The 69,992-nt window shown below is 54.3% G+C and overlaps 1 protein-coding gene across 1 annotated transcript; it reads right to left on the bottom strand.

Annotated features, from left to right (window-relative positions):
* Window positions 1–16,958: 16,958 nt before the first annotated feature.
* On the bottom strand, window positions 16,959–52,438 carry ALX4 (ALX homeobox 4). The gene is made up of 4 exons (XM_059709596.1): window positions 51,882–52,438; window positions 26,910–27,220; window positions 20,735–20,863; window positions 16,959–19,725 (listed from the first exon to the last, which is right to left on the bottom strand). Exons 1-4 carry the CDS (start codon window positions 52,327–52,329, stop codon window positions 19,399–19,401), a joined length of 1,215 nt encoding a protein of 404 aa, XP_059565579.1. The 5' UTR covers window positions 52,330–52,438; the 3' UTR covers window positions 16,959–19,398.
* Between the last annotated feature and the right edge of the window lie 17,554 nt (window positions 52,439–69,992).

Here is a 69,992-nt window from a genome sequence, read left to right as displayed (position 1 = left end):
CCACAGTTTGGGCTTCAGCCATAACATATGTCCCCAGAACACAAAATATATAACAATTTGCCTGGAATATGGATATAATTACTGAAGCCTAGTTGTGTGCCAGTCGAAGTCACTAATACATCCCACTGTTCTGTTGAGTGACACAGAGGTGAGTGGTGATTACGCTGTCGTGTAACCTGGTTGTTTTCACGAGTGTTCGGACAGACTTTCGAGAGATGGGAGAAATTTCAGGAGAAGTAAAATTGGAAGTGGAAGTCGAGAGAGGTTTGCCTTGCATGTGAAGGAGGGAAAGAGTCGTGGACTCTCAGGTGGGAGGGATGAGCGCAGAGGCAGAGGCTGCGGCTAGGGCTTGCTTAATGCGTACTTTTGATTCATTACATACCAGTCAGTAGGGCGCATGGAAGGCATTTTGGTCTCATATTCCTAATACTGGAGATGGCAGGATAAAAACCAAGAGAAAGTGATGTCTTTTGTCACCCAGATGCTAGGAGCTGACACAGACAGTGAGTACCTTCAAGTTCGGGGCAGGTAGAAGGGGAGAGCCTCACACCACGTCCCTGCTGAAGGCGAGAACTGTGCTCACGTCACGTCTGGTCCGTCTGCCTGTGTCCTGCTCTCGTCCCGCTCCTCCAAGTGTCTGCCCTTTTTCTCATCACCGAATGCACTGCCTCAGCGGCGGGTTTCTCATCCAGGCTCCCTCCCCATGGGCACATTTTTTCTTTTTTTCCAAACCTTGTTAGCCCTGCGATTTTGGAAGAGGAACTCTTTAATCTGAGGTCATGGGAGCCCCAGGGAGCTGTGTTAGTGTGATTTTATCACCTTCGTAGGAGTCACTGGCCTTCTAAGGATGTTAAGCCCTCATTTAAAGTACCTCACTACTCTCAGAAATAACGGGGTTAGGTCTTACAACACAGCATCAAAGGGTGTGTGTTACAGAATGAGTATTATATCCCAGGCACTTGAAACTAACCTCAAAGGCTCTCTCCTGCGACTAGACAGGTTGTCCAGGTCGCAGGGAAACTCAGGACAGGCAAACAGGCGGTGACCATGATTCAGGGACTCAGCAGAGCTAGCTCCACCCCCTCGAGAGCGGATTTCTGAGCTGCTCACCAGCAAGCCTCACCCATGAGCCCGGGTCGGGATCATCTGCCCTTGGATGCCATTGGGCCTGGTTTCAGAAGCGGAGCAGTAATGCTGATTAAAATGTCATGTCCTGGCCTACAGCAGGCAACAGCTGGCTTTAGATTAAGAAATCTTTTTTAAGAAAGTGCATCCTCCCGGCCTATACAGAAGATAAGCCTGAGCTGGCCCCGGCCCACGTGTGCCCTTGGCCACTGCCTTTGCCCCCCGGAGAGCCGGCTTGGAGAGGAAGGTTGGGAGCACGTTTTCACTGGCGAATGTTAGATAAGTGTTAATGTTTCTTACTCAAGTATTTTACCAAACCTCACACACGTGTAGACAGGAACCTCCATTTCTGGGAAAATACATATTTTTGTTGTCAGAATGTCTGGTTCTTTCCTGTACACGATGCCGCGCTATCTCCTCTTGGTACTGTGTCCTGATGTTCAAAACGGCCTGCTCTGGCTTCCGCACCACAGCCTGCATGCTTCCCGCTGGGCTTCAAACCTGTGGTTCTTAGGGGCTCGTTTCTCTGCTGCCTTTGGAAGAGCGTGACCATCCTCCTGGCCTGTGCTGACCAGGACTGGGAGCAGGAAGAGGGCAGCTGCCTCTTGGTCTCATTCGCCAAAAGAGTCGCTAATGCGCCTTGATTTCAGCCGCTTCCTGGGACGGTGGTCACTGGTTGGAGTGTGGAGTGTTCCTACCATTGAGAGCTAGTTGGTTTCTAGCCACAAGTTCGAAAGACATGACCGCTGGGTTAAAATCCCAGGCGCTTTGATGGCGCTCAGCCAAGGTAGAATGAAGAGGTAGATAGAGCGGAGACGCGGCTTGGGGGGTGTTTCGTTCTGGTGAGACTGGCCCTGTCGCTGCAGCTGGGAGATCGTGGGAACCAGCTGCGAGAGGAGAGGTTTGGGGTGTTAGAAGTTTCCCATCAACCACCCATTCTGAGCCTGGGGGTTTCTTTAGCTTCGGGACGGTAGCTGCTTTTTGAGTAGGCTGCTTTTTCCATTTCCCTTGGCCGAGGTAATCTGCAGTGAAAGACGCTCGGCAGGCAGTTCCCCAAGCAGCCCTGGCACAGAGGCCGGGACAGAGCTCCCTCTCCCAGCCACGTCCCGAGGGAGGCGCAGTGCTGGCAGCAGCGCTGAGGCTGGCAGGCAGCTGCCGTCCAGGTGGGCAGGGCTTCCACCGCGGGCCCGAGGCAGTGAGACTGCGGGCCTCTCTGCTCACCTCGCCCAGAGCTCTGTTCCAGGCCCTGGGCTCCCGTCCCAGGCCAGCGTTTGATCCTCACTTTTCTCCTGAGTAACGTCCAGGATCGCTTCTGGCCCCTTTAGGCCAACTGTGCCTAGTCTGAGCGTCCGACAGGCTTCCTGGGCTGCTCCCGGCAGTGGGAAGTAGGCAGGCAGAGCTCCACTCTCAATCTAGGATTCCCCTCTTCTCTCTAGGACAGCGCAACTCACAGCCTCCCCTCCACCTCCATTAGTGGACTCTCGGGCACTCCCAGCTTCAGGTTTTGTGACATCCAGGTGCCCAGGAGGGTGTGTAGGTCTGCATGGGCAGCTTTGGGCCATGGAATTTTAATGTCAGGCTCACCTCCTGGCAACCCAGGGAAGGTGACAGGAGAGTTTGACCCCTCTCCCAGCTTTCCAAGCTTCCTTTCAAGAAAAGGGTGACTGTCCGGTCAGCAAGGCTCAGTGGTTGAGCGTCAACCTATGAACCAGGAGGTCCTGGTTCAATTCCCAGTCAGGGCACATGCCAGGGTTTGTAGGCTCGATCGCCGGTCAATTATTCTCTCATCATTGATGTTTCTCTCTCTCTCTCTCTCCCTCTCTCTCTCTCTCTCTCTCCCCCCTTCCTCTCTAAAATCAATAAAAATATATTTTAAAAATAAATAAAAAGAAAAGGGTGACCAACTATCATCTTTGCCATTTTTGTTTTTTCCTAGTTTACAACCTTTTGGGGAGAGAGCTTTTTCTTTTCTTCTCCCAACTGGTTGGGCCTCAGATTGCATTTCTTCCTGTTCCCCTGAGGGCACAGGCTTTCGGGTAGAAGACAGGGAAAGGAAAGATGTAGGTGGTTTTCGAGAGGTACCAGGCAGCTGTGCCTGCTGGACGTTTCCTCAGCAAAACACCAGTTTGTCTACAACCTCAGGAGCTGCAGAGGGCAAGAGCTGCCCGCGGAGCAGGGACTGGAACTATCATCTCAGACCCAGGCCCCCGGCCAGTTCACAGAGCCTCACCTTCAGAATACAGTCTTTGGCCTATGATTTTTCAACTTCACCTGGTGTGGAGTTTATACCCACTCAGTAGAAACCATAGTTCACGTTTTGAATTTTGATCTTCTCCCGGGCTCGCAATATGTGGTACGATACTCCCTTGTGATGCTGGGCAGCAGCAAGCTGATTTTGCCCTATGCAGGCTATATTGTAAGTGCTCTGAGCACCTGTAAGGTAGGCAAAGCTAAGCTCTGATAGTCACTAGGCTATATGATTTAAATGCATTTTCAACTTACCGTACTTTCAAATTCCCATCGTTTATCAGGACGTAACCCCACTGTAAGTCAAGGATCATTGGCATATCTATTTGGGCTTTTATATATAACTGCCAACCTAACAGCATTAGCTCCTAAACCCAAGGATATGCTCAACAGACGTCTGGATTTTTGGTCATCACAGCTGAAGAACAGCCAACTAGGTACTGATCCAGGTGAGATAAGAGCATTTATTCAGTCATTCATCAACATAGACTCTGGGCCAGGCTCTGTACTAGATCTAGGAGGTAGGATTGAACAAGACTGCTGATCACAAGGAGCTCCGATTCTAGCGCAGCTCTTGAGTTCTGTAGGATGATGTGAGCCTGTTAGTGGTTGAGGACTCTTAACACATACGTTTTAGTCCCACTGTACATGAGTATTAACACCATCTCCTTTGGTGCCTGGAGGATTAAGGATTTTTCATTTTTTTAAAGAAGAAATGTTTTTTTTTATTTTTAAATTAGTTTTTTGTTGGTAATCCTCACCTGAGGGTATTTTTTTCCACTTTTTTAGGGAGAGTGGAAGGCAGGGAGAGAGAGAGAGAAACATCGATGTGAGAGAGACACTTTAATTGGTTGCCTTCCGCACACACCCTGACGGGGCCTGGGATGAGCCTGCAACCAAGGCACATACCCTTGACTTGAACCCGAGATCCTTTAGTCCACGGACCAATGCTCTATCTACTGAGCCAAACCAGCTAGGGCTCAAGGATTTTTTAATTTCCTCTTCTCATAGCACCTGCCCTTGAGTTGTACCCTTGCCCTTCCCTGGCCTTGAGAGAGTCCACTCAGGGCCTTACTTTCCTCAACCAGAAACTGGACACAGCAAGAGCACTTCGATCTGGTTGATGAGATGGGATGACGTATCAGATCGCTTCTCCGTCTCTTAGCCGGGACCTTTACCAGATTGTACCTGATGATGCTGGCAGCCAGCCCTCTTCCGGCCCCGATTTCTGTTACCAGAGAGCGTGGGGGTCTGGATCCTATCTGGCCCCGTCAGGGTGGATTACCGAACGAGCAGTTCTTTTGCCCCAGTCCCTTTCCTGTGCTATAAATAAGCCCATGTTTATTTTCTTATGTTATTGAAATGAGAACTTGGGATTTGGGCCTCTTGACGAGTCAGGAGAGCGTCCATCCGGTGCCTGGTGAGGGCCCTGCCTGGCTGGCTGCTGTCTGAAGCTATTTGGAGTCCTCCCCTATGTTTTGGATGTGGCTTAATTTCAATAGTAAGGGCTGTATGCAGTCCTGGATCTGCTGATTTTCAGGTTTCAGCTTTCTTCCAGCCTCAGTGCCTGCTTAGAAGTGAAGTTGTGTTTCTCATTAAGGGGATAACAGCCACAATTGAGGTAATTAACAAAAATTGTGCATTGGTGGCAGCAGCGCCTATAAGATTTCCAATAGCCTTTCTCTAGTAGATCCTGAGGGGCTTGCCTTCACCTCCTTCCTTCTGCCTGCCCTGCACCCCATCTCTGTCCTGGTTTTCTGGAGGTAGTCCTAATAATTTCTCTCCCAACAGCCTTGAGGCTTGTTCTTGTTACCAGGTTAGTTTGGTATACTGACAACTTGGGCAAATGAGGACTCCATTCACTCCACCTTCTCCAATGCCTGAAAGATACAAGGATTTTTTCCCCTCTCTCATAGCAACTTCCAGTTGCCAGTTGTGCCTTGGCCCTTTTTTAGAAGTCTCAAGGGGGAATATCCATTAATAACAGATAGATGCTCCTTTGGTCCCATGGCTACACCACCTCAATGGAGAAGGTGACCTAAGGCAACCTTGGGAGGAAAGGGAAGCATCTGACCGCCCAGTGCCATGTGTTATATACTGTGTGGAAGTCTGGACATTGGGAAATGATCCAAATTAGGACTTCCTACAGAGTGAGTTCTGGCTTCTCCAGGCTTTGGGAACACATCGAGAGTGTCCAGTGAGACTATGAGCTGGACACAGCATTCGCTGTCTATTTGAACTTGGGCTAGGGATCACTATATTCTCAGGATGGGTTAGCCTGGCAAGTCACTCAGTAGCGAAATCTTTGTGGACACAACCTGAGTCTGAAGTCTATTAATGAAGAGAAGTAAAATGAACAACCAGATTTAGATCGCTTAGAGAAGGGACCAGGCGAAAGTAAATTTTCACTCGTGAAAATTTTAGTCTGTTAACTCACAAAACCTGATGTGATGGATTCACTTAATAAATATTTATTGAGCACTTACTGTATGCCAGATATGGTTCTTAGTGTGAGGATATTGCATTGAACAAAACAAAGTACTTGCTCTCATCAAATACACATTCTAAGAAGGAAGACAAGCAAAACAAGTGACTATAACTTCAAAGGGTAATCGCCGCCACAGAGAAGATGAAGCAGAGTAAGGGGAGGCGGTGTTGACTTGGGCAGGAGGAGGTATTTCGGATGGGTCGGCCAGAAGTGACATTTCAGCACAGATCTAAATGTTAGAGTGGATCATGAGGATTCCAGGCAGAGGGAAGAGCTAACATGAAGGCTTTCGGGCAGGCACACACTCAGCTTGTTTCAGAACAGCAAGAACCCCTGTGTGGCTGCAGTGTACTGAGTGTGGAGAGCCTGGTAAAGATGGTGGCAGAAAAGTAGGCCAAGACCAAATTGCGTTAGGACTGTGTAGCCAGAGGCTTCTAGATTTTTATTGTGAGTGAGATGGAAAGACGCTGAAAGGTCTTAAGCAAAGGAATGACATCTGATTGGTTTTTTTTTAAAAAGATCATTTCAGCCACTGTGTAGAGAATAGGCTGTGAGGAGTAAGAATGAAAGGAGAGGAATCAGGAGGCTATTTTAGGGAATCTAAGAGACAGTGGTGGCCGAGGATGGTAGCAGCAGAGGCGGTGAGAAGTTACACTGGGAGTAGAATCTATTGGGTTTGCTGATGAATATAGTTTAAAACTATAGAGGATTCACAGCTAACTGAGTGATCCCATTCACTGAAATATAGCAGACTGGCAGGGATGAGGGCAGGGAAGATCAAGACCTCTACTTTAGACATGCTAGGTTTGAGGTGTCTATTGAATATGTAAAGGGTAAAGTAATTTAAACATATCTAGAGCTCACAGTAAAAGTTAAGACTGGAAATGTAGGTGGGACATAGAATCACAGGACTAGATTAGATTACCCAGAGAGTCAGTCTGAGTGGAGAAGAGAAGAGGGACTGGGCCTGATTGTTGGGCCTACTCTGTCATTTACAAGTAGAGACGAAAAGGAAGAAAGAGAAAGGAAGCCTGAGGAGTTGTCAGTGAGTTAGGAAGATATCTGTAAAGTAGACACTAAACATTTTTTAAAAGGCATAGCTAATAAGAAAGACGATACTGGAGACGGAATACTAGAAAAATATTTTCATTTTATTATTCTGAATTAAACAGCAAGAGCAGTTATATGTGACCTACAAGGAAAACACTCTAAAGACATCCACATCAGCATAAGTCTCAATAGTTTTAAAGGAAATGAAAACACAAGAATGCGCTCTGATCACAATGGCATTCAATCAGAAATCAATAACAGATATCTGGGGAAATTCCCAATAGTTGGAAATTAAGTAACATTTCTAAATAGTACATGGGTTATTAAAGACACAAAAGAAATTACAAAATATTTTGCACTGATTGAAATGAAAGTGCAATGTATTTAAATGTGTGGGATGGAGTACTTGGAGATGTGTAGCTTGAAGTGCTTAATTAGAAGTGAAGAAAAAACTAAAATCAGTGATTTCAGCTTCTACCTTAAACTTGAGCAAATTAAATCCGAAATAAGTAGAAGATACAAAGAATAAAAATATGAGTGGACATAAATGGAATAGAAAAGGGACAGGGAGAAAAATCAAACAAAAACTGGTTCTTTGAAAAGATCAATAAATACTCTAGACCAGTGATGACGAACCTTTTGAGCTCGGCGTGTCAGCATTTTGAAAAACCCTAACTTAACTCTGGTGCTGTGTCACATATAGAAATTCTTTGATATTTGCAACCATAGTAAGACAAATATTTATATTCTTGATATTTATTTTACATATTTAAGTGCCATTTAACAAAGAAAAATCAACCAAAAAAATGAGTTCGTGTGTCACCTCTGACACGCGTGTCATAGGTTCGCCATCACTGCAGACCAAGCATGTCAAACTCAAAGGCTAACACGGGCCAAATAAACATGGTTTAAGTTTATGTGGGCCGCAAAAATTCAAAAGCTTCAATTTTCATAGAAACATAGGTTTATTTCAAAAAGTATAGTATAGTATATATATATATATATATATATATATATATATATAGAGAGAGAGAGAGAGAGAGAGAGAGAGAGAGAGAGAGAGAACAAGAGCAATGATAAAATTTAATGTTTTCTTCCTGAAACTTGGCATCTCTTCTCTGCTACTATCTATCCTACTTTGGGGAAAATCTTGTTCATAGTGATTACTTTCAAAACTGACTCAAGCCCTGGCTGGTTTGGCTCAGTGGATAGAGCGTTGGCCTGGGGACTGAAGGGTCCCGGGTTTGATTCCGGTCAAGGACACATGCTGGGTTGCAGGCTCGATCCTCAGTGGTGGGCGTGCAGGAAGCAGCCGATTAGTGATTCTCTCATTATTGATGTTCTATCTCTCCCTCTCCCTTCTCTAAAAACAATAAAAAACATATTTAAAAAAAAAAAAACTGACTCAAGGTGAATGTCAGTAATTCTGGATCTGACAGGAGACTTATTTCCTTTGATAATTGTAAATAACTGCTCATACAGTTATTGTTATATTGGGTGGACCGCAAAAATATTTGTTGTGGGCTGCATGCAGCCCTTGGGCCACGAGTTTGACATGCTTGCTCTAGACTTAAGGGGCAAAAAAGAAAAGATATAAATTATCAGTATTGGGAATCACAGAGGGGACATTGGTACAGATTCCACAAATATGAAAAGGGGAATAAATATGAACAATTTATACTAGTAAATTCTACAACATAGGAGAAATGGACACAATTCTTGAAGACACAAGAAGAAACAAAATCTGAATAGCCCTGTATGTGTTAAAGCAATCAAGTCTATAATTTAAGACTTTTCGCAAAGAAAGCCAAGTCATATAGCTTCACTAGCAAATTCTATCCAACCATTAAGGGAGATATAATACCAATGTTATACAAACTCTTCAGAAAATTGGAAAGAAGGAAATATGTCCCAACTCATTTGATGTGGTCATTATTACCCTGATACTAAAGTCAGACAAAAATATCACAACAAAAGAAAACTGCAGACCCTCCTGAACATAAATGCAAAATCCTTAACAAAATATTAGCAAACTGAATCCACCAATATATGGAAAGGGTGATACCACATTACTACAGAATACAAGGTTGGTCTAACATTTGAAAATCAATCAATGTAATTCAGTGTCAGCAGAATAAAGGAGAATAACCATATGATTATTTCAATATATCTAGAAAAGGCCATTAACAAAATTCAATACCCCTTCAACGCAGCTTTATTCATAACAGCCAAAAACTGGAAACAACTCAAATGTTCAACAACAGATAAATGGATAGACAAATAGTGGTACATCCACTCAATGGAATATAAATAAGCAATAAAAATAACCAACTACTGAGACACACGACATGGGTGAGTTTCCAACATAGGTGAGCAAAAGGAGGCAGGTACAAGAGAGGATATACCGTATGGACCTACACACGTACTCTTACGAAAATAGATTCCACTCGGATGAAGTTTTACAACAGACAAACTAGACTAGCCTCAGAAAGTAGATCAGCAGTTGCCAGGGCCGGGGATCGACTGGGATGAGGCCCAGGGTACTTTTGGGGATGAGGGGGATGTTCTACACTTTTATGAAGGTGATGGTTACATGTGCATATACACCTGTCCAAACTCATCCAACTCTAAACTTAAAATTGGTGCGTTTAATGTTATGTAAATTATTCCTCAATACTGATGATTATTTTTTAAGTGGTGGTTAAAATCTCTCATCTTTCGGAATTTTGTTATGGGCCTGCATCTCTTTCCCTCCTTAACCTGGATGATGGTTTGGGGCTTCAGGATCTTGGCTGCCTCTTGTCACAGTGTCTTAATTTAATATTTTTGGCTGCGTTTTTAATGTGGGAGGCAGACTGGCCAGCCACCTAGCTGACATCTATTACGTGCTTGCTGTGATACTGTGCCAGGTGGTACAAATAGGTGAAGAAGACACCATTTTCGCCTTCAAGGAGCTTGTAACTGAACTGATAAGTCATCAATAGTCCTATCTACTGTATAAGACAGCACATGACTAAGGGTGAATTGCACACACTAAGGGTGAATTGCTATGACACGATCACTTCTGACTAGTGAGGGAGGTGGCACTCGAGGTGGGCTTTGGAGAATTAACAGGTGGGGGCGAGCATGAGGCGGACAGGGGTGTGGGGAGGCTGGGGCAGGCACTTGGAGCTGAGAGGAGTGACAGGAAAGGGATGGGAAAATATAATGATGTCCCGATTGGCAGGAGCATGGAGTCCAGTTTGGGAATTAGGAAGGGTGGGGCTGGACAGGAGTTTGGGACCCAACAGAGAGCTGGAATGTCCGTGTGTCGGCAGTGTGAAGGCTTTTCAGATGATGGTTCGGGTTGGAGTGTGATGGGCTGGTCTCTGGCTATGTCACATTGGCATCAGCAGTGATGGAGTGGAGCAGGGCAGGACTAGGGTGGGGTGTAACCACCTGGCAGAGTCCAGGTAGAAGGTGACACGGCACTGAACCAAGTGGTTGCTGGGCCCATTCGGGAACTTGCTGGACCCACTGAGACCCTTTGGGATAAGGGAAGGGAAGGGCAGCCACTTGTCCATTTCCGTGTCTTCCCGTAAACTTTATAACACATCCCAGCCCACGCCACCTGTTGCGGACTGAATCGCTCATCCTCACAAAGTTCATATAGTGCAGCCCTAGCCCCCAGTAGGCCCTATAAGGATAGTAATGAAGGTCAAGTGAGGTCATAAGGGTGAGTCTTCATTGGATAGAACTGGTGTCCTTCTAAGAAGAGGAAGAGACACCAGATTGTGCGCCTCTGGGTGAGCACAGAGGAAAAGCCATGTGAGGAGGCCGCGAGGAGGCAGCGTCTGCAGGCCAGAGAGGCCTCCCAGAAATGGATCCGCCAGCACCTTGCCCACGGGCTTCAGCCTCCAGGACTGTGAGAAGATAAATGTCTGTCCCTTAAGCCACCCAGTGTGTGGTCGTTTGCTCTGGCAGCCTGAGCAGACTAATACGCTGCTCACCATCAGATCCCTTGCCAATCCCATGGGTGTAATATTGGAGTTCCCAGTGCTTCATGGTAAGAATGGTGACACTCTGTGACCAGTACCCCAGCCTTTGGCGTCCTGCCTTCAGCCACTTGGATGGAAGTCAACCCCATGGCCCTTCCCAATCAGCTGGGTGCATGATTCCTTCCGTCTGTACAGCTCTTCACGAGTTCCAAATATGTTAAACTCTTGGACTTCATAACCACCTTGCAAGATAAGCAGGAGAGTTGGGATCCCCATTTTACAGACGAAGATATTGAAAATCCGAGAATTTTAGAGGCTTACCTAAGATAAGCAAGCTAATAAGTTGCAATCCATTTTATTATTTTTAATTCTTTATTGTTTAAAGTATTACATATAGTATTACATATGTCTCCTTTTCCCCCCATTGACTTCTCCCCGGCCATCCCCCACCACCACACATGCCCTCACCCCACTAGTGTCTGTGTCCATTGGTTATGCTTATATGTATGCATACAAGTCCTTCGGTTGATTTCTTACCCCCCCCCCCCTTCCCCTGCCTTCCCCCTGAAGTTTGACGGTCTGTTTGATGCTTCTCTGTCTCTGAATCTATTTATGTTCATCAGTTTATGTTGTGTATTATATTCCACAAATGAGTGAGATCATGTGATATTTATCTTTCTCTGACTGGCTTATTTCGCTTAGCATAATGTTCTCTATGGCCATCTAAGCCAGCCGTGGGCAAACTACAGCCCGTGGGCCGGATCCGGCCCGTTTGAAATGAATAACACTAAAAAAAAAAAAAGACCATACCCTTTTATGTAATGATGTTTACTTTGAATTTATATTAGTTCACACAAACACTCCATCCATGCTTTTGTTCCGGCCCTCCAGTCCAGTTTAAGAACCCATTGTGGCCCTCCAGTCAAAAAGTTTGCCCACCCCTGATCTAAGCTGTTGTGAATGGTTAGAGTTCTTTCTTTTTTACAGCAGCATAGTATTCCATTGTTTAGATTCCACTGTTTTTTAATCCACTCATCTGCTGATGATCACTTAGGCTGTTTCTAAATCTTAGCTATGGAAAATTGTGCTGCTATGAACATAGGGGTGCATATGTCCTTTCTGATTGGTGTTTCTGATTTCTTGGGATATATTCCAGAAGTGGGATCACTGGGTCAAATGCGAGTTCCATTTTTAGTTGTTTGAGGAAACCCCATACTGTTTTCCACAGTGGCTGCACCAGTCTGCATTCCCACCAGCAGTACACAAGGGTCCCTTTTTCTCCACATCCTCACCAGCATTTGTCATTTGTTGATTTGTTGATGATAGCCATTCTGACAGGTGTGAGACGGTACCTCATTGTTGTTTTGATTTTCATCTCTTGGATGATTAGTGACTTTGAACATGTTTTCATTTGTCTCTGTGCCTTCTGTATGTCCTCTTTTGAAAAGTATCTATTTAGATCTGTTGCCCATTTTTTGATTGGGTTGTTTATCTTCCTTTTGTTAAGATGTATAAATTCCCTATAAATTTTGGAGATTAGGCACATATCGAATATAACATTGGCAAATCTGTTCTTCCATGCAGTGGGCTTCCTTGTTGTTTTGTTGATGGGTTCTTTTGCTGTGCAGAAGCTTTTTATTTTTATGTAGTCCCATTTGTTTATTTTCTCCTTAGTTTGCATTGCCCTAGGTAGGAGCTGTATCGATAAAGATATTGCCACAACATATGTCTGATATTTTGCTGCCTATGGATTCTTCTAAGATTTTTATGGTTTCCTGTCTTACATGTAACTCCTTTATCCATTTTGAGTTTATTTTTGTGCATGGTGTAAGTTGTTGGTCTAGTGCAGGAAGCTGTCCATTGTCAAACACTATCATGAAAGTGCAAGAAGGAACTCGGAAGGCTAATGAACCTTGAGTTTTAGCAAGGGCTAAAGCTATGCACCGATTGTTCTGTCAAGATAGTGGTGGCTCAAAGCAATTTCCTGACTTAATAGTCTCAAACTAAATTCTTTACTAATATGTACTGACCTTTGAGATAGTCTGCCCACTACCAGATTGCTATGCCTAACTGAGGGCAAGATGTGTATCTAAAATTGAATAAAGGCTAACAAGTCTAGGGCTTCAGAGAGCTTCCCCACTAGAGGGAAATTTCCACCTGGCTCCCCCATGCCTTCTAAATTTATATTTCTTGTCTAGTGTTTTCATTTGTGCACAGCCTCTTCTTCAGATCCTGAACCCTAGCCGCAAATGGATGCAGCATTCACAGTCTAGTTTCATTTTTTTGCATGTATCTGTCCAATTTTCCCAACACTGTTTATTGAAGAGACTGTCTTGCTCCATTGTATGCTCTTACCTCCTTTGTCAAATATTAATTGAGCATAATGGCTTGGGTCGATTTCTGGGTTCTCTGTTCTGTTCCACTGGTCTATATATCTGTTCTTGTGCCAGTACCAGGCAGTTTTGAGAATAGTGGCTTTGTAATATAGCTTGATATCTGGTATTGTGATCCCTCCAACTTTGTTCTCCTTTCTCAAGATTGCTACAGATATTCGAGGTCTTTTTTTGTTCCACATGGATTTTTGGAGCGTTTTATATAGGTCTGTGAAATATGCCATTGGCATTTTAATGGGGATTGCATTAAATGTATAGATTGCTTTGGATAGTATGGACATTATAATGATGTTGATTCTACCATCCCATGAACACGTATATTCTATTTGTTTATGTCTTCCTCTGTCTCTTTTTCAACGTCCTGTATTTTTCTGAGTACAGATCTTTTACCTCCTTAGTTAAATTTATTCCTAGGTATCTTAATTTTTTTTGGTGCGATGGTAAATGGGATTTTTTGTTGTTGTTGCTGTTTCTCTTTCTGTGAGTTCATTATTGGTGTATAAAAAAGTCATAGATTTCTGGGTGTTAATTTTGTATCCTAGTTGCAATCCATTCTTAAACCCAGGGTTCTTGTCTCTCACTTCAACACCCGGCATCCCGACTGGTCCTTTTCCATGCTCTCATCTGAACAGAGCTGCCTTCATGACTCCTTCCTCTGCTCGATCCCCTTCCCTTGTCCCCCAACACACACACACCCATTGATTTTCATTCTCTCTCCACATTGCACCGTGGCCTGAATGCCACCGCCACAGCGAGCTCCTCCTTCCCTCAGAGCTTGGAAATTAGGGGAATGGTGTGGGTAGAGGACAGAGAAGGGCTGGAGAGGGGGCTTGTGGGGCAGCCAAAAGAGGGGCCCCAGGAGGCATGGCAAGAGCATTGCAGCCAGGATGCCAGGGAGACCTCACGCAGGCCCCACAGCGGGTTTGCTCCCAACTAGTTAAGGCAACACCTTAACACATGGTTTGCACATGGTCCTAAACTGAAGCTCTTTTCGGTAGTTTGCCCTTCCTCAAGCCTGTTGGTCTGTGTTGAGCTAAAAAAAAAAAAAAAAAAAAAATCTGTTTGGAATCAGAATTCCTGGGGAAAGCGTCAGCTCTCACACTCATTGTCCCCGGTGCTGGCACTAGACACTCTGAGAAAGCAGACAGTGTGCGGCAGCCCTGTGTCGGGGAGTGGGCTGTCTGTGGAGGGCCTATTGTTCCTTAGCTGCTGAGTCTGCGAGTCTGGGCCTGTGTGAGGAGAAGGACCATCACTGCTGCCCCTCCCAAGCCCTGCCAGCAAACTGAGGATCTCTGCCCATTCGTGGGCCAGTGAGTGCCTGTGTATGGCCTGTAATCCTCCGCTAGTTGGTCACCCGGGCAGGGCTTACTCCCCTCCTTCAGGTTGTTTGGAGCTAACTGCCTCTCCCCGGGCACCTCCGTGTGGAAGGCAGAGAGCGCTTGTCTGCGGCAGAGCCTGGGCCCCTCCTGCTTGATCATTTGTTTCCAGAGCTTTGCTTTAAAAGTCATGTGGCTGGACCTCCGGCAAGTTCCCTCAGCCACCAAGTAGGAGACCAGATCCGGGACCTGCCTGTGCTGGAGGCCTGTCCTGTGCTCTATGCGAAGCAACCAGGCCTCCTGCCCCAGACGTGCGTGTCCTGGCCCCAGCTTGCTTCCAGAACAGCCCGTGGAGACACAGCCCGGCACTCAGTGACTTGGAGGGAGCCCATGTGGCTGGGAAGACCCCAGGCATGGGCTGTGCTGAGCGTGGGTGCCAAAGAACTGCTGCTGGGACCCCCTTTTGCTGCCTGAGAAGTGGACTGTGGTAGCCCTGCTTCTCCCCACCCCCAGCCGCGCAGGCGGATCCCCTGGGATAAAGGGGGACCGTCCCAGACCCTCGCAGGCCACGCACCCCTCCTGGCGCAGGAGCCCGGGCGGCCACCTGTTGTTAATCTAGGCCTCATAATCCACCCTGCACTGTGTCAGCAGTTCAAAAGGGCACTGTTAGTATTTTTTGCCGACTTCAATTAACGTGAGATTTCAGAGGCCCCTCTGATCACATTTCATCTGTCACAGTCAGGAACAAAACAGACAGGTTCCAGTTTGAGAGGAAGAAGGAGAAGGAGTTTATTGCAAACAACAACCAAACAGACAGTTTGGGCTGTGCCCAGCCAGGTGCTCGGGGGCGACCAGGGCTCGTCTCTCCAGCGGCCCCGGGCCTGGGCCCCCAGGTCTCCTTCTCCTCCATGTTGCTCCCCTCCCCAAAAAGATGTAAGTGCAATAACTTACTTTAAAGGCAAGAACGTTTCTATTAATATTTTGCTGTAATGTAGTTACTTGGTGGTATAGGCAGTAAAACTTTATGGAACCAACCTCATTTTTTATACATTTTTTTTTCTGAATTTTTAATGTATTTTTAATATATATTTTTAATATCCACCCCAGGCCATTAAGCTAAAGGAAAAGTTGCGTTTATACAGGGTTAAAATATCTTACAATGAGAACAGTCAGTATTGGTTGAGGTTCATGTTCCTTCTAGCACTCAGCCCCTTTTCCAACCACTGCACCCCCAGGTTGTTAGACATTGAAAACTGTCCTTCAAAATCAGTAGTATAAAGGCCTAGCTCTGTGAACGTAAGCTGGGTGGGGGGGCGGGGGGGCGGGGGGGGGGCGCGGAGAATTAGGTCGTGTGTTTACTGGGACACCTCTCCTGCCGTCAGCATCCTTCATGAAGGGAGACGGGCGGCGCGACTCGGAGAAGTAGGGTTCGTGTGGTCTCCTCATTTTTCTCTTTTATGTTCATGGAATATTACCCTGGGGGCCAGCTTGCCAGCCGTCCTCCCAGCCGGCCTGAGTCAGGGCCATCACGCCGAGAAGAAGCCCCAGCCTGTCTCCCAAGGTGGCCTCCCCACCATCCAACCCAGAGGGAGACTCGTGCGGAAGCAGGACTCATGGTTGTTTTCATGGGACAGTTCCTCTGGTCCACCCGGCGGAGTCGAGGGCGGAGAGGGCGCTGGAGCTGGGCCCAGCGTGGCCGCGGCCATGTGTGCCGGGCCCCACCTCACAATCGCGGAGTCTGCGGGCCAGCCTGGCCGCCGTGCTTCCCCAGGCTGGGGGCTCGGCAGCGAGCGCTGAGAATCAAGTATCGTGGGAAGAGCTCAAGGAACCTTACAAAGCCCGTGTGCCCAGGCCCAGTGAAGACTGTGGACAAGCCCCTCCGGTGCCTCCGCATCCGGACCCCGGGCCCTCTCCTCCTCCCTGCCCCAGCGGTGACAGCAGGAGGGGCAGCACCTCAGTGTCAAGCCTTGGCTGCAGGGGCACCCCCAGCAGGATGAGGCTCTCGGCATGGGGGGCTGCCCCCCACGTCAGGTCTGCATCGCCACCTCTGTGAGATCCTAGGCAAATGGCCAAAGGAAATCACCTCTTCAGCTTCTCCGCTTCGCAGCGACCCCCGAGCAGGGCTGCTCCTGCTCCTCCCGCCTGCCTTCCCGAGGAGCCACCGGCCAGGAGAGCCCTCAGGCCGGCGGAGCCGTCCCAGGCACTTCAGGGAGGCCTCCCGGCCTGGAACACGGCCTGGAACAGGAGGCCGGGGCCTAGCCCCCCGCCTGGGGAAGAACCGGGAGGAAGAAGCTGAGGAGAGGGAGGCACTGGAGCAGACAGCCTAGCGCTGGCCCTTCGGGGGGTCGGGGGCGAGGGGGAGGATCATGCAGCAGCAGCTGCCCCCTAAGGCCCAGCAAAGCCCAGGCAGCAGTCAGCTGCCCTCAGCTTTCTTGGCCTCTGGTTAAACCTGTCAGGACAGTCACTCCTCCCCTGGGAGTGGGTCTTCCGTCTCCATTGTAAGGGGATTGAACTAGAGTAACCCCCAACTCCCCAGCTCCGCGATGTGGTTCTCAGCGTGTCAGGCAGGCCCTAGCGGGCAGGACAGGGAGCACAGGCCTGGGGCCGGTAGCCGCCCGTGGGGAGATGAGCAGGGACGTGTTAACCGTGAATACCGGGCTCCGGTGGTGGGACAGGCGGCCAGAGCCACAGAGCGACTTCTCCTACGAGGCCTTCTCTTAAAGCAGACGCCCAGGGAGTTGGGTGCCGGGCTCCCTTCCAGAAGGATCCAGCGCAAGCCCGCCTCCCTCCTTGGGACTTTCTCTGTGCACGGACTCTCTCCTGGTGGAAACGTGCCTTGGCGAACGTTCTCGCATTAGGAGGACGCGGGTTGCTCCCAGCCTTAGGCAGTTTGCCCTTCCCTCGCCAGGGCTGGGGGGTCTGGGTTATTTCAGTGGCCCTCGGAACTGGAACGGCTTCCCAAGAGCCTCAAGCAAATGACATCCGGAAAGCCTCGCCTTCAAGGACGTCCAATCCCATGTCCGAGACCCTGTGGCTCTAGCAGAGCGACCTCAGAGCTACGGTTCACAGAGGCCGACTCGCAGGAGGGAGGCAAAGCCTGATGCTCCCCGTTCTGACCGGGAGCCGATGAGAACTCCAGGCCGAGGTGGACACTGCGGTTTCCTGTAAACCCGGAGCGGCTCGGGGCAGGGGATCTGACGCCCGTCCGCCCAACCCAAGAGGCTGGCCTGCGTCCAGGCCCCGCGGCTGACAGGCCTGGCCCTCCTCACTGGCAGGATCAAGGGAGAAAGTAAAAAAAGACCAGCCCTTCAGGGGGTGGGGCGCCTGCCAGGGACCTCCCGGAGGACGGGGGACGGGTACTGTGGGCCACGGCTTTGGTGGCGGCTGGGGCCAAGCTGCAGGTCTCTAGTCAGGCAGATGTGGAGTGCCCTTCCCCCCCACCCCCCCAAACTCCCCCAGAAGGAGGCCCCCTCCTACAGGCAGGGAAAGGCTGCATCCTGCCGCCACAGCCAGGACAGAGCGAGTGGCTGGGGGAGCTCGGCCCCAGGAGCCTCCCAGAGGCCAGAGAGAAGGGCTGGGACTTCCGATCCCTTAGGAAGAAGCGTGAGGTGGGCTCTGTCTGCCCTGTGCCTGGAAGACCACTGAGCCCCACCGCCCTGGAAGGCTCTGGAAGGTGTGCCAGAGATGGCGGAGGAGGGAAAGGCAGCCTGGAGACCGAGCGTGGGCACAGGTCCTCCGGCAGATCCTGCACGCCCTCCTGACCCTGTGCCGCCCCCAGGCCCTGGCTCGAGTGTCCCGGGTGTAAGTCCTTCCACGCCAAGTCACTGCTCAGCAGCCCCAGTGAGTGCCCAGGTGGACAGGAGGGAGGAAGACCCTACCGGAGGGGCCTGATGGGACGGAGAACAGACCTGCCCGACCTGCCACGGTCGCTGTCACCCTGCCCACAACCGGACGTCAGGGGCCAGAGGCCGAAGTGTGTGTGCGAGCCCCGGCCCCGCTACACCTCCCTGTGGCCCTCTCTCTCTCCGGAAGCTTTTCTCCCCTGAGCACCATGGGTACCGGGTACAGTGCGGTCTGCATCCGCCCCCTGCAGTTCACCCAGATCCAGAGTTTCCGGGGTGCGTCCCCCACCTGCGTGTCAGCATTGCTGGTGACAGCTGGACTCTTTGGCTCCAGCTCCTCTGCCCATTCATTCCCTCTGGGCGTGTGCAGCCTGGGGACAGTCAGGACGGGGACTCCTCCATTCTGGGTGATGGCGAGGCAGGTGCCTGGGCCCCAGGAGGTCCAGTTTCGTGGGGTGTTAGGAAGAGAAAAGGAGCCGGGAGGGCGGGAGGCTGACCCTGCAGGGCAGCCTGTTCTTCAGACAGCCTTGGGCCTGGTGACCGGGACTACACAGAAGGACGAACGGACATGACTGCACTGTGGCTGCCGCTGGGTCTCGGCGGGAATTTAAACTTGACGCAGTGGTCACACCAGGCGGGATGGAGGAGCCGGACTGGGGAGAGGGTCTTCAGCTTATAATGGATGCGAAGCCGCAACCCCGGCCTCGGCTTCCTCCGCTGCCCCTGGCCAGGAGCAGGGGTCTCGGCCGCGGTGCGGGGAGGGGCAGGGGCCTGCTGTCCCCTCCCTCCCAGCCGTCCGGGGCCTCCGACCTGGGGTGGCTGAAAGTGCTGAGGGTCAGGCCCCTGGCCCAGGCCAGGTTCCTAAGAGGAAAGTCGGGCGAGGCTGGGGGCCTGGGAAGCATGGGCGTGGCCAGTGCCCCGAGGTGGGGGAGGGTGCGGGATGGGGCGGGAGGGGCCCTGTCATGTGGCCCAGGAGATGGCGGCACTGTGCTCCTTGGCCTTCATGCGGAGGGCCGCGATGCTCGAGGTCTTGCGGTCCGGCTCCCCGTTGAGCTCGTAGCCGTTGAGGCCTGGGCTGAGGCCCGCTCCAAACAGGCCGCCCATGTGCGTCTGGCCCACGTGGCTGCCAGCCCCAGAGACACTCAGGAAGTCGGTGACGCCGCCGGCCCCGGAGCCAGGGGGGTGGGCGTGAGGGGACATGCAGGCTGGCACCGGGTCGCAGGGGACCACGCAGGCGGGCACTGGCGAGGCTGCCCCATTGTTGCCGATCCAGGACGGGTTCTGAATCTGGGGAGGAGGAGGGAGAGATGTCACCAGCTGCCCGGGGCGGGGGAGAACATAGGAGTACCCCCTGAGTGACCGCTCCCCACAATGACCTCTCCCCACTTAGGAGCCCGGCATCCTGATGAGCCTTTCTCGAGTGTTTGCTTGGGAGCCTCTCTAAGCATTAAGGTCCCCCAGGCGCCCCCAGGAGAGCCTGGGCTGCATGCTTTGGCGGCTGTTCCCGGGGCCAGGCCTGCAGCAGACAGAAGTTCTGTCTGCTTCAAACTTCAGACTTCATCAGGGGTCCAGTGAGAGGCTGGGCCACAGCTAAGCCGAGGGCAGCCCGCCTCAGCCGCTGCCTTCCTGAACGGAGACACAGCTGTGGACTTTGTCTCTCTGTCCGTGGGCCCCTTGAGGTCAGCGACTGGATTTACCTCCGGGTCCTCCCAGGCCAGGGCCTCCTAGGTACCCGATCAGTGGGGAGCTTGGTGTTGGGAACATGGGCTCTGGCTGGGAGGTTGTGGTGTGGAGGGGGTGCACGTGGGCATTGGGGACCTACATCTCCCAGAAACCAAAGTCAGTGGCTGAGGATCTCAGAGCTGACGCCCTTGAGGTCTCAGAACTCAAACAGATATGCAGCCTCAGGAGGTGAGCGCAGCGACTGAGTGGATGGAGCCAGCTGGGCACCCACATGTCTGGGGGGAAGGGGTGGAGGGTGCCCAGGCAGCGGTGGGGGCTGGGCTGGATGCAGCTGTGATCCCTCTCCTCTCCCCAGCTTTCACCTCCGGGCCCCACTCCCCTCTAAGCATTTATGGGAGGTGGCGCTGGGACTCAGCCAAGCCTGGGGCAACACTCATGTGGGATAGAAACGCTGTGGCCTCCCACGTTCTGGTGTAAAGGGCACACAGCTGCACTGGGCCTGAGGGACCTGGAGGCCATGAGCCCCATCTCAGGGGACCTGAGTCCTTCTCCGAAGTGCGGGTGCTGAGTTCGCGGGTGGGGGTCGGAGCAGGCAGCTGGGGCAGGGACTTACCTGGGCATAGTTCTCAGCGCGGGTGAGGAGGGGCAGCTCGTAGGCCGTGGAGAAGTGGGTTCGAACCTGCTGCATCTGCCCGAAACGCTCCCTCTTCCGCCACTTGGCCCTCCGGTTCTGGAACCAGACCTGCAGGGCAGAGCGGTTGTCGTAGGGTCAGAGGCCTAGCCCTCAGCAGTGACCGTGAGCCCAGCAGGCCATGGGCTGCCGGGAAGCGCTGCTTCGGTGTGCATCCCCAAGGGCTTACCATCTAGATGATCGAAGCTGAGAGTCAAGGAGGCAGCTTGCTTACCCCCAACCAACCAGGGGCGTGACCTTGGCCCGGAACTTCATTTTTGCTACATTTCAGGATCTAGAGCAAGCAAGTGTCACACACACGAAACGTGTCTCGGTCATGAGCATTTATGGGGAGGTGTGGCTCAATCTGCCGTGGAGAAGCTGATAAAAGTATGAATCCCCCTCCAGAAAATGGTCCTGCTTAGACCACCACACACGCGGTTTTCCGAACAGCCCGTGGCTCCCTGTGGCCTACCAGCCAGATGCAGCCCCCTCCTGACTCCGCCTCCGTCATTCTTGTGGGAAACAGTCTCCCAGCTCTGAAACCCCCGTGTTAAAGGGCCTGTGGATTACAGGGCTCAGCTGGTCAGGGACGGCTTCTTGGAGGGGAGGGCTGGAGCGGGGCCTTGAGTGCTGGCTAGTGGGAGGAGAGTCCAGGCCTGAGTTTAGAGACACCAGGCAGGCTGCCCCGTTTGGGGAGTGGTGGGAGAAAAGAACCGAGGAAGCAGAAGTCAGACTGGGGGGGCCTCGGGTGCCAAGTGGAGGGGTTTGCCCTGGTGCTGTCAGCAGAGGCAGACACTGCCATTGTCAGCTCTCACTCAGAAGGGGGGCCTGATGTGAGGAGGGCTGGAGGCCGGCTGTCACTGAGCATGGGTGGTGGAACGCTGGCCTGACAGGGGCCTGAGGAGGAGGGTGGTCTCCGAGGCAGGTGAAGGGGCTGGAACCTCTGGTGGTGGCTGGGGCACTCCTGGCAGCTGAGAACTTTCCCAAGGCTCATGGGCAAGAGCTCACCTCGGGGCCTGTGACCCCTGCCTGGCTTGGAGTCACCAGGTGGGAGAGGGGGTGAGGAGGGATCCGCTTCCAGACCAGGGATGGCCTGGGGCCGAGTCAGAGGCGGTAGATGGGCTCCCAAGGGGCAGTCTGTACAGCAAGCACGTCAAACTCAAATAAATGAGGCATGTGGCCTGCGGGCTGCAAGTTTGACATGCTTGCTGTACAGGCTTGCAGTGTCACCCGGGAATGGGGTGCCCACTGGAGCGCTGGCACTGCCAACAGCCTCCGTTTCTGCATCTGGAAAATGGGCCAATACATGTATTGACATCTCCCAGGGGTGATGCCTCATACGTGAGACAGATGGGAAGCTCTGTCCGTTTTTTGAGTGCTCCACATTTGCTTATTTATAGCTCCTGGCCTTTCTTAGTCTTTCGCTAGAGGAAAGGCTCAAGAAAGATGGAGTATATGTATCTCATGTGAGAGTGGGAAGGGTGGGGTGAGGAGGTAGTGTGTGCTGCACCTCCCTTCCCCCCAGTTCCAAGTGTGCATGTGCACAAGTATACACACACGCACCATGCACACACACACGCACACGTATGCACGTGCACATGTGCATGCACACACACATGCCCGCCGATGTCTCTTTCAGTCACTCCTTTCCCCCTCTTGACTGGTACAGGAGAAGCTGTCTTCCTGTGTCCTCCCTGGAGACCGGCCCTCTCCTGGGCTTGGGGTCTCAGCCCTGCCCCAGAGCCTGCTGGGAGCCAAGGGCGGGTCAGATCTCCTCTCTGCGCCGCTGAAACGGGATCCCCCTTTATCAGCGGCCCGGGATGGGGGGCTGGGGGCAGGATGAGCGAGTGCATCAGAGGAGCTTGTTTTCATTTCATGTTTAATTTCCTGCAGGCTTAGCTCCGTCTTTCCGCTCCTTCCGCCACCTCTCGGGGCTTTCTGTGGGGGGAGCCAGGGGGAGGGGAGAAGCCCACTGGAGGCATCAAGATATATGGCTTCGTTCTTTCGTTGGGGGCGGGGAGAAGGCAAGAAGAGGTTTAGTTGCCGCCTGCTGGGGTTTCCCGGAGTCTGAGGACTCGGGTCCCTGTGTGGGGACGCAGAGGGAGAGGTGCTGGTGAAGCCTCAGCAGGCCTGGATGGGCTGGGAGGGACGCGGAGCCAGGAGGGAGGAGGCCAGTGTCCCTGAAGGAGCCTGGGATTGAGGGGAGGAGCAGAGTGTTGGGGGGATGGAATGTGGGGGAGCTGAGTGTGGGGGAGGAAGAGGCCGGGAGAGGGGAGACCTGGTTATCTGGGAAGATAGATGAGCAGGCGAGGGAGAGGCAGCAGAGAGAGCACTGGCTTGGGGAGGGGAGGGGATCGGGGTCAGGCTGAGGGCTGAAGATGGAGATGGTGGGAGGTGGCCGGCTGTGGGGGAGCAGGCTGCTGGGAGCAGACCTGCCACCTCCCCCTGCAATTCCTTCCTCCCTGGGCCCCACCCCGTGCACCAGGCTGGAGCTTTCTGCCCAGATCGGGGCTTAAGCTAAGTTAGCCTCTCTGGTCTGCAACCTCCTCACACATAAATGGGGTGGTGGCGGGGCATCCTCACGGGCCCCTCCTGTGCTGAGGCTCTGTGTCCTTCTATTTCTGACCCCTAGAGCCTGGTGCTCTGAGAGCCACCCCCCCCCCCCCGATTCTCTGTGCCCCAGGCTGTCTCCATTGCACACCCCCAGGAGGAGAGCAGGCGACAAGGTTCTGTGTGTCTCACCCCAGGACCACCCCATTCCCAGGCCCCCCGGCATGGGCCCACTCGGCACAGACCTCTCCCCAAGGAACCAACCTTCTTGGCAGAGGCCTTGCTAACCGCAGCCCATCTGGGGCCCTGGCGGGGTGGCCCAGGGCGGGGAAGGCCTCTGTCTTATTGTCTTCAGACACCAGCTGCGCAGCTTGGAATCCCAGACACAGAGAGCGGCCCCTGCAGCCCCCTGGAGCAGGGCCAAACCCCGGCTTCTTCCCAGGAAGGGTCCATCTCGGCACCCCCATCACCTCCTCCTGTCCCACCGCCACTCTGCCCCAGGCACCTGGCTTCCCACCAGCTGGCTGTGGGCTCCAAACAGACTGAGCGGAGGCAGGCAGGGGGTTCCATCACCATCCCCCCTGCCCCCGGGGCACTGCCAGGCTCGGGGCTCAACCCAGAGGTCTGACGCACATGAACATCCCACCCACCCTGCGGCCTTTACACAAAGACGTCTCGGAACAACCTGGCCCGTGTCCTAGTACAGCAAACTGAAGCAAAATAAGCCCTGGGAGTCTCAGGCCCTAGTCTCAACACTGCCACCGCGTCGCGTTCCTGCGTCCCCTGATCACAGGCAGTCACTCCCCCGCTGGCCTCTTGTTCCTTGTTATCAAATGAGAGGACCAGGTGGTCCTCTCCCGCACTAATAGCCTATAATTCTATGATCGCCCCCTTAGATCAGAAAACAGGCAACACTTTAGAGTTTCCCTTTCTGCCTTGGCTGCCAGGAAGCTCAGAGGCGAAATTTGTGCTCAGCAGCAACTATGATCCTAAGCCTAGATTTTTGACGTAATTACCTTCCCATTTTATGAAATTGTTCTTGTTCTTAGGTGAAAATAATAAATCTTCAATTATAAGCTACCTCAATTCCTTTTTGGGGGCAGGCATAGATGTGTGTGTGTGTGTATGTGTGTGTGTATGTGTGTGTGTGTGCGTGCGCGTGCGCAGAAAGAACACTATTTTAGCTGGATGGTGGTGACCAAAAAATGTTAGGCGTGCCCCAGTGTCATTTCCATGTTTTGTACTGGAAGGGCCATCCTTCTTTCAATACTAAGTGAATTCTACCCCTGGGTACTCCCATCCATTGTTAGGAACACATACAGCACACATATATGTACACACATCCTACACAGAAAATGAACCGGTTAATCCCACACCAACACAGCATCTACAGGAATGTCCCACACCCAGCCCACCCCTTCTCCACTCCTGCCAAATCCATTGGCTGAGCTGAGGCCAGATTCTGGGGTTCCTGTCCAGACTCTGAGCACGTGAGGTCGTGTGGCTGGTTATCCCTGGACAGTGGGTGTGAGAGGGCTTTTGGAATCCCAGTAAAGCCGGCCCTGTCTTCCTTCCCCAGACATTCACTTGGTGCCAGAGCGAACAACCACAGACAGCCTGCCCTCGGGAACTTAAGGCTTAAACAACCCCACTGTTCACAATCACTTTGGTACAGAACCACTTCTGGATGGCTACGTATTTACTGAAACTGCCAGTCCCTTTCCACATTAGCCATCGTACATAACGATTCTGGCCTCAATGACAAATGCCTGTCCCTCCACCTGGTAAGACTGATGAAGCCTGTATTGCCTTAGAAGAGCTCTGCTAAGACTCCTTAGTGAACTAATGCAACGGGGGGCGCCCTTGGGTCTGCTGAGTAAGGAAGGGTTCTTTGTCCCAGCACTGAAAGTCCTTCTGAGCTGAGCTGAGCTGTGCTGCTAAAAAAAAAAAAAGAAAAAAAATTCCCTTTTCCTCAAGCTGTTGATTTCCCTAAGCACACTGAGGGGGAAACCTGCTATCTGACAACACCTTATTTGCTATTTCTAACAAGCTCTGGGGTGGAAAGCAGGCTGAGCATGATACTCACTCTGTGTGAAGCTGACGCCTGAGCTTTAGTGCCTAAGTGTTGTCACCTGGTTGGGGTACTCGGAGGTCTTGGTTTCCCGTCTGGTTCTTTCTTTGCTGTAATTTCATGCAGGGAGGCAGGGACACCCTCTCTGGACAAATGGGGTCCACTGGCCACAAATATTTACTTTTTGCCTTTGTTTCTCTGATTCTGGCCTTCTCTAGTTGGTAGGAATACAGGGATGAACAATCTACACCGTACTTGCCCTCAAAGGCTCATATTCTAGTGCGGCAGTTCTCTCGAACGACCCTTTCACAGGGGTCGCCTAAGACCATCGGAAAACACATATATAATTACATGTTGTTTTTGTGATTAATCACTGTGCTTTAATTATGTTCAATTTGTAACAATGAAAATACATCCTGAATATCAGATATTTACATTACGATTCATAACAGTAGCAAAATTACACTTATGAAGTAGCAACGAAAATAATTTTATGGTTGGGGATAACCACAACATGAGGAACTGTATTAAAGGGTCGCGGCATTAGGAAGGTTGAGAACCACTGTCCTAGTGGGAGGAGACAAACATAAAATAATTTAAGCCAGTAATTTCTACAAAGAAGATAAAATAGGATAAAATAGGATAAAATGGCAGTAGGTAACCTGGTTTGGTTGTGTTGTGTTGTGTTGCGTTGACTTGGTTTGGGTTGAGTTGCATTGTGTTGATTAAGTTGGATTGTACTGAATTGAGTTGTGTTGGATTTTGTTGGGTTGGGATGGGTTGAGTTGTGTTGCATTGTGTTGGTTTGGGTTGAGTTGGGTTGTACTGGATTAAGCTGTGCTGGATTTTGTTGTGTTGTGTTGAGTTGTGTTGGGTGGTATTGTGTTGAGTTGTGTTGTGTTTTGTTGGTTTGGGTTGAGTTGGGTTGTATTGGATTGAGCTGTGCTGGATGTTATTGTGTTGTGTTGGGTGGTGGAGAGGGCCACTGCTTTCACCATAATGGTCAAGAAGATTTCTCAAAAGAGGCGTATACAGTTGGGACCTGAAAGACAGAGAAGTAGGTGGCCATCCTGGGCAGAAGGAAGAGCTGGATTGTTCTCGGTCTCTGCCCACTGGGCTGCTGTGATGTCTTTAAGTTTACCCTGTTTCCTTCCTAAGAGACAGTCTTCCATAGCAGAGGCTAGTCATTTACTCCTTTATGAAACCACGTAGACTCTCATACCACTTAGAGCCTAAATAGAGATAACAGGCTTCCTGCCTCCCTGCAGGGCCCTGCTTCTCCCACTCCTGCTCCAACCAGAGGGAGAGGCCCAGTGTTAAAGTGGACAAAAGCAGACTTGGAGCAGGGGCAGGAGGGGCGGGCTGGGAGCCTCTGGGGCTCCCCTTGGATGAGGAGAAGACAGTGTAGTTGAGAGACAGTCCGTCAGTCTCAGCTCCAGCCACCAGCCCAAGGGCAGGCCCTGCTCTCCCAGCCCACCCAGGCACCTCACTGACCTGCACGCGGGCCTCGGTGAGGTCCGTCCGCATGGCCAGCTGCTCCCGCGCGTACACGTCGGGGTAGTGGGTCTTCTGGAAGACCTTCTCCAGCTCCTCCAGCTGGTAGCTGGTGAAGGTGGTTCGGTTCCGCCGCTTCTTGCCCTTGTTGCTCTCCGACTCAGCCTTCTCCAGCGGGCTGGGGAGGTCGGCGCTGGCCCGGTCCTGAGGCCCCTTCACCCCAGCCTCCTTCACACTGAGGTAGCTGCTGTCCATCCCCACGGTGTCAGAGTCGGGCGGCAACTCTGGCTCACTCAGGGAGCTCTCTTTGGCTGAGGGGGAAGGAAACAAGGTCAGAAACCAGTGGCTGAATCAAGAAAGAGAGGAGGGAGGGACAGGGGTGCCATCCCCTGCCTTGTCTCATTGGATGTGAGGTCAGGAGGCCTGGGTTCTGATCTTGGCTTGCCATTACCATGCTGGGTGACCTTGGGCAAGTTCCTTTCCCTCTCTGAGACTTTACCCTCATCTCAAAATGGTCCCCTTTCAGCATCAATGTTATGTGACTCTGGATCAGTCAATATGGCCTCTATGACCTTTAACTCCCGCCCTACCGAGCCCAGTCTCCTCCCTCTAGAAGGCCCCCTTTGCCAGAACTTCTTTGGGCATGGAGGATGTGTCAGTGCCTTGGACCCCTGAGATGGAAGGGAAACTCATTCAGCGGTCATTTCTGGCCCAACTGAGCTTGGGGTGAGGAGGAGAGGCCAGCATCAAGGCAGGCAGAAATGCCCCTCTTTTCCCGGCCTGGTCCTTTTGGAGGTTCAGCAGAAATTGCGGAGGTTCCCCTCCAAAAATCCGCATCCCCTTGCCCTCCACACTAATCTCACCAATTGGCCAAGCAGTGTCCTGCCCCCTCCAGGTGGGCCCAGGTAGATTTACACAAAGCTGGAGGCCCAGGCCCACAGCCACTGCTGTCTGTCTGTCAGAATGGGGCTCTGGCCACCGGTTCTTGGAAGCTGGAAAGGACCAGTCCACCCATGCAGGTCAAGGATGAGGAGGCAGAGGCCGGGGTGGGAGGCCGGGGTGGGGAGTAGCTTGTCTGCATCCAAGGAGCCCAGTTAGCAGCTGGGCAGACACAGGGGCCTCAGGGGTTGGAGCGAGGGCTCTGGAGCCCAACCCTCGGTATGAATCCCACAGGGATGACTCTCCAGCCGTGTGCTTTGGACACTTCACTGAGCCTCTTTGTGCCTCAGTTTCCTCCTCTGTAAAATGGGGCTGAAGATGCCAGGAGGATAGGTATCCTCATAGGGTAGTTGCCGGATTAAAGAGGCCACCATGTGAAGCACGCGGCACAGAACCGGCTGCGACGCTTCTGCCAGTGTCCTTACTCCCAGTGCGGTCTGGGCTTGCAAACAGCAGAGGACTGACCCTGGAGAAGTCCTCCGAGTGGGCAGACCCTCGCTGGAGCCCCTGAGTGCGACAGCACGCGCGGCACCGTGGGGAGGGAGCGGGCTGGTGTCTGCAGACAGGGGTGTGAGCCCCTCTCGGAGCCGCAGTCCCGGTCCGTAACTCTGTGCAGTTAGATAACGTAACAGATTAATGAGGCACATGTGTGCAGCGTCTGACAAGACCTTTCACACACAAGCTCTGATCGCCACAAGCATGAGGGTCACTCTGACCCTCGGTTTCCTCTTCTGGGACCAGGTCCAAGCAGTGGGCAGTACGTGTTGGGACGATGCCTCTGGCCCAGGTCTCCTGACCCTGCCCAGGTCTGAGGCTCCAGGTTCACGCCAGGCTTTGTGGGTGCACTGGGGCTCTCCTCACGCGGGGGGAGCTGCGAGGGACATGTTGTCTGTCATTCTCACCTCCCTCTCCAAGGCACTGAAGACCAGGGGGTGGAGGTGAGGGAGCCTGGAAGCTGCTCCAGGAAGACATTTCGGGGTCACGGCCAGCGCTGACGCCACCAGGGGGTGGGCCGGCCCACGGGATCACACGTGGCACCATGTGAGCCCGGCACACACTGCCAGGCCTCAGTGACAGCTTCATGTGAACTGCAGCTGGCAGCTGGGCCAAGAGCTTTCAGCAAAGATATTTATCTTCCTGGCAGACAAATACATTTTATATTTTGGGTTTTTTGTGTTTTTTTTTAAAGAGAAGAAATCCCACTCAGCCTCACCAAAAATAAACATCTCTGTTATGCAACTTCCTGTAGGCCAGACTGGCAGGGGCAGCCCCTAGCCCTCCTGCCCTCGCCCTGCTCCCCGGGCCCCATCCCAGGACCCCATGGACCCTTAGAGCGCCCTCTGGCCCCAGGGCTAGGGTTGGGACCACCCCGCACAGCCTCATGGGCTGAGCAGAAGGAACTCCATGTTATAGAAATGGAGGGTTGGTAGGGACCTGCCCAAAGTCCTGGTTCTAACTGGGGGGAATGTGTGCTCACCCTCTCAGCTCCTGGGCCTTCTGCGAGGAGAGCGTAGGGGCAGTGGAACCCCGGGCCTCCCACAGCCAAGGAGCCTGCTCGGCTTGTCCTGGGGCAGAAGGGCCGCCGGAGGATGAGGGAGCAAGGACGAGGCCTCTGAGAGAAGCCCCTCCGTGCTGTGCTGGGCTGGGCTTAGCCGGCGGGGAGGCAGCAGAACAGCCAGTTTTCCCCGGTGAGGAATCAGACCTCAGTTTCCCCACCTCCAGCCACCCACTGAGAGGGAGCGAGGGGCGGAGAGGGGGAGACAGCACTGTCTGTGTGCAGACACCACACCAAGGGCTGGGAGGTCTGCGCTCCACCCCAGTCCCAGCCCGGTCTGCCCATGACTTCATGGGACTCGTTTCATATCAGTCTCGTCTGCAGATGGGGCAGGCATGCCCCCTCAGGAGTGGGGGGAGCAGGGAGAGGGGGTGTCACGCCTCAGTGGGGTGGAGAATCCCTCCCACCCTGGGACTACGGACCTTCCCCTTGGGATCTGGATGGGGAGGGGGGTGTGGTAGGCATATCTGTGTCCAGGCAAATGTCAGCTGAGTTGAAAGGCCAGGAGATGCCGGGACTCTGGCAAACTGGTGCTTCCGGTGCTCAAAGAGGAAGAGCCGCCCAACCTCAGTCCTGATGGGCGGTCGCCTTGCTTTCCGTCCTTCGACAGCAAAGGGGCTTTCCCCGAGGCTCTGTGGCCACCCAGCTGGGAGCATGACAAGCCAAGGCCCTCTCCGGTCCTCGTCCAAATGTCCCAGACTTGGGGCATCTAGCTCAGCCTCCTTCCACCCCCAGCGTCTCCACCAGGTGCTGCTGCCCTGGCTTTGGTGACAGAGAGCTCACTGCCCCCAGGGCAGCTGGACACCGTCCTGAGGTCCAGCCCCTGTCTGTCTCCTGTAGATCTGGCGCGTTGGTCCTGGTTCTACACCTCCAGGCTTCCCCAGGACAGCCCTGTGGACACCGAGAGCCGGCTGCCCCTCCTCCAAGTCTTCCAGCTCCTGACTAGAAAGGTTCAGTTCCCGCCGCTGCTCCTCAGGTGGCCCTGAGTGTATGGAGCCTGAGACGGGCGATGCCAGGGATGGTGCCAGCAAATTGTTCTCTGACTAGATGATCCCACGGGGCTGGTGGAATCAGCATGGCATCCTGAGGCCTGGGTGCCCTTCTCAGTGAGGTGGCCCTGAAAACAGAGCTCCTGCAACTCCCCCGTCTCCCAGGCGGGCCCGGAGGCAGAGGCTCAGAGACGGACTTAGGCGTTTCAATGTCCAGGAACCCCAGCCGGGCATCTGCCAGGAGCCGGCTCCGCACCCACCGTGCTGCTGTGGCGGGTGGAGAAAAGTCCCTGGGAGTCCGACCGCTGGCCAGGCTGCAGGGCCGCCGCCTTCAGGACGATGGCACCCGGCACCGGCACGAGGCCGAGGAGCAGCAAACCCTACCCGAGGCCAGGTCACCGGCCTGCAGTTGGGCGCCTCCCCAGCCCTCCCTGAGGCAGGTCCCGTAAGGTCTTCGAACGGGCGCTGTGCTGACACCCCATCCACGGTGGGCTTTGCCCGGCCTTGGGGCCCAATACATTGAAATCCTGATCTGCATCTTCCCTGTGGAATGTCCCGATGTGGAAATGACCCTCAGGCCACCCCGGAGAATCACTAAGGTGGCTAAGACGGAGTGTGAGCACCGCGGGCCCCACGGAAGGTGTGCAGGCCCTGGTGGCCATGGCGGTACCGCCTGTCCTGCAGACACTCCTAGGTAAATGCTACTTCCAGCGCCCGCTTCTGCTGAAGTGGGAGCTTTCGGTTCAAGGTTCTGGTCTTAATCCGCAGCCCCTAGGGCCCTGGGGCCTCTGCCTGAGCTCCTTCAGGCCGGAGCCTCTCCTGGGAGCCGCCTGGTCCACCGCCGGACTGTCCTGGCCGTGGGCTTTCTTCATCCCCTTACCCTCTGCCCACTTGTCCTGGTTCAACCCAGAGGCGTCACTCTAATCTAGCCTGACCTTGGTTTGACGTGAAAGCCTTTGAGAGGTGTCCAAAGGTGACTGCGAATCCTTTTTATGATTATGATTTAAAGAGAATGTTTTATGACTGTGGTTCAAGGAGAAGGGACATCTGAACCCGTTTGGGGAGAGGGTGCCGGACGCCCCTGCGTGGTTCTCCTTCCGTGTGCCCGGGGTGCGCCCTCGGGCGTGTGGCACGGCCACCGTGGTGAATGGGTGGGGACCTATGTGTACTTGCCTGCGGAGTGCGTGTGCTTGTGCGGGCAAGTGGGATGTGTGTGCTGTTGCGTGTGGAAGTGTGTAGGCAAACATTATCCTGCAAATACACATGGGTGGGTATGGACCTGGGTGGTGTGTGTGTGTGTGTGTGTGTGTGTGTGTGTGTGTGTGTGTAGCTGTGCCCAGGCCCTTGCATATGGAGTGTGTGCCTCAGAGGCCTGAGTAATTGTATCCTCCCTGGCTTTGATTACATCTATTTTTCCTCCAAACATCTGCTTTGAGGGGACATGCCGCTCGCTCTGCTCCCTCTGTTCTCGGGTGAACCGGCCTCACACCCCCTGTGGCAGAGTGCACAGCGCCGATGTAATCTCCTTAAACAAAACAGGCCAGCGTGAGCCCTTTCATGCTATTTAAAGGAGAGTGACTAAACCCACTGCTGTCCAAACAGTCGTGTGGGGGTGGGGTGGAGGTCAAAGGTTACCCGTCGATCACGTCCCGGCCCACCTCCTCTGCCACTGGGCTCTGCCCGGAGCTCAGCTCGACGGCCCTCGTTTAGCTCCAGGCCCGGTAAGGAAGGCGGAAGGAGCGACATTTCAGCGAGCACGTGTGGAGCCTGTTCCGTGTGCACCGGTGGGGGCAGTGTCCCTGCCCCACGGAGCTGCCCGCCTGCAGAGGACCGTGGGCGGAGGCGCAGGTGCTCGGGCTGGCCCGCCACCAGGTGACGCCGCGCTCCTGGTCACCTACACGCACCAGCCCCAGCCCGAAAGACGCTTCTCTGGACAAGGGCGTCCGAGGAACTGTCACCAGCCCCAGGGGCTAAGGACGCCAGAGGACTCAGGGCCAGGGGTCTCCGATGGGCCTGGAACAGGAAGGGGACACTAGGGGAAGCTAGTGACACCTGAGTGAGCGGTGGAGTGCAGGCGACAGTGCCGTTTAAAGAAAACAAAACCAGTGGGCAGAGCACGGGAACAGACACTCCAGAGAGGTGGCGAGTAAGCACGGAAACACGCTCGGCGCGTTGCCCGCCATGAAGTGCAGACGAAAAGCCCCGGGAGATGTCACGACACACCCACCGCAGCGGAAATGCAAAACCTGACGGTACCCAGTGTTGGCGAGGACACGGAGCAACTGGAACTCTCACGCCACTGGTGGGCACAGTGTGGCCGTGTCAGAGCCATACGCTGACCACACGACCCAGCAGTCTCACTGCCAGGCATTTGCCCGAAAGAAACGAAGACATTTTCGGTGGGCGGGAAGGGGGGGCACCAAATCTGCATGCAATGTTTAGAGCATCTTTGCTCATAATCGCACCAAAACTGGAAACAACCCGAATGTGGATGGCCGAGCAAACTGTGGTGCAGCTATGGGATGGGCACTGGTCAGGGATCAAAGGAACACGTGTTGATACAGGCCATGGCATGGCTGACTGGCAAAGGCAGGTTATGGTCTGTAAGAGAAGCCAGTCTCAAAATGAACGCATTGTATCACTGCACTTATTGATCGTATGGCATTCGGGGGAGGAGACAGTGTCAGGACGGAGAACAGACCGCTGGTGGCCGGGGTTGGGGGAGGGGATGGGTTTGACCACAAGAGGTGACACTGGTGTGTGGACCCATCCAGTATCCCAATCTGTACAGGAATGTGTTAAAATTCATAAAACTTACACCCCCCAAATTTAAATTTTACAGTATCTTATTTTAAAAATAAAAGAGATGTGAGTAAAGAAAGTACAGAATTGTGTTTAAATATACTAAGGGAAACTAAGCAAGTAAAAAGTTTGTATGTCTTCACCCAGTAATCCCACCTCTAGGAATTTATCCTAGAGGAATGATTATGATGAACGCAAAGAATTAACTAGAGAGAAAGCTGATCATGGCATTATTATACAGAAACCCTGAAAATAACCGGGCTGTCTGGGAAAGGACATTGGTTAAATTAAGGACGATGGTTCTATAAATGGAAGATCTTTCCCCTGCAGACTGTTTCTTTCTTGGCATTTGACACATATTATTACGTATTTACTAGTGTCAACATATGTGTAACTCCACCTGTTGGAAAAGATCGGCATTATTAACCGGTACACCTCGTATTTGTTTTTTCCCCTTTGTTTATTGTCTCTCTGCCCCTTCCATAAAATAAGGGAGTATATCTGAATATATTTGTTTTGTTTACCTTCATTCTATTGCCTAGCATTGTGGCTGGCACGTAGTAGGTGTTCACTAAGCATTTGATGAACAAATGAAAAAAACCGACATTATAGAAGAATAGCATTTTAGTACTTGGAAAAATGTTCATAATATATTAGTAAATCTCATTTGAGAGATGGGGAAAGGGGGTGGGTGGGTGGAGTATCTGTCCTTAGAAAATACTAAAGGTTTCCAGAGGTAAGAACACAGGTATATGGGTTAATTTTGTTCCTTTGTTTGTTTGTTTCTGGTTTGAATTAATTTTCTGTTTATCCTACCATGAACAGGAATTGCCTTTATCAGTTTAAAATGCTATTTGAAAGCAGCCATCAATGATGCCTGCTCTGGGTAGATGATGGGCACCGCTGTGGGATCTTGGGAGGAGGGGCGTGAGTGCCACTTGGAATGGGGTGGAGGAAGGGGAGAAGCTTCAGAGAAAGCCCCCTTTTGCAGTGGGCACTGGCCACATCCTCACAAACTGGGCCCCTCCGTGACTCTGAGGCCTCTTGGATAACACACACACTCACACACACGTGCACACACACACACACACACTCACACACACACTCACACACACAGACCCTATTTTCTCTAAGTCTTTTTTACCTAAGACTATCCTGTACATCTTTCCATGCTGTTCTATATTCTTCCACCACATCATTTTTCATGGCTGCATAGTATTTCACCACGTAGACAAACTCTATTTTATCTTATCAATCTTCCACTGCTGGGTTTCTGACTCTCTGAAATTATCGCAGGCCTGTGATGACCATCCTTATCATTAAATCCCTCAGTACCCTCATGGTTTCCTTAGAAGCAGCTCCAAGCACTAGAAATACCGAGTTAAATCATGCACACACCTTCAGACCTAGGATGACACGGCCAAACTGTCTTCTAAAAACGCGCCCACTTCCTCAGTGACCAGCAGCGTGCCTGCTGCTGCAGGGCCATACTGTTTTTAAATCTTTGCCAGTGTGACGGATAAAAGCAAAATTGTGTTTGAATTCACATGTCTGACATAACCAGTGAAGTTAAACCTTTCATTTGTTGTGAACGGCTTCGGTTGGGTTTATTTTTGTGAATTGCTTCTATTGGGTTTCCAAGGTGACCCTTCTTCCAACCTGACTCCAGGGTGGGCTCCCCTCTTCAGCACTGAATTCCCTGCCTTTGAGGCTGATTCACGGGGCTGCGCCCCCAGCAGACTCTGAGGAGCTCAGAGCCGGGCCTCTCTGATGTGCTGCTGGGTCCTGAGCCAGCGCCTGGGCTCCTGCCCTTGGGGGCACTGGGGCAGCTTGGTCTGCCCTGCTGAGGGTAACTAGGGCTCCACAGAACAGTGACCCAGGCCTTGTCCCTCGGCACACACTGCTTGTGGGGTGGGGGTTGGGGGTGGCTGCAGCATCGGGTGAGAGGGCAGACCATGTGGAATGAGGGGGCGCAAGGAAACCAGCCTCAGGGCAGGCCATGAAGACCAAAGGTGGCCCCGCAGCTTCTGTGGCCGGGACAAACGCTTGGCTTTTCTGTTTCCTCAGCGCAATCAGTATTGTTCAAATCTTAGCCAGGGAGCAGGGGGCAAGGGAGGGTTGTGGAGAGGGAACAGCCTCTACAGGAAGCTAAGAGGAGGCGTCACTGGGTCTTGGGATGCTCTGCTCACCCCAGGGTGGGGTCCCTGGCCCCTGCCAGTAGGTGGTAGAGCCACACTCCCAGGTGGCCAGAATCAAGGCTGCAGTTGCTCACACTGGCCACTAGGAGGCACTGCCGTCCCAATAAAGTTTCTCTGGGCAAAGGTGGTGCCTCAGGGCCCCAGTCCCTGGAGGAAGTTTCTATAACTTTGGTTACCTGAGTGGGTTTGCCACGCAAGTAGTTACTCAGTCCTGCTATGTGTCTGCTGTTGTCCTGGCACAACAAGGGACACAGCTGGGTGAGGTGGGTCCCTGCTCCTCCCCACGGAGCCATTTCCTCCTCTAGTTCTGAGGGTTTTCACATTCTCGACTCATTTTGATCCTCTCGAAATGTCCCCATGGTGGTCTGAGGTAGGAAAACAGGCTCGGAGAGAGGGAGCCTGCGCATGGCACCGGCGCGAGTAGCAGCCTGCCCGGAACTCCCTGTATTCCGGAGCTGCTTCCCTTGCAGAGCCTGGGAGTCCTGCCTCTCCAGCTACTTGCAAATGAGCTGAGAAACGCACCCCTCCCCAGGGCCCCTGGTGTTTTGCCTAGTTGGCTTTCCATGTGGCTGGCAGATTGGATGCCAACTCTTCTGTGGGTTCTTCCCAAGGGAGACTCAGCAGAGACCGGGCTGCAGACAGAAGCGCTCTCTGTTCTTCCTGCCCAGGCGGGTGGGGGTCTTTTTCTGGTCGAGAGGATGGAGGGGGCTTCCCATGGCCAAGGAAGGAAACCGAATGAGCACTGAGCTCTCCCTAAAAACCAGGAGCTGTGCTTCATGCTTTGCCCAGTCCTAGGACGTCTATCACCCATCATGGTCACGGTTACTGACTCTTTACAACTTTGTGAAATATCCCCATTCCACAGGCCCAGAAACTGAGGCCAGAGGGAGTAAATGACTTGTCTAAGAACATTCAACTGGTAAGAGGCAGAGCTAGGGTCTGAACCCAAAGCCTGGGCATTTCCTCTGGACCTTCCTGGGTGGGTACCCTGTGTGGGACTGGGACAGGGCCCCAGGACACAGGTCAAGGAGGAAGCGGAAACGGTTGGGACTCAGGAAAATGGCTTCCCCAGATGCCTCTATGTCAGCCCCATCACAGCCCACCTTCAGTGCTGGCCCCGATAGAACCTGTGACACCTGGGACCGCCAGTGTGGACCAGTGCCTTTTCTCAGGACTTGTTTTCAGGGTCTCCAACATCCCCCAGCTTATACCCAACTACCTCTTTCTTGTTCTCTCCCTGACATTATGTCTTGGTTTGCATTCATTTTCTTCCAAATACTGAAGTATTGAGAGGTAAAGAGGCATATGTTTGCAACTTTCTCTTAAGTTCGTAAAGAAATAATATGTATATGTTATGTTCATATGCATATTATGAACATAGATACAATATATACATAGAGAGAATGCAAGAGAGATTGATACCGCAAATATGATGAAATATTAACATTTGGAGAATTGGCATAAAGGGCATCTGGGAATTCTTTGTACTTGTAAACCTTTTCTTAAAGTCTGAAATTAACTTATTATAAAAATTTGTTTTAAAGAAGAATGTGGGTAAATGGGGGAAAACCACTTTATCCAGGAATCCTACTTCGGAACCTGTATTTGTAATCCTTTGAACAGCACCCAGACTGGAGTTCAGTTAGCAACCTCCCACCTACCCCACACCGGCCACGGCCTCTTGTGATTTTGTCATTAAAATCACAAGATAGATGCCAACTCTGGGAACAAGCCTTCCTTCCCCGCTGCCGTTCGGAAACCTTCACTTTCACTCAGAGCACATGGTCCCCATACAGCTCCTCTGAGGCCTGTAGGAGGCAGTATTTTGTTCGGTGAGGTCCAGCTACTGTTGGAACTTAGTTAAAAAAAATATTTTATTTTTTGAGCCTATTATAATTTCAGCTTTCCACAGTTAGAGTAAATGAGTGAGGTTTCCTTGTATAAAAAAAAAAGTGGTGAGATAGAAAACCTACCGACAACTAATACCCGGGGACAACCCAGGTGTCCATCAGTGGGTGACTGGACAAGCAAACTGTGGCGTATGCAGTGCATGGGAGTATTATTCAGCCTCAAAGAAGGAAGTTCTGACACATGGATAAATCGTCAGGATATCAAGCTGAGTGAAATAAGCCAGTCACCAAAAGACAAATCCTGCAGGACTCCACTGCGATGAGGTGCCTCGAGTAGTCAAGTTCATGGAGACAGAAAGCAGCATGGGGTTGCTGGGTGATGGGGGCGGGGACTCGTGGTTTAATGGGGTACAGAGTTTTAGTTTTACAAGATGAAAAGAGCTATGGAGATGGATGGTGGTGATGGTTGCACAACATTATTAGTACACTTAATACCACTGACCTCACACTTAAAAATGACGAAGGTGGTAAATTTGGTATGTGTATTTTAGCACAATAAAAAACTGGGGAGCCCGGCCAGCAGGGCTCAGTGGTTGAGCATCGACCTATGAACCAGGAGGTCAGGGTTCAATTCCCCATCAGGGCACATGCCAGGTTGCGGGCTCCATCCCCAGGAGGGGGCGTGCAGGAGGCAGCCAATCAATGATCTCTCCCTCTCCTTTCCTCTCTGAAATCAATAAAAAATATTTTTAAGAAATTGGGGGTGGGGGGGAGAAAGTCCACTAGCCAGTGTCCCTTAGGCCCTCTGTCCTGCCTGCAGCCCGCCCGGCCTGCTCCATCCGGTCCTAGGTCCCCTCCACCCCCAGCTTATGCCCTGATTCTTTTTCCCTGTCTTCTCCCACATGCTATGTCTAGATTTCATTTATCAAATCCTTGGGTCACCTGCTTGTTCATTCACTGAACACCTCCCCAGGGCCTCCCCTTAGTCATGGCCTCATGGAGGGGACAGACAGGTCAAGGGTTACCAGGCCCAGAGCATCCTGGGCACAGCAGGTCCACAGGGAGGAGCAGGCAGTCCTGGTGGGAAAGGTGGGGAGACGTTTCAGCCATGCATGGCCTTGAACCGAGTACTGAAAACCAGAGAGGTCTTGGCAAGGCATGTTCCATTTCTGGTAAAGCAGGACACTCCCAACTCCCCAGATTGGTCATAAATGACCCAGTGAGAGAAGCCTTCGGGGCCTCCCACCGGGGCTGCTGACAATAATAGAAACAACAATAATGTAATCCCTTGTGTCTGAGCGGTGCTGAACCATCCACTGCTGTGCGTGATCCTCCCCAGATACCCAGGAGGTCAGTGTTGCTGCCCATTTAGCAGAGGAAGTAACTGAGGTCAGACTAGTTTAATAACTTGCCTGAGATCACAGAGCTCGGAGGGGGCAGAGCTGGGGCTGAAGCCCAGCGGTGCAGCTGCAAGCCCAGGTGGTGCCCGTTGCCTCCCAGGGCGGCGACGAGGTGTCTTTCTTACAGAGCCGGGCTCTTGGGAGGAGCAGACAGGCTTCATCGGGCCCCGGGAGATACGATGGAGCCCCAGCAGAGATTTCCATCGCAGAGGGCTACACTGAGCTTTAGGGTCACCATGAGAAGCCCCCTTTATGGCTAAACTTGAATATCACTTCCTGATGTTCACTGGGGTGGGGCTCCTGACCTCAGGCTAAGGGACTCTAACTGCCCTTAGCTGCTCTCCTCTCACACACTGGAGGTTTCCCAGCTCCCACCTTCCAGGCCCGTCCAGGCCCCCTCCCCCAGCCCTGCCTCCAGTCCCCGCAGGAGATCCTGGCACCTGGCAGGGGAAGGGGAGCTGACCCACACGGGGTCCACTCTCAGAGGGGCAGAGGGAGCCTCCCAGTCTCCCTTCACCCCCACAACAAGTCCCAGAGCTCAGCCCCACCCCACACCTCGCAGGCAGGATATGGAGACGAGACCCCTCGCCCCCCAGTGCTCACATGGACCCTCAGGACTGCGCCTCCCAATGGGAATTGGCTGTGATGTATTAATAGTTATTACTTGGGGGCAAGTTAGGCCAGCGTAGCTGTAAGAACTGAGCAAAATCACTCGACCTGTGAACGTCTCACCCACGCGTGCCTCCTTCCCCAGGTGCACTCTCCTCAGCTCAGGGTCCCCCTCCAGTCCAGCTGCCATGGACACTTACAGGCATCTGTCCAAAGTAGCCGCCAGGGCCCCCTCAATCAGGGCCCATTGCGCATCGATACAACGAAGACTACATGGGGCAAAGCCTTTGTCACCACTGTACAAATCAGATGTTAACTTCATTTTACGTATTTTTTTTAAAAAACTTCCTGTTTAATCTAATGAACCAAATAAACTGATGAACAAAAATAGGCCCAGAGACACGGAAGTGTGAACAGACTGTTGAACCTCAGAGGGAAGGCAGGGGAGGGTGGGTGGGTGGGAAGGGATCAACCAATGAACTTGTCTGCATATCTGCGTAACCTGTGGACACAGACAATGGGGTGGTGAGGGCCTCGGGGGAGGGCGGGGAGGAGGCGGGAGCAGGCTGGGAGAGGTTAATGGGGGGAGGGGGGGAGGAGGACCTATGTAATACTTTCAACAAGTAAATAAATATTAAAAACAAACAAACAACTTCTGGTTTATGTTTAAGGAAGACCCGCACATAAACACACTTTGACTGACTGAGGCGGCAACGCGAAGACACAACCACGCGATGGAAACTGTCGTTTTCGTCGCTGCATTGAGCTCCGTGTGGCTCACAGGCCAGCAGACCGCGCTCAGGTCATTGTGAATGACTTACAGAAACCTCGCTCCTACTTACACTCCTGCTGACACCTGGGCCACTTTCTTACGTGGGCGTGTGAACGTTCAAGTGCTCAAGGACAAGTTTCTCCGTGGGCGCGTCCTGTGCCTCCTTCAGACCACCTGAGACTGGGGGTGGGGAGTGGCCATTCCAGAAACTGACCACAGTGACTCAGGGCCATGTCGGCTCAGGCAGTGCTTCTCCAAGTCGGTCCAGATGCTGATGCGGAGCTGACCAGGAGGCCATTTCACGTGGTCAGTGATCAGGAGTTTGGGGCGGGGTTTGTTGGTTCCTCCCACGCGTGGGAGCAGCCCTGGGCTGTTTCTGAGGAAGGTTCTGGAAGGAGGGGGAGGTGGGGCCTGGGCAGTCAGGATGCGTGGCCATGTCAGCGGCGGAGGGAGGCGGTGGGCTGTGTACTGACAACCCCTCCCAACCGCGTCCTGTGCTTGGTCCTGTCTGATGGGCACAGGCGTGAGGCCACCCAGGCAGCAGGCAGCAGCCCCCGGGGCAGAGGCGTGGGGAGGAAAGGCCTGACTTTTGCTAGGGGGCCTGAGCCGAGTTCACAGCAGGGACAGTGGCCCAGGGTGGCTCTCCCCTTCTTCACCTGTAAATCCGGGCTGCTAGCACCTCTCAAAAGGCTTCAGTGAGAGATCCCAGTCAGGCCTGGCCCCTGGGCGACACTGAACAGATGCTCCCTATCACAGAGGGGCCAGCCGGAGCCCAGAGAAGGTGCAGAACCCCCTGCCATTCTCTGTGCCCAGCTGTGCCCACACAGAGATGAACACCGCACAAGCCTCGCCCTTGGGGGCCTCCTGGTCTGAAGGTGGAGGCCAGATGAACACAGAGAACAGACATTCGCTCACGCTGCCTGGGTACAAGGTGCAGCAGCGGGGAGATGAGGGGGTCTATAGGATCCGAGGGGCCTAGGGGTGCCCCTCCCCGGACTTGGATGCCTCCTGCCCTCATGCGAGGCAGAGAGCCAGCCTCATTCCTCTCATCACTCATCCATATTTGAAAAGATTTTGTTAACCACACAGTGTAGCTCAAGTAATAATTTTCCAATTTTGTGCATTGAGGTCAGCGATAACCGTCTGTTACAGTTTTGACCAGACCGACACAGTCAGAGTTCCCACAAAACCCCCTCGACAGTGACAGCTAACGTTGATCTGTTTTAGGAACTGTCCTGAGCTCCTTGCTCACGTCCCCTTACGAATCCTCACAATATTCCTGAAAGGTAGGTATTCTTATCCCCACCTTAGGGATAAGGAAACTAAGGGGGAAAGTTCAACCAATGTGCCAAGTGCACAGCGGAGATCTGTCGCCAGGTCCCGGCTACACCAGCCTCCCCAGACCAGAGGCACCTGAAGTTTTAGGCAGCCTTCCAGCCCAACTGGGGAAAGAACAAAGTTTCTAGAAGATTCTAGGAATACTAGAAACTGTGCCTGAAGCTTGCCTTTGACACCCGCTGGGTGACAGGCTCAAGCAGTCCTGTCTATCAGCAGCCCCTTTATCCACAGCCCCGCTTTCCACACTTCCAGTTAGCCGTGGGCAGCAGAGGCCCAAAAATATTTAATGGAAAATTCCAGAAATAATTCATACGTTTTAAATGGTGCGCCCTTCTGAGCAGTGTGATAAAATCTTGTGCTGTGACCCTCATTTTACTTAATAATGGCCCCCGAGCCATTCACATAACTTTTATGACAGCATATTGTTATTATTGTTCTATTTTATTGTTGTTGTTAGTCTTTTACTGTGCCTAATTTATAAGCTTCATCATAGGTGTGTGTGTAGGACAAAGCATAGTGTATGTAGGGTTCAGGACTATCTGCAGTTTCAGGCATCCTGCTGGGGGTCTCGGAATGTACCCTCCATGGATAAGGGGGGGCGACTGTATTCACAGGGCAACATGCTGGAGTGGGAGGGGGGGGGAACGTGGACAGAGGCCTTCCCTCCTGGAGCTCCTCCAGCTCCACAGAGCGGGCCTCTGGGGTCATCTTACCTAAGGAAGTAGGTCCCAAATGTGGGCCTGTCAGGTGTGTGGACCCTAAGAGCCCCTGAGAATTTCCCCCAGAAGCAGGCTCTCACAGGAGGGTCAGCGGATGTACATGGAGGCTCCGAACCCGCTGTCTCTGAGCTGAATCTCTTTGACCTGTCAGTCACTGGCCTGGAGGGGAGGGGAGGGGCGGGTTAACTTGCAAGGTTCCCCATTTTCTGGGATTCTGGACTTTACTTAAGAAGGCACGCAAGGGACAGACAGGCAGACCAGTGGGACAGGACAGAGAGCCTAGAAAATAAGCTCTCAGATATATGGCCAGTTGGTCTTTGACAAAAGTGCCAAGGTCATTCGATGGAGAAAGGGCAGTCTTTTCAACAAATGGTTCTGGGAAAACCGAATGTCCACATGCAAAAGAATGATGTTGGACCCTTATCTCATACTATCGGCAAAAATTAACTCAAAATGGATCAAAGACCTCAACTTTAGAGGCAAAACTATAAAACTCTCAGAAGAAAACCGAGGGGAACGTCTTCATGATTCTGGAGGGAGCACTGATTTCTCGGCCATAACACAGAAAGCATGGGAAACTAAATAACACTAATGAACTGCATTTCAGCAAATTCAGTAAAAACATTTTGCAACAAAAGGACACCATCTGGAGAGTTAAAGACAACCCACAGAATGAGTGGAAAAATTTGCAAATCTCGTATCTGATAAGGGATTAATATCCAGAACCGAACCCCTGCCACTCAACAACACCCACCAGCACAACAAAACAACCCCATCCAAAAACGGGCAAAGAACCTGGATAGACTTTTCTCCAAAGAAGATATACAAATGGCCGGACACAAAAGGACAAGCATGGCTGCTGGTCCCACGTCTATGAGATACCTAAAGCGGGAAATTCATAGGGATGGAAAGTGGAACAGAGCTTTTCGGGGGAGAGGAGATGTCAGGTTCTCACCCCAGGCCTTGATTCCAAGGAAGGAGGAAGGAAGAGAGGATAGAAATATTTTTAGTTCACTTATATGTGGAAGCTAATGAACAAAATAAACTAACAAACAAAGTAGAGACAGACCCATGTATACTGAGAACAGACTGACAGCTTCAGAGGGGAGGGGACAGATAACGAGAGGGAGTGGGGCCCTTCGTCCTCCTCCCAAAAGCACTTGACCTTGCAGGATGCACCTGAGGGGGTTAACTGAGGCCACCTGACTGACCTCCTCCGCTCTCATGGCATCAGGCACTTCAGTCTCCTTCTGTGAAGGTGCTGCAGGCACAGTACCTCTCTGCACCAACACCCCTCGCTCCCCTTCCTCATAGGACAGGCCCAAACAGTCCCGTTTTACAAATGAAAAAATAGGAGTGAAATCAGAGAAATAAGGGGATTGTTCCAAAGACACATGGCTATTTCCATGGAAAAGTCAGGACTTGAACTCGGATCTCTTGATCTCCAGAGAAGGCATGGGGGCGGGGGGGACGGAGGGAAGAGAAAGGAGAGAAGCAGCAAGGGCTTTTCAGCTACCAGAGAAGATCTGGGCCTGTGGCAACTCCCAGCTTCCCTCAACTTCTCTGAGACCACCCCTTCCTGGGCAAGGGGATGCCCACCTGGAGGGGGGCTTCTAAGGAGCCCCACGCCTGGCGGACAGCCCTTCCCGCCACTACACACCCAAGCTGCCCTCCTCTGCCAGCCTGAGTCAGGACAACCCATTCCAGCACTGCCCAATGCACTGGACCCGCCAAGTTACAATCCTGTGCCCGCCCCGGACCTGAAGGCAGGGCTGTGTCCAGCGCTTCTCGGAACCCCCCACAAGGCCTGGCACGGTGACGGGCTAAGTTTGGTGAGCAATGAGTGAGTGGAATCAGGCGCTTCAGTCCCCTCCTCTGTGAAACAGGACATCTGGGCCAGCAGACGTCTGGTGCCTCTTCCAACACTAGGTGGGACACCCCACCTGACACCAGGACCCATTGTGCGTGGGTGGGCAGGACCAGGGCTCCTGGACGCCACTGAGGCTCCGGGCCTGGCACATGGTCAACTGAGAGAGGAGGAGGTCAGTCATGGGGCCTCAGTTAAACCCCCAGGCACAAACCCTCGTGGTTTCCACCTTTTAGAAAAGAAATCCTGGCCCAGGGAGCCAGGCAGAGAGCAGGGGTCCAGCCCTGCCCGGTCACAGGTAGGATGAGGACCTGCAATCCCACAGGGACTCCATGGCTGCTCTCCTGTTGCCACTGCAATCCCCAGGAACTGGTGGCGGGGTCGCCCTATTTCTAAAAAGGGAGGAACAAGCATCTACGGTATTTGGTGCACAGAGAGTGTGCCCTGTACAGGAGGGGTTACAATGAAGGAAGTGGGTGAGCCTGAGCAGATATTTCCCAAGTCTTTCCTCCTCCACCCCTAGCAGTGGTTCCCTTCTTCCCATTAACCTGTTTACAGGGTCCCACTTCTCTTTGGGCCTCAGTTTGCTCATCTGCTAAATGGGATCTGCAACATGCAAAAAGACGGTGCAGACGATGGTTTCTCTCCAGAGTGAGCCACATAGGGCAGAGGGTATACGCAGGAGCTGGGGGTCAAGGGGAGGCCTCGCTGCAGTGTGGGTGGGCTGGGGGGACCCTGTGGAGGGCCCTGGAAGATGCTGGGGATTGGATGCCACCCCCATGGGCCACAGCGAGACTTTGCCTGCCACTGGATGAGTCAGCCTCCAGGAGGAGCCAGGGGCAGGGAAGGCCACTGGCAGCGACGCACAGGCGCTTAGTACTGTTTCCCTGGCATCGTACGTAGATACTTGCCCTCGAACACACGACACTCATGTACTGGGGACCCTGCCCTTCTGCCACACAGGAGTGCACACAGATGAGTACACCCGAACACTCACCTGTGTTCATGCTGTGGACGTGTTTACACAAACCCCAGGCCTCCACTCACGACAAAGGTCCTGGGATATGCTCACGGGAGACCCTACCCATGCTCCAGCCACACTGTGAATGAGACACAATTCTTCATTCACCCTTCCAGTCAGTAAGCACTTACTATGCCCAAACATATGCCCTGGAAGGACGTAAGCCAGAGGGTAGCAGGCAGGTGCTCGGCTTGTCCTCCCAGGACCAGGTCTGCGCGGAGGTGCTCAGTGGATGCAGAGCAGGGAAGATGAGTGGAGACAGCACTTGAGTGGCCGGGAGGGGCCAGGAACTCCAGAGCCTCGGCTTGAGCCTGGCCACTTGTGAGCATGAAGACACCCATAGCTCCCCCCTCCACATTTAAGCCCCAGCCTGGCATCTAGAGCCTGCACCCCACTGCAGCCCTCCCCCCAAGACTGCAGCCCACTTGGTCCCTGTGCCTTTAGCACACCCTAGGGCAGTGATGGCGAACCTATGACACGCGTGTCAGAGGTGACACGCGAACTCATTTTTTGGGTTGATTTTTCTTTGTTAAATGGCATTTAAATATATAAAATAAATATCAAAACTATAAATCTTTGTTTTACGATGGTTGCAAATATCAAAAAATTTCTATATGTGACACGGCACCAGAGTTAAGTTAGGGTTTTTCAAAATGCTGACACGCCGAGCTCAAAAGGTTCGCCATCACTGCCCTAGGGAGCCCCCAGGGCCCATCTTCTGTCCACTCTGTCCGATTTCTCCTGGACACAAATGTATGTACGGGTGGGAAGAGGAGGGAAACATGGGGAAGGCGGGTCCAAACTGGTCCAGGCACCGAAACCCCCTGCCCCGAGGGTCTTTGAAACTTGTCCAAGCTCCAACGTTTCACAGCTACAATCCAGACCAGGACGGGAAGAGGAAGGGACTCTCCCAAGGCCATGCTGACCGCCCTGACCGGTGCTTGTGTCGAGCTGGACCTTGGTGTCGCAGACCAAACCTTCCACAGCCTCTCGGTCTTCTCCAGCACAGCCGAGGAGCGCGCCGCGGGCCGGCCGCTTTGCCCCGACTGGGTCGCCGGCAGTCCGCATGTGAGGCGCCCAGCGTGGACACCCACGATGCGTGGCCCGTTTGGAAGGAGAATCCCCTCCAAGGCCATCTGCTCTCTGAACCCCAAGAAGCACGCAGGGCTTCGCACAGGCGCCCAGCGGCCTCTCTCTGGAGGTCCCAAGTACAAGCAGCGGGTCACAGGGACAGCCTGGTACTGGAAGGACTATGGCGCCTCTTTCACCCCCACCCCCACCCCCCACGCCAGTATCTCCCAGTCACCCTCCTCTCCTAAAAGGCATTTTGGATGGTATGGATGCCACGGTGACCCGCCCCCCTCAACTGCCTCCACTTGGAATTGGAATCTGCCTGCTGCCCCGGTCACTACTGGGCGCCCCGCCTTTCCCTCCTCTGAGTCTCCCCTTTGCCTGTCTCTTCTCCCCACGAAGCTTCTCCCTCCTCCTCCTCCTCCTCCTCCTCCTCCTTGATGTTGGCAGTCTAGGGTGGGAGGGGGTAGAGAAGTGGGTCTTTGCTAAGGAGACAGATCGCACTGGGGATAGGTGGTGGGCACGGGTCTGGTGTGCCCGGTGGCCTGGAGGCAGCACCCTGGACACACGGGGGGGGGGGGCAGGGGGCAGCTTCTGCTTTCTGGGAATACCAGCTTCCCAGTGGCACAGTGTTTGCTGCTCCCAGGCCCCTGCACCCCAGTACTGGGCGAGGAAGGAGCGTCTTGCATGGAGGTGGGGGCGTGGCTCATTTGCACACCTGCAGACCAGAGGAGAAGGTAGGGGCTGCACCTCTGAGGGGAGTCCCCTGGGGGCATCAGTCCCCTGAGAGGCACCAGCCTGCGGTTGGGGGCTTGTTGGGCCCCGTCTGGAAGAGGGGCCTTGTCTCACTGTCCAGGGCAAACCAGCCAATGGAGTGAGGTGCCCAGGGCCCGGGACAGAGACCAAGGGTGGCTTTCATTTTTAACACATCGGTTGGTTGGCCGATGTCACTTCTCCATGTAGCCGGGACCTCGCTGTCTTGGTTTCCTAGTCTGGTGGCTCCCCAGTCACCTTAGCAATTCCGGGCACCCGCAGCTGTTGCGGGCAGGTGGCGCCTGGCAGGCGGGCCCAGGCACAGGCTGGGATCTCATTGTCCCAAGACAGTGAGATCCTGGGCCAAGGTCCCTGGGGGTCGTGGGAGCTGAGGATGCTGAAGCGCCTAGCGGAGGAAACACCTCCTGCCAAGCTTTCTCCCAGGTCCCCCTGCTCGCAGGGAACGGCGCACGGTGCACTCAACCGTTCCCGCTTCATGCCCGCGGTGCCGCGGGCGCTTCTGGCAGCCTCCCCTTTCTTTCCCCGCTTGCGGCTTCCAGCACCTGGTCCAGGGGGCAGCGGAGAAGCCAAACACGCGGGAGCCCAACCTCCCTTCACCCCCGTATCTGCAAAGATTGCAGTATTTCCAGTTCGAATTTCAATGTGTCCATGTGCCACCCAAACAAAGCCCTGCGCGCGCAGAGCTGCGGGAAGAGAGAAGCGGGCTGAGGCCAAGATAACGAGAGGGATGTCCCCTGGGAGAGTGCGCCCAGCCTCTCTCCAAAGCGAAAGTCCTCAGGGACTCTGGCTGGATTGGATGCGTGTATTTTAACTAGTTTTCCTACGGCGGCTCCGGGGCCGCGGGGTGCACCGCTCGGGGTTTGGCATCCCCGCGGTAGCCCGACAGCAGTAGCGGCTGCGGCGGAGGCGGCGAGGTTCCGGCCGAGCGGCGTCGGGGACCTCGCAAACGCGGGACAAAGTCATCCAACTAAGAAAACGCCACCGACCGGCACAGGCGTGGTCCCCAGCTCACCGAGGTCTCTTCTGCAATTTTCTTAGAACAACTTACCCAAAACGTCCCCCCAAAGTTTCCGTGTGTATATACACAACACAGACAGGGGCGCTGGGTCCAGGTGGTGGTTACAACACTGCGCACACTCGCAGCCATTCTCCCAACGGACTCCCCACTTAGCCGGGCGGACTTCACTGTGTGTCCACTATCCGTAAGAAAGAAAACTTCGTTCAAACCGATCGATTTAAAATAATACTAGCTCTTTAACCCAGGCCTTCCGTTTTTCTCTTTGAGAAGGTAAGTGCTTAAGCGGGATTTTTGGTGCAGGCTGGCGGCTATCGAAATTATAAAACTAGAAAATTAAAAGCATCTTCCTTCGCTCCCTCTCCTCCAAAATTGACGGGGGTCGGGATGTCACCGCTTCCAGGCGCCGGCGCTCCCTGGCCCACCCCTCACCACCAGCGAGCTGACTGCTCCCGCCAGCATCTCGTTTTCCCACGTCTTTGGGGTCCCATTCAAGAACCCACGCTGGTTCTTTGACTAAATTCAAATACCACCCGACTGGGGCAGAACTGACAATTTTGTGGTGTGTGATTGTGTCCGTGCGGGGAAACCCATACCCCTAGCGTTTGAACATTGCGTCTAATTCCACAAACCAGGACCGGCCCTCAGTGCGCCCCATAGGCCTCGGGCTGGACCTCTGCGCAGAGAGCGCTGCCTTCGCCGGTGGATGGGAGGGTGGCGATCCGCGAGCAACGAAAACCTGCGTGCACCGAATCGAAAGCGAAAGAGAGAGGAAGTGGGGCTGCTCCCAAAAGAGTCGGGGGCGCACGGCAGGGCCTGGCGCGCCTGGGGCGGCCCGGGGATCTGGCTCTGGGTTTGAGGGCGAAGTGCCTGAGCCCCCACCCCGGCGGTGGCGGCGAGGAATGTCGGGTCTCCAACCTGGCGTGTCTCCTGGGGCCCATGCGCTCAAACACGGGCCAAAGATAGGCAGGGACGTCGGAAGGTCGAAGTGCTGACCGAGGAGCCCGGCGCCCCAGAGCCTGGCGAGGTCGGCATCGCAGCCGGCCAAACCCCGGTGGGACTCTCGGTGAAAACGCGAAGGTGTCCGCGCTGCAGGGGGCCGCCTGCGCCTGGAGCCCTCGACCGTTCAGTGCTGATCGGAAAACCGAGGCCAGGTTAGGGGTAGAGAGGGCCAGGGTTTCTCACCTCTACTCCTGGCGACTCGGAGGAAATCCCGCTGACGGAGACCAAGGCGGCTGCCCTGCCGCGCGCTCCCTCCGCACATCCAGGCAGCGGCTCCCACCCCCAGGCTCGCACTTCTGTAGCGGAAAACCCCTGGATCTCGCGGAGTGGCTCCCAGGGCTGAGAGCCGGGAGGGAACTTCGGTGTAGTTACTGGCTTCCGCCCCCGACCAACAGAGCTGGGAAGGAGGCTGCGAGGTGGAAGCTACCTGAGGTCAGGCCCCAGGTCTGCCAAGCCCAGCGCCAGGGCCCAGTCTGTCCCCATTTTCCCCGAACTCCTGGGAACATCGCAAGGCTTTTTCCTCGAACCTCATTTCTCCCCTTTTGAACATACAGTCTGACAAGTGAGTGAGGGAACACGCCTCAGTTCCCCTCCTTGCTGGCGGTCTCTAGAGTCTACCCCGGAGGCTCTTCTCCGGGAGCCTCTGGAAAGGGCAGAGCCTCACCTCTTGGTGCCTGGGGCTCCTGATCTTGTACCTCATGTGCCTAATCGCTTCTGTACAAGGACCAGAGATCTCCTCCCGGGCAGGGAAACTCGGTGGTGAGAGGAAGGAAAGAGGAAACAGAGCTGCTGGTTGTTTGTGGCTTTGCCCTGAGTAGTGCCTCCACCTGGGGCAGCCAGGGAGTGGGGCCCTGTCTGCCTGCCTTTTGTCCCAACCTTCAGCTTATGGCTTTGCCCACAGTGGGGGCAGGCGCCTGTCCTGTCCTCAGAATTGGGTGCCTCGAGATTCCCAACAGCACCGAGCCCCCTCCCTCCTCGATGGAAATGTGGAAGAGGGTAGGCTAGACTCCTGCTCTCTCCTCTCTCCCTGGGGGACATTTACCACCCAATAAGGCCTTACTATTGGGGACTGGGGTGTGGGGGAGTTACGTGCTCTCAGGTCACACTGTGGGCAGCTCCAATGGCTAACAGAGAAAAGGCCAAGCTGGCATGTGAAGGAAGGCCCAGTGGGGCTCAGAGGGGGTGCTTGGAGGGGGCCAGCCCTTATCCCTTTTCCTCTGGACCTGCAGGCATTTTCCAAAGAAGAATGTGGAAGCAACGTGGGATCTCCCTTTGCCTAAAGTGTAAGCCTCTTCAGCAGCCTCACTGTCGAATTTCTTTACTAGTAAAACATGAAAACCCAGTGCAATGGAAGAGAAAGCACGCAGTCTCCTGGGGTTGCACAGTGCACCTCCATGGGGCCCCCAGTTTGTGACTTGCTCTCACTTAACAGTCCCAACTGTCATGGATGAGGAGGGCCCTGGGCAAGGCCAGGAGGCAGGCCAGTGCATGGGGACAGGGCTGAAAGCCGGCTGCGGAGAGTGGAAGGAGCACCTGTGTGCGCTGTGAGCGGCTGTGATCTGAATGCATCTGATCTCATTCCAACAGGAAGGTGGAGGAAGTGGGGAAAGGCTGCTGGATCCTTCTAAATCTGCTCTCAGTCCTGCCCTATGGGTTTGGGAGTGTGTGATTATGTGTGCCCAGGCCACACGAGTGAGTGTATCTGATGTGTGACCACGTTGGCTCATGAGGAAGCGGTTGTGTGTGTGTGTGTGTGTGTGTGTGTGTGTGTAGAATGCAAGTGTAGACAGGGGTATGATGGTGCGAATTTTTGTGCGTGTCAACAACCACCTAATGAACTAGTTCTGAGCCTGAGGGAGAGCCTGTTTGAGTGCAAGAAAGTGCTCGCCTTGGGCTGCTTTCCTAAGGTTATCCCACTGCCCAGGCCTCCACCATGTCCCACTTCTGTCCCCAGGCCTGGTGCCTCTCCGCCGAAGCCACTGCCCTGTCAGCGCCCGCCCATCTCCAGGGCCCTGCCCGAGGCCTCAGGGGGAGACTGTGTACCTAGAGTTCCTAGTCCAGAGAAGACTTCCCCTCCCCTCTCCGTTTCCCTCGCTCCCAGCTCGGGGCTCACCAATTCCCAGTCTGTGGAAGACAGGCTTTAGGCTTCACACTGCTCTGGCCCAGGCCGCCTTGAGAGAGGCCCCCTTCTCCACTATGGTCGCTGAGCTCTGGGGCCCAGGCCTGCGTTCCAGGGGCCAGAGGTCATTCAGGCCTCGGTTCCCTGTGGGCCCAAGTCCATACAGAGAAACTTTTCTCTTCTTCCCGCACTGAGCCCCTCCTGATCTTCGGCTTTCTGCCTGCCTGCGGTCACCCCTAAACCATTGTTCCGCGGCTGGCCTAGAGAGAAACGCTCCGGATCCTTGGCCGGCCCACCTCCCGGCGGCGAGCCGCGCTCGGGTGGCCACTGGACTCGGGTCTTCCGCGGCCCCAGGCGACTCCGGACCCGAATCCGTGCGGCGTCCCTGTTCCAGGGCATCCCGGGCGCGCTCCGACGGCTGCGCTCCAACCGCGCTCCGCACCTGCGACGCTCCCACCTGTGGCGCCGCCAGAGGAGCCTCCAGGCCGGCGGGGAGCGAGGCCTTGGCCGCCGGGGACCCTGCGCCCGAGCGCTGAGCCGCAACTGTTTCCCGCCGGGAGCCGGGAGCCGGGAGCCGGGAGCCGGGAGCCGGGAGCCGGGAGCCGGGAGCCGGGAGGACCAGCCGCTTCCGAGCCGGCCCGAAGGCAGCGCAAAGCGAGTGGTCGGGGAAACAGCACAGAAGGGGGGACACAAACTCCAAGTCGGGTTCAACAGCTCAAACGCTCCTGGCCTTGGCGAAGGGCGAGATGAAGGGGCAAGACGGCGCCTTGGGAGCAGCGGATCCCCATTTCTCTACCGGGAGTCGCCGCTGCTCGGCCCCGCACCTCCTCAGCCCAACAGCTCCTGCCACCCGCAAGCCCGAGAGGTTTCGAGGGCGCCGAAGCCACGGGCCCCGGGGTCCCCCGCCTCGAGGGACCCGCACGTGCACTCACCGTAGCAGGGGACCTGCAGGGCCGCGTTGTGGCCACCGCTGCCTTCCTGGAGCTTGAGGCTGCCGTCCGGGGGCGTCTTGCAGGCGCCTCGTGGCAAGTAGAGGTGCGGCTGCGGCGCCGGCGGCTGGGGCTGCGGCTGCGGCGCCGGCGGCGGCTGCGGGGCGGGGGGCTGGGGCTGGAACTTGTTAAAAGAGCCCCGCGCCCCGGCGCCGCTCTCCAGGGGCGTCACCAGGTCCGGCTGCCCCGCGCTGTAGCGAGCCCGGCTCTTGGCGTCCCCGAAGCCCTGCCCTTTGGCGGCGGCGGACAGGAAAGTGGTACCGAACTTGTCGCCGCCGGGGTACGCCCGGAAAGGTGACGAGCCCTCCCGACTCTGCGACACCGGGCTGTAGTAGGCGTCCATGGCCACGGCCGGCGACTCGCTGTAAGAGACGCAAGTCTCCGCGTTCATGCCGGGCGAGCGCGGGCGGCGGGCGGGGGCGCGAGCGAGAGCGCGAGGACGCCACCGCGCGCCCTGGCCGGGAGTTTGGAGAAGCGAGGAGGCTGTGGCTGTGCGCTCCGGGCGGGCCTGCTCCCTCTCCCTCCTCCCACCTCCCTCCTCCCTCCCCTGCTCTCTCTCTCTCTCTCTCTCTCTCTCTCTCTCTCTCTCTCTCTCTCTCTCTCTCTCTCTCTCTCTCTCTTCTTCCTCTCGCCTCTCCCTCCTCCCCTCCACAGCTGGCCCAGGAAAAGAACCGAGTGCTGTAAAAAGATTCAGATGTTTCAGAAAGTTGACCAGATCTCCCAAAACCCTCTTAAGGTTTTTTGAAGGGGTGAGGGGGCGGGGGGAATAGAGAGGGAGTGAATTTTCCCCTCGGAATCCCTTCTTTCTCCCTCCCCCCTGCTCCCCTTCTCCCTGTTCTCCCTCCTCTCCCTCCACTGCCCCTGCGCTTTCTTTCCTCTCCCTGGTGGTGGAGAATCTTAAGGATTCTACCCGAGGCGCGGGGCCGCGGAGGTGTCAGGACCCTTAGGGCTCCCGAGGCTGCGCTGAAGTGATCTGGTCCCAGCTTTGGCCTAGGGGAGGGGGGCATGCAAAACTTGAGTGACAGATTAAAAAACAAACAAGCAAGCAAGCAAACAAACAAACAAAAAAAACCCCAAAACACCTAACAGGTTTTGACATTCGGAATCAGATGGGCCCTAGCCTGGGGTGCAGGCATTCCTTTGCACACTTTCTGCGCGAATTGGGCGGCGCAGCTGCCGGCTTCCCCGTTGGTGCCTTTTCCTCTGTGTTTCCAGCCTGTGTTCCCCACGGTCGGTTCCTCCGTGAAATTAACACACACGCCGCCGCCGGCCTGTGCGCGGCCCCTTTCACGTCTGGCTGTTTCCCTCCACGGTGAGGGTGCGGGGTAGGGGCGCCGAGGGCCTTGTGTTCACTCAGCCATGGGAGAAGCCCTCCGCTGGGCCGGGGGTCAGAAGCTTCAGAGCGCGGCCTCTTGCCCTGCTCGCCCCTCCTCGCCCGCACCTCAGGTCTGCGCCCAGCCCAGGGGACTCTCTGGCTGGCCGGGTGGAGAGCGTGGGGTTTGGAGACCCGCTGGCATCGCCCGGTCGCTGCGCTGTCACCTGCTCACTGCTGGGGTGGGGGTGAGGCGGTCTGTAATCTCTGGTTTGATGGGTTGTGGTTTCCTTTCCCGAAGCGTGCCTGGGGCCCTGGGACCAGCCACAGCCCCTTCCACACTTAACAGGGAGTGGTGGAGATTGGGGTCCCCAACTTTCCGACGAGCAGATGGAGGCTCAGAGAGGTGCGATCACCTGGACGAGGTCACACAGCTCGGAGGTAGCCTGGGAGCCCAGGCCGAAGCTAGCCCCTTCACCAACCTGGGAGGACCTTTTGGACAGAGAACATGCAAAGAACAGGGGAAACGGATCTCCCCTCTATGGAACGACTCCGTTGAAGGAGACCGGTTAGAGAAGCTCTCCATAAAGTGCAGGGAAAATCCCCGGATGGAGGCGGTACCTAGCTCAGGGTGCTTGGCGCTCCATTGCACAGTTCTGCACAGAACTCCTCAAAGGAGACTGGGAGTGGGGTCAGAGTTGAGGGGGCAAAGGAAAAGGAGGGCCTGAGCACCCTGAACCCAGGACTGCAGGCCAGAAAGCAATCTTCTGCACCTAAGGTCTCTCAAAGAAAAATAACGGGGTGGGGGGGGGATTGTGCTTCTCCCCTCAACATCATCCCCACTAATGCCTCAATGTGACTGTGATCCCACATCTGGTCTCCATCGCCGCTTACCTTGAAGTGCATGTTAATAAAGATGCTCCTTAAACAGTGGCCAGGGGTGCCCAGGCCTGAGCCCCTTTCCTGCTGCCCGTCCACCCACCTTTCTGGCTCACAGATCTAAGCCCCAGGAGGATCTTGTATTTGTTGAGCAGCTATTGTGTGGAAGCTATCCACAGGCCGTCCTCCTGGACACCCCCAATAATCTGGAGGTGCTTGCCTTGTCAAGCCCATTTGGCAGATGGGTAAACTGATACTCAGAGACACCAATTCGCTTTCCAAACTCAGATAGCAAAAAGTGGGTGAGCTGAGCCTGCCATCGTCCCAACTGGCTGCTGTCCAGCCAGTTTCTTTCAGTTCTTGGATCCTGCCAAGTTCTGGATCCCCCCCATCTTACTGCTGCACTTAAAAAAAAATTGTATTGATGAGAGAGAGAGAGAGAGAGAGAGGAAGGGAAAGAGAGAGAGGAAAACATAGATTGGTTGCTTTTCACACCCATGCTGACCTGGAATCTAACCTGGGTGTACCCTGACCAGGAATCCAACCAGTGACCCTTGGGTGCATGGGGCAACGCTCAACCAACTGAGCCACACCAGCCAGGGCCCTGCTGCACTTTTGTCTCAACAATGATTGGGGTTCTGCCTAGAGTCTCTTCCTCCAGGAAGCCCTCCCATCTGTCCCAGTTTGCTTTAGTGCTGCAATTTACAGCATCTGCGCCCTGGGCTTCATGGTTGTCTGGTTGCCAGGGTGGGCGTTCATCTCGATCTCACTAGTTGGAGGGTCCCCCAGGGCAGTGTCTGTCATGCCAAATATTTGTGGAAAAATATTAAAACCAGGGCTCAGACCTCGGTCTTTCCACTGCCCAGCAAAGGCACCAGTTCCCAACATCTTTGGTTTCTTCTCGCTGTGGATGGTGAGTTGCTCTCCCTCTCCCTCTTCATGAATCAAACAACAAAATTAAGGGCGCGCTGGCTGGCCTCTTCGAAGCTGCGTGGCAACAGTGAGTTCGCTCAGAGCAGTGCAGTGCTTGCCACATAGTAGGCACTCGTAAAATGTGCGTTGAATGAATGAATGAATGAAAGCACCATGTGACCTGGGGGCTGAGAGGTGCACTTTTGCCAAGGAATTCCAAGTGAGCAGGCTGCTTCTATCTCTGTGCCCAGAAGCTGCCTGCAAACACCCAAATGGGGCAGCAACCCCTCCCCTCTCCCCACCCCCAATTTCAGGCCTAGACCCAGGGGAAGACTATATGAAGTGAGACACGTGGGGTGGGATCAAAGGAGGAATGACCCCAAGACGGGTATAATTGCACTTACGCAATATTCTCTGTAACCTTTGCGCTGTGTGCACTCGACACAAAAAATTGCCTCCTGCTTTCTTTGGGTGCTGCGTCTGACCACCTACCCACATACACCTTTAAAAAATTATATATTTAATGTGTATATATTAGAGAGGAAGGGAGAGGGAGAGAGAGAGAAACATCAATGATGAGAACCGCCAATTGGCTGCCTCCTGCACGCCCCACACTGGGGATCTAGCTGCAACCAGGGCATGTGCCCTGACCAGGAATCAAACTGGGACCTCCCTGTTTGTAGGTTGATGTGCAACCACTGAGCCACACCGGTAATTACTTGTTTAATTACTGAGCCACACGGGTAATTACTTGTTTAATTACTGCCTCATTGTTCAGCCTTTCCCCAGCCTCCAAGGGATTTCAGACCAGAGCACTGGGCTCAGCATTTGAAGTCCTCGGCCAGAATCTGCCTGTGTCCTTGGAACCGGCTCTGCTACGTTGTACCTTAGAGTTGGACTCAGAAAGAGGGAGTGTGTGCCTGCGAGGGAGGCAGTGCCGGTTGGTTTGCCTGCAACCACGTGAGAATATTCTGGGCAAGTCTTCTGCCTCAAGAAAAATGCCACCTGAGCCCATCTCCTAGTCTCTTCAAACCCACCTTTCTGAGGAGAATGCTAACAAGTGTAGCTGATTATTTCTGTGTGCTGTGCCTTCAGTCGTTTGTTCGTCTATGGGCTGGCCCATCCGTCCACCCACCCACCCATCCATCCACAGCTGAAAGCTGAGCCACCCCCACTCAGTTCCTCCCCAAAGACACAGGGCACCCTTGCAGCCATCTGGCAACCTCCAGGGCTCGGAAGGCTGGTTCTGGCCCTGGCCTCTGCGTGTTATTTCTCATGCAGCTAAGGCTCCCTTGGTTTACTGTTTTTCTCCAATCTTCTCCCACTGCCCTTGACATGCCAGGACCTTCCTTGCACTTCGGATTACTCCACTGGGAACCCGGAATGGTGGGGGTCAGCAGAGCTCTCCGCTTCAAGTCTTTCTTTGTCTCAGTAAATATCTGTTGAGTGAATAACTAAAGGCCGAAGGAGTCAATAAATGAATGAATGAACCAACGAATATCAGAGGAGCATCGCCCCATCCGGACTGGCGGACTGGCGAGTAACTGCTCCCGTGAGAGTCGGTTAAAAGGTCCCTGAAGGGGGAGGCACAGCAGATACTCTTTCCTTTCAAAGGGGAGGACACATTTGGAATTACCTTCTTTGGTCTGAGCTCTCTCCCCGCTGCCCCCGTGGCCCTCTGCCCGAGCCTTGGACAAACAGCGGAGATGGGGTGCGGGCACTCTGGCTCCCCGCAGCAGCTGCCTTTGGCACCAATGGCTCTGTGACCTCGCCTGACATCCTGTGCGGGTAAAATGGGACCACGCCGACCTCAGCGAGTGGGACACTACTCGGCTGGGAGTTGCCACTCCAAGTGCCGGGGTACAAAGGCTGCTCGGGGTTTGGGGACACTGAAAGGACACTTTGGACAAGCGCAGCGGGGGCAGGGATCTCGCAGCAGGAACCCTCCAGCCCCGCAGACCCCGGCACACAAATCTCACACTCTGGGAGTAGCATATCAGCAAGTATGTGTCAGACAACTGTTACATCAGCTTTTGCACACCGAGACCTTTGCAGTCCTCACAAAAGCCCCGCGGTGGTTCCATTGCCCTTATTCTACAATGATTAAAAGTCGAACAAGAAAGTGGAACCTCAGAGAAGTGAAGCATTGCTTAGGGTTCCCCAGCAGAGCAGGGCCTTGGGATTCCCACACTAGCGAGCCGACCTCAGAAGCCACGCTTCGCACCACTGAGCGTCCTAGCAACCCAGGCGGCGCTCAGCGATCTCGGGGAGCGGCGGGTTGGAAGGTTCCAGGTCCCTCCTGGCGGGAGGGCGCGCAGAGACACTACCTCCCAGGGCCGCGGGCGCGGGAGCCGGCGCCACGGAGGCGAATCGGGACAGCCACTTGCTGGAGCCACCGTGCCCTCCGCGGGGAGGGAATGAGGCGGCGACGACAGAGCCCGGGGCCTCCCGCACCCGGCCTTCGCGACGCTGCTTCCGTTCCCCCCACTCCCCCCCCCCGCCCCGCACCCCGAGGCGGCGCAGGGGCACCTCCCCGCGCTCGGCTCCCGCGCCGGGTGTGGGAGGAAGGGAAGGAGGGAGACGTTCCCACCGAGGTTCCCAGGGGCCCTGCGAGGGTCCCCCTTTTGGGGGTGGCTTAGGCGCTCTGGGCCCCGCGGGAGGACTCGCAGGCGTGGTCTCGGGACTAGGTCCCCACGTGCCTAGCCGGGCCGGGGAGCCCGCGTCGCCCCCTTCCTCCTCGCCCACGGAACCCCAAGTCCCCAGCTCTGCTGGGTAACCCTGGGCAATCGCTTCACTTCTCTGCGGTTCCAGTTTTTTGTTCGATTTTATAATCGTTGTAAAATAAGGACAATGGAACCGCTCGTTCCGGAGCCCGGCCTCGAGGATCCCCCCCCCCCCCCCCCCCCCCCCGCTTCCCCTGCCTGTGCTGCGCGCTCCGCGAGGGGGCGGGGGGAAGTCTGCGTTCAGGGTCGCGTCTTCCTTCACCTGGGAATAGCGCTAACTCCCGAGATGCCGGGTGATCCAAGCGTTCCAGAGAGTTCTGCGTCTCACAGTGGTGAGCGTCCATGACGTCCAAAGCGGGAGGGACGGAGGTTTCAGAAAATGACCAACCCCGCCGTCCACGCCCGGAAACACACACCTTTGCCCCCTCCCCCGCCCCCGTCCTCCCAAGGGCTTCAGGGATCCGCCTCCAGGCTCGCGGCGGGGAGGGCAGTGGGGGAGGGGGCGAGGGGGGGCGCCCGGTACTTTTGCGCGCGGGGCTGGGGTTCCAGTCTGAAGGCGCAGGCCAGGCACCAGCAGAGCGGGGTGCCCTGCCCTCCGCCCCTCCTTGCGCAGGAGCGAGCTCCCGGGCGGTGGTTTGCTGGGTGAGCCTCGTGGGAGAAAAAAAATCCAACTCAAAAGCTTGTGAGACCTGGTCTCCATTCTGCCCAGGCGATTTTCTCAGGGATAGAGCTTGGCTGGGGAGTCTGTCTGTGGCAGTGAGGAGGCCTATGGGGCTGGAAAAGGGAGGGGAACGGAGGAAGTAGCAAAATGCCCAGAAGGCAATTCCATTCGTGGTCAAGAGCCCAGCTTTAGATTCAGATTTGAACCCCAGGTCTGCCACTTTTCGGCTGTGTAATATGGGCAAAGTGACTTCCTTCCTGGGCCTCGGTTTCCTCATCTGTAAAATGGGGCCAAAAATAACTGCTCCTTAAAAATAGCTACAAGGATCAAATGAGACTGTGCTCAGTTAAGGTATTTTCCAGTGACAGCAATAGTGACCTCCAGAGATTTTGCTATTTAACTACCATAGTCCAGCCTTAAAGAATCAGAGAAGACCAATTGAGGGTCCTGCCCTTCATGGTTTGGAAAATGGATCCTATTCATTCTTCTCTTCTGACTCCAACTATTTGGTCCTTTCAAAGCTTTAGGAGTGAAGAGGCCAGAAGAATGGAACCTCTAGGCGGGGCGGGACTGCCCTTCGCATCAGCTGGTGCAGGCAGGAGGTGGGGCATGTGAGTGTTCTGCGAGGGGTTGAGTGTGTATGTGTGGGGCGGGGCTAGGGGAGAAGGTGTCCGCTGCCCTCCAGCTCCTGGCTCCAGCCCACCTCCCGCTTAAAGCAGCAGCACCTTCGCATCGCTGATTCTCTCTGTGAGCTCACCAATACCTTGTGGAGTAGAGTCCACGTTCCTGTTTTACAGCCTGGAAAATGGAAGCTCGGAGAGGGACACCCTTTGCCCAAAGTCGCATTGCAAGCTAGAGGTCAGGCCTCATATCTTTGCCCCTGCAGCCATGGTATCCCCACGATCTCACCGAAGGGGAGCGAGGGTTGGGCATTAGCACCCCCTGCCTGCACCCCCTCTGCTGCCAGCTGCCAGCCTCAGCAGGGAGGGGTCCTGGCCCTGCACCTGTCGTGGGAGGCAGCCCAGTGCACATTCTGTTCGCATGATCCCAAGGCTTGTGATTGGCAGGGAGGAAGGCAGAGAGGAGGAGGGTTGGGGGGGTGGGGAGGGCAGGGCGGAGGAGAATGCCGAGAGATGTTCTTGAATAACCGAGGCACCAGAGACAGAAGGAGAGACAGATACAATCAGCCCTGGCACATAGTAGGTGCTTAATAAGAGGGGGTGGTTACATTTTTATTGCTTCCTGCTTTCACTGCCTCCCAGCCTTCCCAGCCCCCTCCGAAGGGCCAGCAGTAGCTGAGGACGCCATTGGCCTGACCTCCGCGTTCTCTTTCCCACCCGCCTGCAGTTCTTCCCTCCCCGGACCTGTAGGCGCACAGCTGGCCTGGTCGCATCCCCTGGCCCGCGGGGAGCCCGGCCCAGAACGCACAGGTGCGGGGAGACTGTGGACACTTCTCGAGTCCACCTGTCCACCCCGAGCAAAGGGGTGTGTGTGGCGATGTTGGGCCTGGGGAGCAGGGGCGTTGACTGGCGAATTAAGGGGGAAGCTCAGCACCGCGGCGCGATTCATCAACCCCGAGCGCTGGGGGGAAACTAAGATGCGCGCTCCGGGTCTGACATGACGGATGGAGTGAATCTACTTGGAAAACCAAGCCGGTGGCTGCAGAGATAAAAGAAACAATCAAATCGATTGGGGACAGAGGCGGGGCCCCAGGAGCTGGGCTGCAGGTGTCCCTTTGCGGTGCGTATTCTGGGCGCTAGTTCAGGGCCCTGCGCACCTCTGCAAATCCGTGCAACGCATCCGCCTTCGGTTCTCGCCCAAGGAGGCAGGTCCTGGCCACGGAGAGGAGCCGCCCGCCAGCAACAGGGAAAAGCAGATCCTGCAGAGCTGGCGGCGGACCCAGACTGACGGTGGCTGGAGAGCCGAGCGCTGGTGTCCTCCTGCTTCCGCGCGGAGACGCGCAGTGGGGCCTCCCTTGGACACTCAGCTTCCTCCCTCAGCCGATGACCCCCCAACTGCTCCACCACCCCCAGGAGCGTGGGAACTCCTAGCTGCTTCCTCTAAATTGAATTCGTTTCCCGGTTCGGTCGTATTTTCCGAGGGGTGTTTGAAAACGCGCAGGCTCTAGAGCCAGGCAGCGCGGGGTGCGAGCCCCGGCCTGCAGTGAGGCGACCTGGGGCAAAGCTTTCTCCTTTCTGCGCCGCCGTCCTCATCTGTGAAGTGCCCCATTGGGATTGTTTGATGTCCTAGGAAAGTTGGTGGGCTCAGAGATCCGCGGGACAGGGCTCCCCTCGCTCCAGTCTTTCCGCTAATTGGCCAGAGCAGGATTTGCAGGGCTTGGAGGAATGGGCAGTTCGTGCAGCCACACGGTCTTTCCCGTCCAGTGGTGTTCAGGTGACCAGTCTCCAGGTTTCCCAGCTCCTCGTCCTCCCTGGGCCCTGGGGCCACGTGGCTCACTCCCACGTGTGGCCAATCCAGTCATCTCAGGATTTGCCTCCTTTGCAATACCTCGCCGGGCTACCTGTGGCATTGAACACATTCTCCATGTTGGACAACCACCACCTCTAGTTCCGAGACATGTTCACTGCCCCGGAAGGACCTGCTTTCCCTTTTCAGCTGTTCCCCGAACCGAGCTGTGTGCAGGCAGGCAACTTAGACCACCAGGGCTCCATACCCTTTCGACTCCTCTTTTCAATGCTTTTAAAAAGAGCTCAGTTTCCAAAATGATTTGCAAAGTTGATCCACGGAGGTGGGTGGGAGTGAGAGGAAGGTGGGACCCAGGAGTCAGTGTGTGAGAGCAGCTGCTGGGGTGACAGGACAGGGAGCTGGAGAACCAGGCCCAGGGAGGGTCTCTGATGGCCCCACCCATCCAGATGCTGGGACCATTCTCACTGTGCAGGAGTGAGGGCTCCACACAGACAATGTCACCCAAGCATTCGCATCGGTGACAGCTACTTCCTCTCGGAGAGCCACTTCTGAACCACCAGCTGAAGGCTGAGGACTCCTCCTGGAGAGAGGCAGGCAGATAAGGGCTCTCTGAGTTTCCCAGGGCTGTTGTAACCGATGACCCCAAACTCCAACAGGCATGTATTCTCTCGCAGCTCTGGGGGCCAGAAGTCTGAGGTCTAGGAGGACCTTTCCTTGCCTTTTCCAGCTCTTGGTGGTTCCAGGCTTTCCCAGGGGAAGGGAGGAGGGGGGCTTCATTACTCCCGTCTCCGCCTTGATCTTCACCTGGCCTCCTTCTCCGCGTCTCCTTTTCCGTGTCTTATTAAGGGCACCTCATCAGACCTAGGGCCCACCCGGAGAGCCCAGGCGGATCTCCTCTGGAGGTCCTTCACTTAACTGGACTATAAATATTTGTTGCTTCCAAATAAGGTCACCTTCGCCGGTACTGGGGGTTAGGACCTGGACATACCTTTTGGGGGGGGGGCTACCACTTAACTCAGCACAAATGCATACCTCCAAGTCTAGATACCCCTTCAGGGGCCCCCAAACGCAGGTCCACGCCAGGAATCCGATTTACCGCCACTGTCAGGAAGGTGGACCCGTTCTCTTTAAGGAAGGACACACCCACGTGTGCTTAAGGGGAGAGGATGAAACCACGGTTCTGCCCCCTGTGGTAGCATCTACCCCTCTGAGGAAGGACACCCGCAGCAGAAGCCGAGGGGCAGACACAGGTTGCCTTTTTTACTTTAAGCTCTCGGAAAATGCAGCATCAGCCAGAATCTCCATTTGCGAAAATGGACCAACAGGAAATGTCGCCCTGTCAGACAAACTTCATAAAGGCCCTGTAGGGGCCCCGCGGCTCAGAGAGGCCTTTTAAGAAAATTGCAACTTCTAGCCAGACGCCAGGGAAGTGTGGCAAAGATCTTTACGCCCCTTCCTGGCTTCTCCTCCTGGGGGGTGGGGGCGGTGTGGGAAGAGCTAGCTCTTTTCCAGGGAAGGAGAGAGGTGTGGAGGAGGAGGAGAGCGAGCAGGGCTGGGGAGAGGCTATTCCCAGAGCTGGAGAACAGGACCAGGGCGGGCCCCAAAGATAGAAGCGACAGCTTCCTCAGCTGGGTCCCCGAGTCGCCACCTGTGTCCTTCCCGCGGATCGGATTTATAGAGTGTAACATTTTAATAAAAAACACACACACCTTCCCATTTTGGTACATTAAGAGATTTCTAACAAAACACTGTAATGTTGCTATAAATTTTTCTCCCAGCACCCTCACAAGTAATAACTCAGCTTGGGCATTTTGCATTTAATGTTTATTTTGATGGCTACATTCCAGCCGGAGTTGGGGGGGGGGGCGGCGCTCAGGGTGGGGGGAGAGAAGGCAAGAATACCTCCTCTTTCCTGGCCATGAACTGTGTGTTTTTAATAAAACCCCCGCAAACTGGGGAGCCAATCCTTGGAAAGGAAGGAGGGAAATCATGACACCTTATCAGGAAGTGCCAGTGGCCTCAGTTCTAGGAAGGAGCTGGGGTGAGGCCCTGGCTGGGCCCTGCCAAGACGGGTCCCCAGAGGGTTTCTGGGATGTCTCCTTTGCCCAGGCCATGCGTTCGGCCTGAAATGCCCTGTCTCTGCTCCCCAGCAGCTTCTGGGGCGCAGCTCAAGCCTCATCTTCTAGACTCTAGAGCTTTCCCCATACCCGGGCTCTACTAGAGTGATGGGTCCTCCCCTCAACAATATTCATTCTAACCTCTTATCACCTATAATGTCATCTTAGGCTGGAATGGGCTTAGGCAAAGAATGTCCAATGAATGAATGAATGAACAAATGGACTAAGTAGAATTGGTTGGGAAACTGTTTCACTGCATTTGAGTTACCTCCGTGAAGGCAGCTATTTTGGGAATGATTAATTATTTTCCCCTTTCAAAAGGATCCAGGTGGTTCCAAATCATGTGGAAACCAGTTCACAACCCCCTTTTCCTTTGAAGGTGCCGTATTTCAGTGGTCTTACACCCAGGACACAGGTTAAAAGAGAGGTCAGTTAGGCCTTCTAGTCCATTCCTTTGCCTCCAGGTGAGAATGGAAGGTGGGATGTATCCAAACTGTCACATGTGGGGGCTGCTTCCCGGAGGCTGAGGCTAAGGGTCCCGGTGCCTGACGGCTGATTAAGGCTCAGCCTCCCCAGGCCTGAGCTGTGGGACTCCCCATATCCTCCTGCCCCCTGTGTCTGCTCCGTAGGCCCTCACGGCCACCGAGGGGTGCTGATGGAAGCCTGGGTCCTGGGGCGTCCTATTCCAGAGGCTCGCTCAGATCCTCGGTGGAGATGATGAACGGAAAAAGTGCACGCGAACTGCGGAGTGCCTGGGACACGGAGGGTGGCACTTGACCTGGTGTGTGTCTCAGTGATTGCGAGTCACGTGGGTCGTGAGCAGGTCCAACACTGGGTGCAGAATGATTTGGGCTGAGTCACCATTGGCTGCAAACTGGGAATAACTTTAGTAACTGGGTCCTGGGGAGGAGGAGAGGATTATTTGAGAAAGTCCACGGGAAGTGCTTGGCGTAGGGCAGTGTCCACTCTCACTGTCCAGGGTGGGAGAGGGCCTGGTTGCACATCTGCCACTCCCTGGTCTCTGGGCAGGGCTCCCTTCTTCCCCCATCCCCAGAAGGGAAGAACAGCTTCTTCCAAGCTGCTTTGTTTCACCCTCTCTATGGGTATAAACTGTTCTCCCATCAAGAGTTTGAGTCCTGCCTCTGCCACATATTCGCTGGTCCACCTTGGGTGAGTTACTAAACTTCTCTGAGCCTCTGTTTTCTTATCTGATCAAGGAGGATGGTAGTGCCTGCCTTGATCCATTGCTGTGAAGACTGAAGGAAAAGATGGGCAGGCCTGGTACCTAGCAGACACTTGACAAATGAATTTTATTTCTTCTCCTTCCTCAAGTAGATGATAAGCAGATACTGTATCTGCTACTCCTGGTGCCTTTCCTGCCCCCCCCGCCCCCCCTCCACACACACACACAGTGCCTACTAGCTGCATGGAGGGCTGGACTGGCAGGAAGCTGCATTGCCCATCCTGGGGAGCTCTCAGGGAGACCCCCTCACTCATCCTGGCTCTGAGAATCATATGTATTTTCCCCTTTACAAACTCTCAGCCTGGCCCATGGCATTTTAAAGCTGAGATTAAACAGTTCCAGGGCAAAGCCAGGGATCGGGGCTGATCTTGGCTCTTTCCAAAGTGTTTCTGAGCCTTTTAGGCAGGTTCCCAGCCCCCACCCTGCAGCCGCTCTAGCTTTAATGGGTGCTGAGCACTTTACACCCCGTGAAACCAGCGGCAAATGGTCCCAGGCTCTGATGTGCCGGCCTGGCCGGCAGCAGGGCGCTGGCACTCAGCCTCCGCCTGAGGAAATGAAAGCCTGATGGGGGCTGGAGAAGGAGGTGGCGCAGGAGCTTCCAGAAACAGCATGGCAGCCAGCGCCGGCCAGGCCTTCCCTCCGGCGGAGCCACCCCCAGACATCTCTCCCTCTCCTTCCCAAAGACCTGCTCCTGCTCTGCAGCTCCCAGAAACCCCTCCTGGTCAAGCTGTGCATCTGTGTATAGTGATAATAACCAACAATTAGCACTATTTATTGAGCACCTATTACAAGCCAGGCCCACTTCTTGGCTTGTTCTGTAGATTCTCTCTTCTGGGCCACCCAATCCAAGTTAGCTTTCTCCCCATCTTTTAATTCTTCAGAGCACTCATCCTTCGCTGTAATGTCTGGGTAATTTATTTATTTACTTGTCTACTGTCTGTCTCCCCATTATAATGCCAGGAACCTTGTATGTTTCTTCATGCTCCATCTCCAGGGCCTGGAGAAGTGCTTGGCACAGAACAGATGTCCAGCAAATATTTAATATTTTGTCTGAACAATGGATAATTTTCAGAGCAATCTTCTAGGAGGGCACTATGATAATCCCCATTTTGCAGGTAAGAAAACTGAGGCAGGGCACACTGTCAGGAAGGGCAGCACTGGGATTCCAACCTCAGAATGTTGGGCTGAAATCTTTATGGTTCTCCTACTCCACATCACCTCCCCTTGCCCACTTGACTCCCTTTAGGGCAGCAGAAGACCTTGTCAAAAATGAAGACTTGTGGCCCTTATGTTTGAAGAAACATTTCCCAAATAATTGTGTTCACAACCAGACAATATCTTGTTTTCACAGAAATCAGTCAGGTTGTTATCATTAGATGCCATTTCATGATGAAGCAATCAAAGCTCAGAGAGGTTGTGCACTTGCCTAAAGACACACAGCAAGGAAGTGGCAGAGCTGGCATTTGAATCTGGATCTGGCTGGCAAGACTGTACACATCTTGCCTCTTAGACTCATGGCCTCTCGGGGAATTTGAGCGACTCCCCTGGGCTCATAAAGCCAGGAAGTGGCAAGGCAGGCATGGGGCTAGGAGTTCCTGGGATGCCACGGCCAGTTCACTCCCCCAACTCAGTACTGCAGCCTGGAAGCCAGGTGGGCAGGAAGAAGGTATGAGGTTCTGACTGAATACATGGTCTGCATGCCCTGAGGCCCAGGAACTGGCAAAGAGTGATGGACCCTTTATCGATTTGTGAGTGCATTTACTTGTGTGTGTGTAAAATGCTAAGGCCTGAGGATTCATAGCCTCTCGCCCCACCCGCACCCCACCTCACCATGGAAGAGAGGCTAGCTAGGGGCTGAGAAGCTAGAAAACCTGACCACATTTACATGGGAAAGGCTGCAGAGACCTGGGATGCAGGTGAACTGCAGGCGGGATTAGGAGAGTGAGGTTTTGAGGATCTGGAGTTAGAGAGAAGGAGCCTGGGGCGCGGGACCAGAGGGGAGAGCGAGTGTCTTCAAGGAGTTTTCGGTGTCACACATTATGAATATAATCTTTGTTTTCCTGTGAGTCTGCAGTAAACATTTTTTGAAAATATTTTTTTTTTATTGATTTCAGAGAGGCAGGGAGAGGGAGAGAGATACAGAAACATCACTGATGAGAGAGAATCATTGATCGGCTGCCTTCTGCACATCCCCTACTGGGGATCAAGCCTGCAACCCCGGGCATGTGCCCTGACCGGGAATCAAACTGTGACCTCTTGGTTCATAGGTCAATGCTCAACCACTGAGCCAAGCGGTCGGGCTGCAGCAAACATTTGAGTGGAATGTCAAGGTACTTCTGGAGGCTGGCTGATGTTTCTTGAATCGAACCTCTGTGTCTAGAGGGGCTATGAGCTGGCTTGGCTTTTGAGGCTTCATGTGTCTATGCATGCGTGCACATGTCTGCGTTTACATGTTCATGTGCATGGAGGAGGTTGTTCTAACTGAAGGCATGTGTGTGTGGCGGGCGGGGGGGGGGGGCTACCAACAGCCTGTCCATCCCCACTGTTCAGTCCCAGTTGTGAAGACAGCCCCCACAGGGATGGAGTCCGATAATGGGGTGGGGAGCATGTAGAAGGTTTGAATCCGGACAACCTCCCACCTTCGATTCTGGGGAATTGGCATTGGCCATGGGATAGAATAGAATATGGGGGGATGGACCATGAACACACAAAATGGCCTTTAGGGGGATTTAGCTGAGAAATGGCCAGAGAGCAGAGAGGGAAGGAGCCATGGCAAGGGGGTGGGAGGCTCTAGAGGTGGTGAGGTGCACCCAGGGAGGTTGTCTTCACCTTTCCTCTGTCCCCCTCTCCCCCCACAGTTCCCCAGAGCGAGTGGCGCTGGGCCCTCTGGGAAATGACAGCGTGGCTTCTGCATCCAAGGTGATGGGATAGGGAGAAAGTCTTGAACTTGGAACCAGGAAGCGGGGTTCTCATCCTGGCTCTGTTCACACTGACAGGCTGTGCAACCTTGGGCAAGTCACTTGGCCTCTCTGAACCCAGCTTCCCCACAGGGACATCCACCTTAGACCGCACTGCTGTGCCGATGATGACGTTATTTGCCAACCGCCTCAAACATAAATCATCGCCAGCTTACTTCACTGACTGCACTTGTTAAACTTGTATTTCTGGCTGATGGATGCACACTGTTCTGAAACCCACACACACGACCAGCTCCGGGGCCTCAGAGCAAGCAGATCCCATCACCACCGTCTTGTAGGGGCGGGTATAACGGTACCTCAAGCCTTGCTCCTTCCTGCGTTTTTTTTTTTAAATGTTGTTTCCTCCCATCTCTTGTTCTACTTCTCCTTGGACTCTCCCTCTCTCCCCAGTTCCCTCTCCACCCACCCACTCACCCCTTTCAACCTGGTTGCCGCCCCCCCCCCCCCCCCCCGCCTCCTCTGCCTCTCCCCCAGGCCAGCCTCTGGAGCCAGAGCCCGGATGAAAGCTGCTGGCCAGGCCCATAAATCAGCGGCCAGTGCCCCTTAACCTTCCCCATTAACCTCTCACACTGGCAGGCATTAGGTGTTACACTTGGCTGCCATAAATTACTTGCCAATGAATTTATGAGCGCTCACCCCTGAGGCCTGCTTCCTCGTCCTCCCCCGCTTTCCCTCAGGCCTTCCCCACATCAAGGTCGCTGTGCCTGGTTCTGGCCCAACTCCCAGACTCCCCAGCTGGTGCTCTGCACCCAACCCCTTATCACAGACAGGGACTAGAAGGTGGAGGGGACCGAGGGGAGGGGCAGAATTTCCCTCCTCAGGGGCCAGTGCCTCCAGCTTGCACACATTTACCTGGGGAGGTGCCCTGGTCCTGACCAACAACATCCACCATCATGTACTGCCTTTCTCCCGTGTGCCGGACACCCAGGTGCTCACTGCCTCTGATTCTTTAGCAACTGTGTGAGGGATGACTTATCACCCCATTTCACAGGCGAGGAAAGGTGATGCCAAGAGGCTCCCGGGCGGACAGTGACAGATGGCGACAACCGCTACCCTTGCCTGTCTTCTGGACCGCAACCTGTGACGGGAGGAGGCCACTATAGAGGAGAAAACCCAGGCCCTGGAGGTCAGCTGACTTGCCGGTCACACAGCTTTATGAGTTTATAAAAGGCAGGTCTGGGAACCACTGGCCTGAGAGTTAGGGGATCACATCATATCCTACTCTATAGAAATCCAATTCTGCAAAACAATCCCACGTATGGAGACCATGACAACGGAACCAGAGGCCCAGTCTCACTCCCTGTTGTGCTGCAAGTCAGTTTACAGTAGGAACAGCCATTCTGTGGCCGAGATGACGACGCAGACCGTGATGGCTGACACACACGGGTGTCACCAGGTCCCTGTTCCTATGCCAGCTGTTTTGCCTGCAGAAACTTGCTGAATTCTCATGACATGACCCTATGAGGTAGATACTATTGTTAAGCCCATTTTACAAAAGAGGAAACTGAGGCAAAGAGAGGTCAACTAATTTGTTGAAGGTCGCCAGCTAATAAGTGCCGGCCCAGGAGTCAGACCCAGCGTTAGCCTCCAGAACACTGGCTCTTCATGCTTCACCCGAGATACTGATAATGATGTGATGACGTCACAGATAATTAGAGCGGCAGGAGTTGAAGAGGCACCTGCAGTGGCCAATGGCTGCCAGTCTGCTGGCACCTTCTAGGGCAGCGGTTCTCAACCTGTGGGTCGCGGCCCCTTTGGGGGTCGAACGACCCTTTCACAGGGGTCGCCTAAGACCATCGGAAAAACACATCTATAATTACATATTGTTTTTGTGATTAATCACTATGCTTTAATTATGTTCCACTTGTAACAATGAAATTGGGGGTCACCACAACATGAGGAACTGTATTAAAGGGTTGCAGCATTAGGAAGGTTGAGAACTACTGTTCTAGGGGGGGGGACAGGAGAGTTACTGCAGGGATGAGGCCCACCTGGTTTTCATGCTCCCCCTCTTCCCAGGGGGCATCTGGGGCAGGAGCGTCAAGCTTTCCCTAGGCGAGCCCAGGTCCATGGGAGGTGCCTGACCCTACGTGTGGCTTCAGCACTGACCCCTGACTCCTGAAGCCGTGGGGCCTCCACTGCGGCCTCCTGAATGCAGTAGGAGGGCAGGAGAGCAAGTGTCTGGGATGATAGGGGAGGATCTGTGGAGAGGAAGCTGTTTCCTGGGGCCCCAGGGACAGCAGACTGAGAGGGACATGGTCTCAGAAGTCTCAGAAGAGGCCTCTGGGCCAGCTGCCACCAAGGGCCATATGCCTACCCCCCTCCTGCTTCCCCAGAGCTCTGGCATCTGCAGATGCCCCCTGTGCAACTTGGCCGAATAAGTTGTGTATGACCCTGGCGTAGAGGGCACAGGGCGGGGGAGCAAGAGGGCACTGCCGCCACCCGCCACCTTGCAATGGAGGGCCTGGGCCCCGTTCTACCGTGGAAAGGGCAGGCGCGTTGGAGTCACACAGACTTGGTGTGAATCCCAACTGAACTGGGTCCAATAGTGACGCCCCCGCCCCAAGCTCAGCCCCACCTGGACCTTGCGAGTGACCTCATTCACAAAGAAGGTCTTTGCAGATGCAATCTGTTCAAATGGGTCAGGCTGGACTCGGGTGGGCTCTCGTCCCAGGACTGGCATCCTTATAAAAAGAGGGAGATGTGGACCCAGACACTCAGGGGCGAAGGTGCTGAGAAGATGGGGGCAGGGAGTGAGTGAGGCATCTACAAATCAGGGAATAGCAGAGGTTGCTGGCCAAC

This window comes from Myotis daubentonii, chromosome 9 (assembly GCF_963259705.1).
Source record: "Myotis daubentonii chromosome 9, mMyoDau2.1, whole genome shotgun sequence".
Classification (NCBI taxonomy): Eukaryota; Metazoa; Chordata; class Mammalia; order Chiroptera; family Vespertilionidae; genus Myotis; species Myotis daubentonii.
Note: the sequence above shows the minus strand (reverse complement) of the source record. Positions and strands in the feature narration are given on the sequence as shown.

What these genes read in the sequence shown, in the direction of transcription:
- ALX4 (XM_059709596.1), bottom strand. Translation starts at nt 52,329, where the DNA reads ATGAACGCGGAGACTTGCGTCTCTTACAGCGAGTCGCCGGCCGTGGCC. An exon ending in CCTGCAGGTCCCCTGCTACG is followed by an intron (nt 27,221 to 51,881) that starts GTGAGTGCACGT and finishes CTTCCCCCTCAG; the next exon opens with CCAAAGAGAGCTCCCTGAGT. An exon ending in GCGCTGAGAACTATGCCCAG is followed by an intron (nt 19,726 to 20,734) that starts GTAAGTCCCTGC and finishes CCTCCTCCCCAG; the next exon opens with ATTCAGAACCCGTCCTGGAT.